Genomic DNA, 63349 nt, shown 5'->3' on the forward strand with positions numbered 1-63349 from the left:
TTCAGAGGACACCCGAGAGGGGCTCAAATGCCAACCATCTGGAGCCTCAGCGCCCCCCACCCCATTCCCAGCCCACCCCGGCCGCCCTCTCTGCCCGGTCCATGGCCAGTCAATGCAAGGTTGAAAAGCCCCAGTGAGGGGCAGATGGCCAGCTGGGCCCCTGGGACTCTCCCACGAGTCACGCAGGAGGTCAGCCAAGGTAAGAAAGGATAAAGTGGGGTGGGGACGGGAAGGGGGCGGGGGGAAGAGGGCAGAAAAACAGAGCAAATGAGAGGTTTAGGGTTATGGCGGGGAAGCCGGAGACAAAAGGCCTCTCAGGTCCAAATATCATGTGTGAATTCAAATCTCACAGCAGCCCCTCGTTCACCAGCTGTTGGGCCAGAGACTTCGCTGCTCTGTGCCTCGGTTTCCCCACTAGGGAAGGGGGTGATGAGCAGCACCGATGTCAGTGTGAGGATAAAGGCACTAATCCACGCACAATGGCACCTGGTGAGGAGGGAGTGCTCCGTCAGCAAGGCTCTCCCCCTTCACACCTCACCTCCACCAGGCACCTGCCAGCCGCCACCTCCTAGCTCAGGCCGCCCAGGACCTTTCACCCTCCCTGCCCCACTTCCCTTCCTTCCTTCCGAGCCCTGGTCTCCGCCTGTCATTATCTTGTTCCTGTTGCCGGATTCCTAGTCTCTGTCTCCCCCGTAAACTGTCGCCTCCATCTCAGTTGCCTCATGTCCCCAGAGCCCAGCATCGGTCCTGCGCATAGTGAGTGCTCAACACGCTCACTGAACAAAGGGAGGGGAAAGATAGCTGGACAAATAACTGTCTTAGAGTCGGGGATAAAGCCGTCCCAGGGCGGTCTAGAGAGGACTTCGGGAGAGGGGGGAGCATTTGTTAGGTGTTTCCAAGGAGACTAAACTCCATCTAAAGTCCACCTTCTTTCCTACTTCGCTTCCACCATTCTTAGCTGTGCGGCCTTGGACAGCTCGCTGCCCCTCTCTGAGCCTGTTGGCTGTTGGCGGGAAAACGCCAGTAGCAAAGCGGATCCTTCAGCCCAGAAGGCTCTCCAAAACCCTTCCCAGCCACCTCCTGCCACTCCCCCAGAGGCCTGTATCACAAAAATAACTGTGTCTAAGCCCACCTCGGGAGGTGAGGTGTGAAGGGAGGAGAGCCTTGCTGACGGAGCACTCACTCCTCACCAGGTGCCATGGTGCGTGCTTTATGTGCCTTTGTCCTCACACTGACATCGGGGCTGCTCATCATCCCCCTTCCCTAGTGGGGAAACCGAGGCACAGAGCAGCAAAGTCACAGGCTCCAGGAGCCTGGTTACACTGACAGCACGCTCCGAGCGCCGGGCCTGGCAGCCGGCGGAGTCTCCAGCTTTCCTTTCTGACACCCACTTTTCTCCTTGGTTAAGATCACTAGGCCAGGGGGCAATTGCGTAAGATGATGAGGTGTGAATGTGTCTGTCACCTCTCCCGTCCTGAGCAAACACTGGCTGGGCTTCCCAGCCGGCCTCAGTGGTCAGCCCCACTGGATGGGTCTGTGGTCACCATGGCCGGCCTTCTTGGACAGATGCAAGGATGCCGCCTGGGAGGGGTGCTCTGCACGCTGTAAGCACTGAACTTGCTTCCACGATGAGTCCTAACTTGTCCCTAGCCTCCTCCTGAGCATTTTGAGCACCTACTGTGCGCAGGACCGATGCTGGGCTCTGGGGACATGTGGTGACCGAGATGGAGGTGACAATGTATAGGGGAGACAGAGACTAGGTATCCTTTTGCTTCACCCATCTAATCTTCTTCTCTTGGGGGGCAGGAGAGAGAGAGGAGGAGTGGGGGGTGTATGGGACACTTCAACCAGCTGAGCCACACTGGTCAGGCTCTCCTCTTTGGCTTTTGAATGATCTGGTACCTCCTCCCTGCAAGCCTTTAGCCCTCCGAGCCCAGGGATCCACGGGGCAGGTATCCCCCAACCTGTGACATTTCCTCAAGTCCTTTGGGCACAGCTCTGTCCACCATGCTCCCACCTCAGAGCCCTCCACCTGTAACTATGTGTCCCAGCCCTCCTCTTCAGGGGCAGTCAGACAGGTTCAGGTTCGAATCCCCTTTCTGTTGCTTCCAAACTGTGAAACCGTGTGCAAGTCAATGAACCATGGCGCTTGGGGTGCCTGCGTCCGGGGCCAGGCCAGGCGAGGCCAGGCACCCTCCAGGGAGGGCCCGGGACTCAGGGCAGGGGCCTGAAATGACACGCCAGATCCCAGCCCGAGCTTTCCCCAGACACCCGGGATCGTATCACTGGTTCTTCCGTGAGCACTGATACCATCTCTGCGGGCCTCGGTTTACTTCTGTAAGATGGGTGTAATGCCCTCCACGGGATGTTATGTAGATCAAAGCAGGACATGAGTGTGTAAGGAGCTGTGCTCCAGGCTGGCCGTGGGTGAAAGGGGAGCTGGGTGTCACTGCTCCCTCCGGGCCTCCTGTGTGTCCTCTGCAGAATGGGTGAGCAGCAGCCACCAGCTGCCTCTCAGTGACAAAGGGGAGAGCAGGGATTGGAGAGATTCGTTCCCGAGTTGTGACACCCCTTTCCCCCAAAGACTGAGCCACCGCCTCCCCCAGGTCCATGGCCCCGGCCTCGGCACTCCGGCAGGTAAATCCCGGCGGTAGTTGAGCAGATGTGCTGTTGTTGGTTCTGGACTGGATTGGAGGCTCCAGGGTCCTTCCTGGCCAGTCACCTGGCCACCCAGGGCCGCGGGGAGGCCTGTCCAGAGCCAGGCTGAAGGCCCAGGCCCCGAGTGAGGTGACCTCTGCCCAGCACTCAGCACAGCCACCGTGCCACACACAGGGGACACGGGCATCAGGGAGGTAGATCCTCAGCTCCATAACAGCGGGGCTGAGTGTGTCCGTCCCCCACGTCCCAGGCTCCCAAAGGGGACGGGAGGGAAAAGGCGTCCTGCTGTCCTCAAAACACAGTATCAGCAGCTGCTCCCCAAACCCCCAGGCTGCCCCAGGCCCTTGGCAAAATAATATATGAACCCCCCATTTCACACACACACACCCCACTGCTGAGTTCCTAGGGCAGAGGGAGCCCCAGCCCACTTTCTTACCCGCAGGGACTTGGCAGTCAAAAACTGCTCTGAAAACAGGCCCCACAAGAGTACCTAACTCTCCAGAGGTTGTGAAGTTGAAATGAAACAGGGCAAGTCCAGGGTTTACCGGACGCCTGGCCCTTGGCAAGGGCCCGGCACACTCACTGCTCTGCAGACTGGGGTGCCAAACGCCAAGAGCCTCCCGGTGAAAAATAATAACAAGAGCAAAGGCTTATATAACACCTCCTGCGTGCCAGGCACCGCAGGACGCCGTACGTGTATCCACTAACCCCTCTGTCTACATCCTCAACTCTCAGGAATGCTGTCCGGGGCTGGAATGGGGGTGTGGGTGCAGCGAAAGGAGGCGGGAGGCTATCAGAGGGCAGGGATGAGGAAGCCTTGCCAGGGGCTGTTTCTGTCCCAGGGAATCGGGAACAGGGGCCCCAAGTTCAAATCCAGGCTCAGCACCTTGAGCAAGCAGGTGAGGCGGGCCTCAGTGCCCACACCTGGGCCGAGGGCAGGGGTAAACCTCCCGTTCCCCGGAGAGGGGGTGGGAGTGCAGGAACCCTTCCCACCACCCCCCTCCATCTGGCCGGGCTTCTCCCCTCCTGCCAGACAGGGACACCCGAACGGGCCAGGGACACACAACACAAGCTCGCCCACACATCCAGGCTCCTCTCTTAAAATATATAGACGCACAGAGTTTTGTTTTTTTGTTTTTAAACAGCCCAACCCATTACACTTACCCAGAGAATCTGTCCCAACTTGGGCTCAGCAGGACCAAGACCTGTGGCCCCTCCTCCCGCAATCACAGGTCCTAAACACTGTGCAGGGGACACAGACCTCCAGGTCCCTCCAAACCCAAACCTAGAACTCAGGACCTGCCAGAGGCCCCGGACCCCCTCCCCAAACGGGGTTCCCAGTCATTCCTCCCCAGCACCCAGGGGCCCTGAGTCACCCTGAAAGCCTGACCCAGCAGCACTCTTCTGCTCTTCCCTCTCCCCCTCCCGCCCCCCCAGTTCTGGTACCTGCATCTCCAAGAGACCATGGGGGAGGGGGAGTAGCAGAGAAGAAAAACCAGCTGCAACACCCCCACCCAACCGCAAAAAAAGCCAAAAATATTAGCAGCCCCCACGCACCACCCCCCCCCCCGCCCCCGCACACACACCAGCCCGTAAAGCAAAAATAAAACCATAGCGATCCAAAATGAAGGGGGGGAGCAAAAGCCAACTACTGTTCCCAAAAGGCTTTTTACACTATTCTCCAAAAAAAAAAAAAAAAAGTTTATTAAAAGTGTTCTTAATGCTTGAAACGGAAAAGATTCCCAAATATACAGACGCCTCTTTTCTCATAGAAATAGATTATTTTTTATAATACAAAAAAAAAGACCAAAAAAAAACAAAAACAAAAACATCAACAGCAACAACCCGGTGGAACATCTTTAAGCGATTACTCAGGGCCCGGCTGACAGTTACACGTGGGTTGCGTCAGTCCCGTGTACACACGCGCTCAGCCATGTTTAAGCCGATTGCATCAACTCCGAGACCGACCGGCCCGCCCGCCCGCCCGCCCGCCCGCCCGCCCGCCGGCGCCCGGACCCGGAGCGGAGGGAGAGCCAGAGTTTATCATTCATCTGTACACACAGGCATTCTTCTTCTTTTAAATATCACGGACGGGCGCCCGTCTGCATGTGCGGCTGGCTTGGACAAAAATATAGATATATTTATATATATATATAATAAAATATTAAAGTTACCGACGAGCTCCCCGCGCTGCCAAGTGCCCCGGTGCCAAAGTTCTGCCGGCGCCACCGCGGGCCGGGCGGGGGCGCGGGCGGGGGCGGCGCGGGCGCTCCCCGGAGTCTCGGCCGCCGCGCGCCCGCCCGGCAGCAGCGCCGAGGCCGGCCGGCAGGGGGGCGCGCGCGCGGGGGGCCGCGCTAGCAGTGGCCCGAGGAGGCGAGCAAGGGCTCGGGCAGCTGCTTGAACAAGTTCCGCAGGGTGCTGAGCTCGCGGGACAGCTGCTCCACCTTCTTCTGCAGCCGCTCGTTCTCGGCCGTGAGCTCCAGCACCTTGTGCTGCGTCTCCAGGTTGCGCATCTTGGCCTTGTCGCGGCTCTTGCGCACCGCGATGTTATTGCGCTCGCGCCGGATCTTGTACTCGTCGCTGTGCTTGTCCACCGTCTTCTTGGCTTTGCTCTTGGCCTGCGAGGGCGCCGGCGCCGCGCCCCCGTAGCAGGCGGCCGGGGGCGCCTTGGCGTCGGCGGGGCTCGGCGTGCCGGGCGGGCTGGACGACGAGGACGTGGACAGGCTCCCGCTGCTGCCGCTCGGCACGGCCTGGTAGCCGAGGTAGGCGCGCAGCGCGTACGGGAAGCCGGCCGCCATGCCTGCGCCGCCGCCGCCGCCCGGCGCCCCGGCCTCCTCCTTCCGCTTGCAGTCCGCGGGCTCGAAGCCCGGCTCCGCCTTGAGCTCGGAGGGCTGCGGCGGCGGCGGCGGCGGCGGGTGCAGCGGCGCGAAGCAGCCGGGATGCAGCGCGCCTTTGGCGGCCCCCAGGCGCCCCAGGCTCACGTAGCCGTACTCGGCCGCCTTCTTGCAGTTCTTGCCCCCGTAGTCGTCGGAAAAGAGGTCGGAGAGGAAGTCGTGGTGCTGCCCGGAGGAGGCGGGCGCGGGGGCGGGCGCGGGAGGAGCCGCCTCGAAGGTGTCCGCGGCCGGGGCCGGCGCCGCCGAGGCCTGCGGCGCGCCCAGCGGCTCCAGGTACGGGCTGAAGTCGATGGCGCGCTCGTGGTCTCCGATGCTGCCCAGCTCGCCGGCGGCGGGGGCGCGCGGCCCGGCTCTGGCCGCGGGGGGCGCCGCGGGGGCCGCCTTGCCGCCGTACGCAGCAGCCAAGCAGTCCGCCTCGTAGTAGAAGTTGGCCACTTCCATGGATTTAAAGGCAGGGGGCGGCGGCGGCAGGGGGAGACATGCTGGGTCCCAGGCCACCAGGCGTTGCATGAACGCGGGTGCCCGGGGGGGAGGGGGCTCAGGGCTGCCCGCTCCGGCCGGCCCGCAGGTGGCGCGGCCTCCGCGCTGCGAACCCGGGCCGCTGCGGGGCCGCTTCGCTGCTGCTGCCGCTGCCGCTGCCGCTGCCGCTGCTTCTGCTGCTGCCGCCGGGGTGGCTGCTACCAGTGCGGGGGCTGGTGCCGGACCCTGTGTCAGGTCCCCTTCCCGGTCCCGTGCGCGGCTCGGACTCGCTAAAGTTTCTCCCGAGCCGCTTATTTATAAGGCGGCCAAGGCGGCGCATGGCAACGGTGCGTCACTGGCGGCCGCCCCGGCCCCTCCCGCGGCCCCCGCGGCCGCCGGGCCCCGGCCCCGCCGCGGCCGCCCAAGACCCCCGCGAGGAGGGCGGCCGGACGGAAAGGGGGGAGCTCACGCTCGGGGGGTCCCCCAGCCCCGGAGGGGGCGGCCTCGCGCCCCTGCCCACTCCCCCCCCACCCTGCGGCTGACCTGGGATTGGGAGCGAGAAGGGGCGGCGCGACCCCGCCCCCGGCCCGCCCCCTCCGGGCTGGGAGGCCGTCCTGGAAGTGGGAGGGGACCCGGGGAGGGGGCCACGCGATCGGCTTACCCCACCCGAAACGCGGCGGCGGCCCGCCCCCTGCTGGAGAAGGCGGCGGCGGCGGCGGCTTCAGGGTCAGCGGCGCCCGACCCGACGCCCCACAGAGAAGGTCCTCCGCCTCCTCCCCAGGCCGGAGCCTGGAGACCTCAACCCCAGCTCTGCCTCCTGGAGAGGTGAGCAGCTCCTCTCCTCTTCCTCGGCCGGACGCGGCTCTGCCCCTACACTTGCCCCCGTGCCCAGTTCATGGAAGGAAAAGATTCCACTCCTGTGGTGACTCCCCTCTAAGCCACGTCCAATGGGGGGGGCGGGGAGGTTGGAGGGGAAGGAGGTCAGGGGGGCGCTCCACTGGGCCTCTGCGGGGGAGGGGAGGGTTAGGCCGTTCCCCTCCCGTAGCCTCACCTGGGTCTTCTCCAGCCCCACCCCAACCTGGCCTGGGCCCCCAGGAGGGTGGAAAGGGACAGAGTGTTGGGTTCTGCCACACGGTGTGACCTTGGGCAAATCACTCACTTCTCTGAGGGTCCATGAAGGTGTCCTTCCCGCTATTAGTTGTATAACTGTCTCCACCACAGACGCTTAGTTTAAGTCCATTTGGGGGTGCATATCAGGAAGAAGGGCCTCTCCCAGGGAGTACTAGGGGTCCGGAGGGGCCTCCACACCCAAGGTCACACGGCCTCGTGTCCCCCATTAGTCTCGAAAGGATAGCCCTTATCTGAGTGCGCTGAGACCTATTTGCCCACCTAAGGCCACAAAGCCTGCGTCTGAGGCTGGTGGGGAGGGGGTCAAACCAGGCCCCCTGGGGACCAGGCAGGAGAGAGAAGGGACTTCCCCCATATTTGCCAAGTCCCTCCCATGCACTGCAGGTGGGCCTGGACCCGGGGTTCACTCTTTCACCCTGCCCGGGAGGAGGCTCCTACAGCCCCCGGTTCACAGGGGGACAAAACGGATGGCCCATCCCGGACTTAAATGTGTATGAGTGGGCTCAACTAGCCCCTTGCCCTCTCCAGCCCAGTGGTCAGCAAACTGCGGATCAGAGCCACATGCGGCTCTTTGGCCCCTTGAGTTTTTAGCAAAGGCCAGCTTAGGAATACCCTAATTAAGTTACAATAATAACAATGCACCTACCTATATAGTTTTAAGTTTAAAAAAATGTGGCTCTCAAAAGAAATTTCAATCGTTGCACTGTTGATATTTGGCTAATGAGTTTGCCGACCACTGCTCCAGCCCCATTCCTAGGCCATTTGAACAGCTCCTTGGGCCCAGCCCTCTGGTACTCAGGCCCAGGCAAGAGCTCCCAGCCAGCCTGCCTGGGGCTGACCCCCGGCCCACTGACCCCGGCCCCGGCCCTGGCGGGCAAGCAGGCATTGCTCAACTCCCAGCGTTATCTGCCGAGCCGGGGTGACCTCTGCCCCGGAGGGCTGGAGAAATGACATCTCCGAGCACCCTTGGGGGGCGGAGGGCAGGGAGGGACGGGCTGAAACACGGGCACAGCCTGCCGGCTCTGGGGGCCTTCCCACCGCTGAGGCAGGATCCGAGGCCCCAGGGCCACGCAGCCAGGCCTTCTGAGATGCCTGAGAACACGCAGGACTGAGCTTGCAGCCCGCCGCCTCCAAGAGGCCCTCCCTGCTCCACCTGCTGGTGGACTTCCTTCCTAGCCCTTATCTCCAGCTACCACTATCCTGGCTGTCTGGTCCGCCTCAGTCTCCACCCAGACTGCCCACTCGGCGGGGGCTGTCCCCTGAGTATTGGGACTCCACGGCCAAAATGCATCCGTGACATTTCCTACCACCCTCTGGACCAAGAACGCTTTTTCCCCAGCTCTGCCCTAGGCTCACTTCAAAGGTTACCGCCTCCAGGAGGCCCCCTCCCTGACCTCTCCTTTGAAAGTTCCAGGTTCTCAGTCACTCCCTTCACATCCTCCTGCTTTGTTTCCTTCACCTTCCTCATGACTATCAACATTAGGTTGCACCTCCCCATCGTGCTGTCTGCCCCTGCTGTCTCCTCCTCAGGTCTGCCCGCCAGGATAGGAACTTTTGTTCCGGTCACTGCTGTTCGTTGCTCAGTGGATGAAGGTGAGGTCCCTCGCTAGCTGGGCCGTGTGGCCTCAGGTAAGATGGCTCCCCTCTCTGAGCCACAGCACTCTCCTCCTAACTCCCGGCGTGGGTCCTGGGGAGTGTCGATGGGACCTGGGGGTTGGGGCCATCTAAAGCTAACTGGAGGATTTCCTGTGTATCCTCAAGTCAGATCTTCTACCCTCTCTGAAACACATTTTAAGCCCTTTGCATGTATTCACTCAATCCTCCTGATTAGATCAGTGAACTGGTAGAAAAGGGATCAGGTCCTATTGTGACAGCCACTTTCCACATGAAGAAACTGAGGCCCCGCAGAGCCACGTTGTCTGCTCGAGGCCACATTAAGGAGAAGGGAAGGAGAATTAAAGTCTTTCCAGCCTGACCTTCCCCTTTGGGTTATAATAAACAATAACATGTCTGGCGATGTGAACCCCATTTTCTGAGTAGAAAAACTGAGGTCCAGAGAAGGCTGACATGAGGTCACACAGTTGGTCCAGAGGCAACCCAGACCCTAGGGACTGGCCCCACCAGGTCTTGCCCTTCTGGCCTCTGGGATGGGCCTGTGCTCACCAAAGATGGAGCCTCTTGCTTTCCACCCTGCCCTGCCCTGGATTCCCCAATCTGGCCTGAAAGTAAAATCCGTGCCAGGTGCACCTCAGTGCCACCCCAGGTGTCCTGCGGGGAGGCCGTGTGCCTCCTCAGGTGACGTAAGCTCTTGTCACAAGGCTGGTTGCTCAACAGGCCCTGCCTGCTGCCTCCCCATCAGGACTCGGCCTTTCCCGAGGAGGGGCTGATGGGAGCTGAATTGCGATGGCCCCGAGGTCCTGGGCACGCCCACCGGCCCTGTAGGCAGCGAGAGCACAGGAACCGGATCCAGCTGGCACCACCCACGGTGATCTCTCCTGCGTAGGTGTTCGCAGCAACCTGGACGGGGAAGGGTCTCAAACAGGCAGCTGGTGGCCAGATCCAACCCAGAGACCGGCTCAGTTTGGCCCCCCCTGGTGTTTTGCTTTGTTTTGTTGTTTCTATGAGTTTATTGCCAACATGTAAAAATCAGGAGACTTCACATCAAGATTCAAATTTCCAGCTCCTCTCCCCACCCCCACCCCCAGCTTCTCTTTTAAAATCAATAGCTGTGGGCTGGGCCCACGTGGCTATGAGTGGTGCGCAGGAGCCCGGTGGGGGCTGTGGAGGGAACAGGCACTTTGCTACCCAGATACTCTCTCCTCTGCCCAAAGACTGCTCTCAGGGTTCCTTCTCCTCGCCCCTGCAGCTTTTCCTCAGCCCTGTTTTCAGGAGGCGGGAACTGGAGTGACTGCTCTAACACAGAGTGGTAAAGGTGTTTGCAGAGGGGCTTAGAAATCAGCCAGCGGGTAGAAATATAAAGCAGAAAGCGGACCAGATGGTCCATGGAGATCGTCTCTAATGGATCTGCAGTGGAGGGATGCAGGGGTCAGACCTTTGTTTTTGCTCTGTAGCCTCCTGGTGGTGGCACTCTGGTGTGTCCCCTCTAGACCTCAGTCCCTGATCTAACCTTCTATGTAATAAAAGGCTAATATGCAAATTGACCAAACAGCCAAACAACTGGTTGCTATGATACACACTGACCACTAGAGGCAGACACTCAATGCAGGAGCTGCCCCCTGGTGGTCTCTGCGCTCCCACAGGGGGAACGCCACTCAGCCAGAAGCCTGGCTCATGGCAGCACTAAGGATGTCCCACTAAAGCTGTCAGTCAGACATCCCCCGAGGGCTCCCAGACTGCGAGAGGGCACAGGTCAGGCTGAGGGACATCTCCCTTGTGCGTGAACTTCATGCACTGGGCCTCTAGTAAAGGAATAATATCCCCTCTCTCTCTCTGGAGTTCTGAGCCAGCTGGCACATGGGAGCGAATCAGACCTGTCCCCTAGCCCCACAAAAGTAAAGTCACACAAACCTCACAAAGCAGGCAGATGGAAATAGGCCCTAAGAGAACAGTGAACTGGGAGGAAAGAGGGACTTCAACACCAGACCCCCAGATTCTGGTGTCTGAGATTTTCCCCATCATGCCTCTTGTTTGAGCCTCACTTTCCCCTTCTGCCTGATGGGACTGAGAGTAAATCCCTGAAGGCTGGTAGGCCCAATGTCCTGGGCCTTGGAATTTGGGAAACTGAATTTCCTGGGAATCAATCGCTGGCCGCTGGCTAGCAAAACTTACCTGAGCATATGCTGCCGCCAGGTGGCAGACTCTGGTAATGCAGGAGTGGTTTAAATGAATCCTTCTGAACAAGGACCTACTGGGGACTTGGCTTTGGGATACAGAGGTTAGCCCTGTGAATAGATGGATCAGTGGTCGGCAAACTCACTAGTCAACAGAGCCGAATATCAACAGTACAACAATTGAAATTTCTTTTGAGAGCCAAAAACCAACTTCTGCGCACGGGCCACGAAGTTTTAATTGCACTGTACTCACGCGCCAGCACGTGGTATTTTGTTGAAGAGCCACACTCAAGGGGCCAAAGAGCCGCATGTGGCTCATGAGCCACAGTTTGCTGACCACTGTGATAGATGCTCACGGTACATGAGCAGCCATTGAAAGAAATAAAAAATGTCCAACAAACAGTCAAAAGGTGCTTTCACTTAGTGATTCAGCAAATACTTTTTTGCACCTACTGTGGCTCATGCCCTAGAGATATATATATATTCATGCACAAGACAGAAGCGATTCCTGTTCTCATGAAGTGGACACTTCCCTTGGGGAAGACAGGCAATAAATAAGGTAAATGAGAAAAGTATACATTGTGTTACAGTCTGGTAAGCACCAAGGAGAACAGTACAGCAGAGGAGGGGAGTGGGGAATGCAGGAGGGAAGGGGAGTTGATTTTAACTTTAGTTCAGGAAAGGCCTCAGTGAAGTCACAGTTGAGCAAAAACATGAATGTGGTGGGGAAGTGGGCTAGGCAGGTAGCTGTGGGGAAAGTATACCAGCAAGTGCAAAGGCCCTGGGGTAGGGGCATGCCTCACCCGTGCAGTTGCTGTGGGTGGAATGCAGGAAGAGTAGCAGGAAATCACCTCACAGAAATGGTGGAGGCCGTTGTAAAGACATCGGCTCTTACTCTGGATTAATAGGAGCCACGAGGAGTTCTGAGCAGAAGAGGGACCGGCTCTTACAGGTTCTAACAGAATCCCCCTGACTGCATATGGGGGATGGAGGTCAGGGCAGAATCAGGGAGCCAGTCAGGAGGTAACCGAGTTGTGTAGGCACATGATGGGATGGTGGACTCCACCAGGAGGTAGCCATGGAGGTGGGGAGAAGTGATCAAAAACTGAATCTATTCTAAAAATAGAACATTCAGGATTTTCTGGTAGGTCCTGTTACAAAACAGCCACACAACAGACCATCCCATAGCCATTTAAAGGGAGAGGGTATCTGATATCGAAAGCACTGGCAACTGAAAGAAAAAAGTAGATAAATTGGACTACATCAAAATTTACAACTCTGTACAGCAAAGGGCAACATCAGCAGAGTGGAAAGAACGATAGCCTGCAGGATGGGAGAAAACATTTGTAAATCATCGATCCGATCAGAGGTTAATTTCCAGAATATAGAAAAAACTCCTACCAGTTGGCAATGGAAAAACCCAACTTAAAATGGCAAATGACTCAAAGTAGACGCTTCTCCAAAGAAGATGCATGGATGGGCAAAAAGCACATGAAAAGATGTCCAACATCACTTATCCTTAAGGAAATGCAAATCAAAACCATAACACGAGACCGCCTCACACCCACGAGGTTGACTGCCATCAAGAAAAACAGAAAAGAAGTATTGGCGAAGCTACGAAGAAATTGAAAGTCTTGCCGCTGTGGGTGGGAGTGTAAAATGGTGCCACCGCTATGGGAAACTGCGTGAAAGAAACAAATGTCCAACAAACAGTCAAAAGGTGCTTTCACTTAGTGATTCAGCAAATACTTTTGAATACCAAAAGTATTTGCTGAATCACTGAGTGGGATTGTTGGCTCATATGGTAATTGGATGTCCCCCTCCCTGAAGGGGGGACACCCAATTACCATATGAGCCAACAATCCCACTTCTGGGCACAGACACAAAAGAACTGGAAGCAGGATCTCAAAAACAGATACTTGCATGCCCATGTTCATGGCAGCATTATTCACAATAGCCAAAAGGGCACTGAAACCGGTTTGGCTCAGTGGATAGAGCGACGGTCTGCGGACTGGAAGGTCCCAGGTTTGATTCCAGTCAAGGGTATGCACCTTGGTTGCGGGCACATCCCCGGTAGGGGGTGTACAGGAGGCAGCTGGTCGATGTTTCTCTTTCATCGACATTTCTAGCTCTCTATCCCTCTCCCTCTCTGTGGAAAATCAATAAAATATGTCTTTTAAAAAAAAAAAAATAGCCAAAAGGTGAAAGCGACCCAAGTATCCATCCATGTGTGAATGGATAAACAAAATGTGGTCTAGAGATTAGTCAAAGAACATATATGTGCCCAGGCCAGTGTTGTTCAGTGGTTAGGGTGTCGATCCACACCGCGTGCAGGAGGCAGCCAATTGATGCATCTCAACGTTTCTCTCTCCTACAACAAAAAAAGAATATACATGCATAGCCCATGGACACAGCAACAGTATGGTCCATGGGCTATGCAGAGTGGGGGGAGGGGCGGCGCTGAGTAGAGGTGGTTAAAGGGGGAGGGGGACATGGGAGACATTAGTAATAGTGTAAACAATAAGTAAATGCCCTAACCGGTTTGGCTCAGTGGATAGAGCGTCGGCCTGCGGACTGAAAGGTCCAGGGTTTGATTCCGGTCAAGGGCATGTACCTTGGTTGCAGACACATCCCCAGTAGGGGGTGTGCAAGAGGCAGCTGATCGATGACTCTCTCTCATCGATGTTTCTAACTCTCTATCCCTCTCTCTTCCTCTCTGTAAAAAATCAATAAAATGTATTTTAAAAATAAGTAAATGTGGTTTGTACATAAAGGAGATATTATTCAGTCTTTTTTAAAAAGGGGCGAGCATGCTATAGCATAGGCAGACCTCGAAGTCATTACGCTGAGAGGAGTGAGCCGGTCACAAAAGGGCCACAAATGCTGCATGATCCCCCTTACCTAAGGTGCCAGGACAGCCAGATCCATGGGACAGAGAGGAGCAGGTGGCGGCCAGGGGAGGAACGGGGGCCGGTGTGATGGGCACAGGGTTTCAGTCTGTGAAGACTGGGAAGTTCTGGAGGAGATGGCCGTGACGGCTGCACAAGAACGTGCTGTGCCTCGGGCCACCGAGCTGTCCCCTCAGAAGTGGTTAAGACGGGAAATGGTATGTGACGTGAACCTGACCACACGTTCGAAAACACAAAGTAGATCTTCGCACGTCAACAAGGACAGATCCCTGGTGGCCCTGTGCCACGGAAGGAGGCGGGCAGACGGTCCTGGTCCAGTCGCTTCCCTTTAAACCTTCCCCGGCTGCTCTTTTGTCTCGTGACAGCTCACTGTCGATGAAGGTGGGGGAAACAGGCTCTCTCACACGCTGTCCGCGGTGGTGCAGAGCGGCACCACCTCCAGCTTTAGGTCTTCTGGCCATGGCTGTTAAAATGCAAAATACGGCCGGCTGGTGTGGCTCAATGGTTGAGCATCGATCCATGAACCAGGAGGTCGCCGGTTCGATCCCTAGTTAGGGTATGTACCCGGGTTGAAAGCTCGATCCCTAGTGCAGGAGGTAGCCAATCAATGTTGATGTCTGTCTGTCTGTCTGTCTCTCTCTCTCTCCTCTGAAATCAATAAAAATATATATTTTTTTAAATGGGAACTATCACTGGGCCCAGGAATGCTGAGCGTTTACACTACACAGGTTCTCACACCTGCCCAAAGACAGATGGACGTTGTAATAGCAGAAGCTGCTGTTACCAGAAGATACTGAGCAGCTGCTGACACGGCTGAGACGTCTCTGCGGGAGAGGACCCCGGCGGCGCGGCCCCACACAGGTGCGCGGACGATGGGACGTTGTACGCTGTCCTGTGCCCGAGGAGCTGCCAGCCGCATGCGGCCACCGAGCGCCTGGGACGCGGCTGGTGTGGCTGGGGAACTGGCCCTGTTCTTTTGTTCCATGTTAATCACAGTTACATGGCCTGTGGGTAGGGACTGTGGTCCTGAACAGCACGCATCTAGAGCCTAAGATCTACTGTCAAGTGAGAAAAAGGCCGCGTGCCGGCCAGGACGTGTGGTGTGCCGACGCCCACACGGACGAGGGAGGTTCGGGAACTCACCCGTGTCGGTTGGAGGACGTAGTCTCCCGCTGGGGGGGCCGTCAGAAACCGGCAGCCGGCAGGCTGGGGCCCAGGACGCTCTGGATGCTCTGGATGTTGTTGTGTAATGACATACCCCAAAACGTAGTGGTTTAAAACCGCCGCCGCCCTGTGGGCCAGGAACCCGGACAAGGCGCCAGGGGACAGTGTGTCCCCGCTGGCTGCCGGCGGGAACGCCCACGGTGACTGCGCGCCCACGTGTGGCAGCTCCGCACGGCTGGCCCCCGCTTAGTCCTCAGTCCTCCGTTCCTCCGTCCTCCACGACCCAGTCTCTCCTCCCCACGTGGTCTCTCCAAGAGACTCCTGCTCCCGTGGCCTCTTCACGAGGCGTCTTCACGTGGCTTTCTACGTGGTCCCTGCACACGGTCCACGCTGTGACTCCGTGTGGCCTTTGCACGCGGTCTCCCCAGCACAGCAGCCACACTTCTTACACGGCGGTCAGCTTGTCCCAGAGCACAGAGGTGGCCGCTGCAAAGCTGCTCGGCCTTCTTTAAGCTTAAGCCCCACACTGGCCTACCACCATTCCCATCACAGCCATCCATCAGCTCGGAAGAAGGGCAGGAGGGGATAAAAGGGGGGCATACCAGGCGGCTGGTTCCCGGGGAGCCCCTACAGTGAGTCTACCACAGGAGAAGGGCTGGGGGCCTGAGGTGGGAGCGGGGAGCAAGACCTACATCCTCCTCGCACTTTAAAATGTTCGTGGGGGGTAGGTATTACCTTATTGCTTGAGTTCAGAAGGCCATACGTTGCATGGTCCTGCCTCCACACCTTTGCTTGCGCTGATCCCTCTGCCTTCAACACCCTTCCCTTTCACCTCCAGCTGAGAATAGCCAGAGGAACTTCCCCTGGATGTCTAAGTCAAAATCCTCCCGCCTCCCCTGCACCCTCTACACTTCGTGCCTCTAGGATCTTATTCTGCCCCTGCCAGGGTTAGTTTTGTGTAATCTCGCTCTCCGGGGAGCTCCTGGAGGGCAGCTCAATCTAAGTCATCTCTGTACGCACACACACACACGCACGCACGCACGCACGCACAGGAATCAGGCAGGTGCTCAGTGATTTGGGACCCAAAAAGATAAACACTTGCCTGATCCCACAATCTCCCACCCAGCTGGCCCAGTGCTGGCACTTGTGGTTGCATTGTCCAGAAAGGCCACCAGGTGGCGATGAGGCCCAGCCTCCAACCTCCCCAGTTACTACCAGAGCTGAGAAAGATGGGTAGGTCTGGGCCAGAGACCCCCCCAGGGCAGGAGGCTCCAAGCCCAACTTTTATGAGAAACTTCCCACCTTCCTTGTCCACTCCTCTCCTTACAAAATCTGCTTCCTCCTCCAGCAAATTGACTTTGGCTATAGGCATGCCAGCCACTGGATGACTCCGAAATCTTGTGCCACGAGCAGGATACCAGACACAATAGAATACGTGCTGCCTGATTCCACTGGCATGAGGCTCCAGAGTGAGGGAAAGGAATCTGCACTGGAAGATACAGCTGGGGGTCGGCAGGACGGACGGCAGGGGCCCGGGGTACTTTTCGGAGTTGTGGTAAACGTTCTGTGTTCCTTTCCCAGGATTCCTTAACAAAGTCACACAACAGGTGGCTTAAAACAACTTACATTTACTCTCCAGCAGTTCTGCAGGCCAGGAGGCTGAGACAAGGCCACGCTCCCTCTGCAGGCCCTCAGGAAGAACCCTTCCTTACCTCTTCCGGATGCTGGTGGCTGCCAGCAGTCCTTGGCTTGGAGGCACATCCTTCCAATCTCTGGCTCTGTCTTCACACGGCCCTCTTCCCCCTGCGTGCGTCTGCGTTCAGATCTTCTCCTTTCTTTTATAAAGCCGTTGGGTTTGGGGCCCACCCTAATCCAGCATGACCTCATCTTAGCTCAGTTATATTTGCAAGACCCTATTTCCAAATAAGGTTCTATTCACAGGTACCAAGGACTAGGGCTTGAATTCAACCGCCTTCCTGATCAATATCTTAGAAAGAGTTTGTACAACACAGGCAGATGCATTTGTTGAAAATAATCTAGAGTACACCTAAGATGAGTGCATCTACAGACAGAGGAACAAATACTGGCCTCTAGCTAATGCTGAAGGGGTGAGGGGTGAGGGGAACTGGTGTCTGTACATAGTGGCCCAGGTCTCCTTTAGCTGGAAGCAGTTCCTCAGTCTTTCTTTCTCATTCATGACCTTGAAGCTTTTGAAGAGTTTAGGCCAGTTACTTCGTAGAACGTCCCTCCAGGGGGTCTGTCTGACGTTTCCTCCACTCCTTGTGTGTGTTCTCCTCCACGATTCCCATCAGGAGGCACCTGAGAGCTGTTTGTCCCTGTCTGCAGGTGCTAACACTGACCTCACGGTTAAGGTGATGCCTGTCAAGCTACTGTTTTTCTCTCTGTAATGTATGTTGTGGGGATATATATATACATATATATATATATATATATATATATATATATATATATATTATTGATTTCATAGAGGAAGGGGAGAGGGAGAGATAGAAACTTCAGTGATGAGAAAGAATCTTTGATCGGCTGCCTCCTGCACTTCCTTGTGGAGAGATATTTTTAAATTATTTAAGCATAGTGTTATTCCTCCAACTTCACCCACTGTTGTTGTTTTTTTAATATGTTTTTATTGATTTTTAGAGAGAGAGGAAACATTGATGAAAGTGAAACATCATTCATCATTGTTCAGCTGCCTCCTGCATGCCCCACACTGGAGATCGAGTCCACAACCAGGCATGTGCAACTACATGTGCAACTACATGTGTCCATGTGCAACTACATGTGTCCTGACCAGGACTAGAACCAGCGACCTGTTGGTGCATGAGTCAACACTCAACCACTGAGCCACACCGGCCAGGCTCACCCACTGATTTTAACATCCACTTATATGCTCCCCCCAGTCAATCTATTGCTGTGTAATAAATGACCTCCAACCTTAGCAACTTAAAATATTCATCATTTTCTCACTGTGTTTTGTGGGTCAGGATTTCAGGCGTGGTCTGGCTGGAAGGTTCTGGCTCCAAGTCTCTGCGAAGGTGCAGCAAGGGGTCAGCTGGGGGTGGTTACCTGAAAGCTCCCCCGGGCTGGAGCATCCCCATCCAGTAGGAATAGAATGTGAGCCATGTGTTTGTTTCATTTTAAATTGTCTGTAGCCACAGTTCAAAAGGCCACAGGTGAGCCTGGCTGGTGTTGCTCAGTGGGTGAGCATCGACCTAAGAGCCAACAGGTCACAGTTCGATTCCCCGTCAAGGCACATGCCTGGGTTGCAGGCTCGATCCCCAATGTGAGGTGTGGAAGAGGCAGCCGATCAATGATTCTCTCTCATCAGTGATGTTTCTATCTCCCTCTTCCTTCCTCTCTGACATCAATAAATATATATTTAAAGGTTGTTTTAAAGGCCACAGGTGAAATTCATTTTAGTAGTATATTTTACTTAACCCAATATACCTAAAACCTCATTTCAACATGTCCTCCGTGTAAAATATAATTGACGAGATATTTGGCATCTTTTTTCCATGCTGTCTTTGACATTCACTGAGGACTAGCCACACTGCCAGGGCCTAACAGCCGTGTAGTATGTGGCTTGGGGCTATTGTGTCGGACAGCTCAGTGCTGGCCACGTGGGCCTCTTCTCAGGGCTGCTTGAATGTCCTCATGACATAGCAGCTGTCTTCCCCCAGACACGGATCCGAGAGGGCGAGAAGGAAGCACGTGCCTCTTACGACCTACTTTCCCGGCACAGCTTCCCTTCTGCCGTAACCTAGTCATTAGAATCGAAAATCACCGAGTCCAGCCCCACTCACTCAAGAGGAAGTGCAGTAGAGTCCACTTCTTGAGAAGACTGTCAACAGATTTGTGGCATATCTTACAATCACTCCGCCACTTATTTGTTTATTCATTTACTAGAGGCCCGATGCACGAAACTCGTGCAAGAGCAGGCCTGCCTTCCCCCTGCTGCCGGCACCAGCCTCCCTCCGGCACCCGGGACCCGGGCTTCCCTCACAGCCCAGCTTCATCCATAAGGTCACTTGGAAGGACGTCTGGTCCAATTAGCATACTATGCTTTTACTATTATAGATGCCAGCATGGATTTTATTTTATTCCCTTGGTTCTAAATCCATCGTTACCATCATTTCGTTTGATGCTCCAGTTGACCCAGATTTGGCCAGTGTAACCTCCCTTGCCTTCCCACTATAGTTTGACAGTCTATTCAATGGTTCTTTATAACTGTTTTTCCCCATTTCTTTTCTTTAAAAAATCTTGCAACTGCAGACTAGAAATAAACATACAATAACAAAAAACGTTTGTGTTCCAATTTCAATGTCCAACAGTTCTGAGTCCCAGTTTCTTTTTTTTTTTTTTAAATTGAGTGAATTATTTTATTTTTTATTTATTTTTTTTTAATATATTTTATTGATTTTTTTTTTGCCCCCCTCCCTCCCTCCCACACATCCCCTCCCTCCCCAGAGTTTTGTGTCCATTGGTTGTACTTATATGCATGTATAAAAGTCCTTCGGTTGATCTATTATCTCCCCCAGATCTTCCTCCGCTCCCCGCTGTAATTTGACAGTCTACTTGTTGATATACTGTCTCTATATCTATCTTTTGGTTCATCAGTTTATAATGCTCTTTATTATCCACAAATGAGTGAGGTCAGGTGGTGTTTCTTTTTCATTGATTGGCTTATTTCACTCAGCATGATGTTCTCCAATTCCATCCAGGTTGCTGCAAATGATGAGAATTCCTTCTTTTTTATTGCAGCATAGTATTCCATTGTGTAGATGTACCATAGTTTTTGGATCCAATCATCTGCTGATGGACATTTAGGCTGTTTCCAAATTCTGGCTATTGTAGATTGTGCTGCTATAAACATAGGGGTGCATATATCCTTTCTGATTGGTGTTTCTAGTTTCTTGGGATATATTCCTAGAAGTGGGATTACTGGGTCAAATGGAAGTTCCATTTTCAGTTTTTTGAGGAAACTCCACACTGTTCTCCACAGTGGTTGCACCAGTCTGCATTCCCACCAGCAGTGCACGAGGGTTCCTTTTTCTCCGCAACCTTGCCAACACTTGTCGTTTGTTGATTTGTTGATGTTGGCCATTCTGACAGGTGTGAGATGGTACCGCATTGTTGTTTTGATTTGCATCTCTCGGACAATTAGTGACTTTGAGCATGTTTTCATGTGCCTTTTGGCCTTCCTTCTGTCTTCTTTTGAAAATGTTCTATTTAGGTCCATTGCCCATTTTTTAATTGGATTATTTATCTTCCTTTTATTTAGTTGTATAAGCTCTTTGTAGATGTTGGAGATTAAACCTTTATCAGTGGTATCATTTGCAAATATGTTCTCCCACACTGTGGGCTTTCTTGTTGTTTTGTTGATGGTTTCTTTTGCTGTAAAAAAGCTTTTTAGCCGAAACCGGTTTGGCTCAGTGGATAGAGCGTCAGCCTGCGGACTGAAAGGTCCCGGGTTCGATTCCGGTCAAGGGCATGTACCTTGGTTGCGGGCACATCCCCAGTGGGGGGTGTGTAAGAGGCAGCTGATCGATGATTCTCTCTCATCGATGTTTCTAACTCTCTATCCCTCTCTCTTTCTCTCTGTAAAAAAATCAATAAAATATATTAAAAAAAAAAAAAAAAAAAAAGCTTTTTATTTTGATGTAGTCCCATTCATTTATTTTCTCTTTAGCTTCCATTGCCCTAGGGGTAGTATCAGTGAAGAAGTTCTTTTGGCATATGTCTGAGATTTTGCTGCCTGTGGATGCTTCTAGTATTTTTATGGTTTCCCGTCTGATGTTTAAGTCCTGTATCCATTTTGAGTTTATTTTTGTGAATGGTGTAAGTTGGTGATCTAGTTTCATTCTTTTGCATGTGTCTGTCCAATTTTCCCAACACCATTTATTAAAGAAACTGTCTTGTGAGTCCCAGTTTCAATGTCAAATAGTTCCTTGTGTGTACATGTCAGCTGAGGGTATTTTTAGAGAGAGCAGAAGGTGGAAGAGAGAAGGAAAGACAGAGAGATATATCAATGTGAGAGAAACACACTGATTGGTTGCCTCCTGCACGCACCCTGGCCAGGGCCTGGGCTGGGAAAGAGCCTGCAGTCCAACTGAGGTACATGCCCTTGACCAGAATCAAACCGGGGACCCTTATGTCTGCAGGCCAACGCTCTGTCCACTGGGCCAAACCAGCCAGGGCTCACGTAGTCACCTCTTTAAAGACCTTATTTCCAAACACAGAGATACTAGCAGTCAGGACTTCAACATATAAATTGTGGGGGGAGGGAGACATACTCTGCCCATAACATCCCCCTTACCAGGTGGGCATCATCACCCTGCTTCCCAAAGGACACTGATTGCCCAAGACCTCCCGGAACTGGGTCTGCTCGGGTTCGGCAGCTGCTTCTCCACCCACCACTCCCCAAGGAATCTCCTCTCATTCTGCAGCTGCATCAGACCCTGGGATGCCAATCCCCCTTCTAAGCCCCTTCCTCTAAGTTAAGACTCTGCTCCACCATTGGCTGTGCACTCCTCGGAGCCAGATCCCCCCATTGGCGTTCCATGTGCAACTGCAAACACCAGCCACAGCTCCTTCCGGCACCTGCTCAGACCTCTCAGAAGTGCCCTCCCGAGCACTGTCTGTTTGTAACAATGCCTCTGCCCACGCAGATCCAGCTCCGGCTTCGTTTTCCTGTAGAGCAAACATGTCAGACTTGAGGCCCACAAGCCCCATGGGGCCCACAACAAATATTTTTGCTGATCAATGTAACGGTATGTAAGAAATGTTTTCATAAAAACTTCATGATTTAATTTTTACAATATCCTTTTATACATAATTATTAATAATGAACTACAACATTCGCTAATGACTGATTACTATAATTGTATTGCATTCATTTCCCTTCTATGCCTTATGTGCAAGCACACCATTTCTCTCCACTAATACCAGCAGCGAATATTTTAGCAGCCAATGGCCACATCATTAGTCTCGGACTGACTTGTCTGATGTGCGCAACAGGAAATATTTTGCATTCAGAGAACAAGAAAAGTAGGTTTATTTGCATTACATGCATTAATTTGTGCAGATATTCAGTGTCTGATAAGTTAATGTTCAAGAAAAAATATTAATTTTTATTGCAATGTTCTATTATTTTATGTTAACGATTACTTGTTTATTTCAACTCGTAGTAATCAGCATGTCTCTATCAAAATAAACCTATGTTTCTATGAAAATTAAAGCTTTTGCTTTTTTTGCGGCCCCCATAAACTTAGACCTTGTTTATCTGGCCCATGTTAGCCTTTGAGTTTGACATGCTTGCTTCAGAATATCATCAATACCTTATATGCATGCTTACTTCTTTACTGGTCCTCCTCCTCCCCACTCCAGACTATAAGCTCCATGAGGTCAGGCTCTGGGTCCTGGTATATCCTAGGTCCCAAATGAAATTCCCAATCACCATCATCACAGGTACCCAATGTTGGCTCAATAAATAATCAAATAAATCCACTCACTCATTGAATCTTCACTTAACTCTATATGATGGGCCCTCGGGTCCTTATTTTATAGAAAAAGAAACTGAGGCTCAGAGAAAGACCCAACTCTGCCTAAACTCACCCAGCCAAGAAGCAGTGAAGCTGGAATTCAGTCCCAGGCCCATGCTCTCAGCCTCCACACCCAGGCCAACCTCCTGACCGGGCCTTCCTCCCAAGTCTTTCCTGCTCTGTGGCTTCCCAAACCATCCTCACTGCTCCCAGAACCTCTCTTGTTCTGGAAGTTCTCTTTGCTCGGCTGCTGGGCTGCAGTGTCATTTTGTGCCAGCAAGTGTCACCAGAGAATTCCCATGTCCATTGCAGTTTAATGCTCTAAAGTCTAAAACATGAATGTGCCATAGTTTGTTTTAATCACTTCTGCCGAAACCGGTTTGGCTCAATAGAGTGTCGGCCTGTGGACTGAAAGGTCCCAGGTTCAATTCCGGTCAAGGGCGTGTGCATTGGTTGTGGGCACATCCCCGGTGGGGTTTGTGCAGGAGGTAGCTGGTCGATGCTCCTCTCTCATCAATGTTTCTGGCTCTCTATTCCTCTCCCTTCCTCTCTGTAAAAAAATCAATAAAATATATATTTAAAAAAAATAAAAAAAGGTAAATCACTTCTAAGGATGTTTCCAAGTTTTTGCTCCACAAACTAAGCTGTATCCTTGCACCTGTGTTCATAAGCTATGAGGTGACAACTTCTCTGGGAATGGGTTCCTGGAAGTGAAATTTTAAAGAGCATTGAACATCTTGTCCCTGCATAGACTCCATGATCTCACTAAGCCTGGTTTACCACCGAGGCATGTGGGGCCGAGGGAGAGCACACGTGTTATCCAGGGAAACACAGCAAGCGAGTGGAAGGGCCAGGATTAGAACTGGCCACCCCCGGCCACGAATGTTTCCACTGTACGTGGACGATGCTCCCACCCTCGGCTCGAGTTTGGCCTTTGTGCATTTTTATATGTCTGTGGGCCTGGATCGGACTGCTCTCTCTGACATTCAATCATCTATTCCATCATTCAATAAATGCATTGGTGAGATATAGGTCCAAGGCTGTAAGAAAGGCTCAAGGAACAAGTGTCTCCTGGACAAGAAAATAGTGAATTTTCCTCTCTCACATCATCTGAATGGGAGCAGCCAGAGTTTGGATGGTGGCTTCACGGTGCCAGGGACCCAGGCTCTATCTTATCTCATAACGCTTCCATCTTCAACCAGCAGTTTCCGTCTCATGGCCCAACGTGGCTGCTCTAGTGCAGCCATCACATCTACGTCTCTGCTGTTGGCAAGTTGAGAAAAGGAAATAGAATTCAGCCTCCTCAAGGGCACAAACAAGAATCTTTTCTGCCACTTCCATTCTCATTCTATCGGCTGGAATTCGTCACATGTCCCACACTGCCACAAGGAAGGCTGGGACAGTAGTCATTAACTAACATAGCTAACGTGTTTTCTGCTAAAACTCGGCGTCTGCTCCCAATGAACATATTGTCCCGGCTCTGCCACTCATACGTTTCTGAGCATCTACCCTGTGTGGGAGAAGGCGCAGCAGACCTGACCCATGAGAGGGTTGAATCCTGACTCGTGTCTTTCCCAGCGGTGGGTCATGACCTCTGTGAGCCTCCATTTCCTCGTTTACAAAATGAAGACAGGCTGAAACCGGTGTGGCTCAGTTTAGAGCGTCGGTCTGCGAACTGAAAGGTCCCAGGTTCGATTCCAGTCAAGGGCATGTACCTTGGTTGCAGGCACATCCCCAGTAGGGGGTGAGCAAGAGGCAGCTGATTGATGATTCTCTCTCATTGATGTTTCTAACTCTCTATCCCTCTCTCTTCCTCCCTGTAAAAAAATCAATAAAATAAATATTTTTTTAAATAAAGACAGATGAGCACGGGTGCTCACCCACGTGGGGATTGTGAGCGTGACAATGCACTAGTAGACTCAGCAGTGAGCCTACTGCACGATTGGCACTAAAGAAGTGGCAGCTGGTGTACATCCATATAGGTTCAACCAATGGACATGGAACTCTGGGGAGAGAGGGTATGTACGGGAGGGAGGGGGGGGGGGCAAAAAAAATCAATAAAATAAAATATATTAAAAAAAAAAAAAAAAAAGAAGTGGCAGCTGCTTTTCTGAGAAGCCAGACCCTGAGCCAGAGGTGACTCAGCAGAGGCCCTGCCCTGGGTTTCAGCGGGGAGCCATTCTAGGGCAGCTTCCTGCCTGTAAAAGCCTGGAGTCATAGCAGCATGTGTCCTCAACACGTCAATCATGTGTGAGTCAGAAGCAGTTATGACCATAAGTCATCGAGTAGCAGCTGGGCCCAAGGTAGCTGGCATCCTTCCAATCCCACCTCCCCAGCCCCATTGTACAGAAGAGCCACGAGAACAGCATGCCTGCACTGTTTTATTTATCAGTCTCCTCCCGATGGGGCATGAGGGTCAGTTCCAGTATGAAATTATCATAAAACACTTGGCTGGGCCTCCCTCAGCCTATAAGACCCGGTTTTCCAAGGTAGCGGGGGAGAAATAGAATTGCAGGGGAGGATTTTAAATCCACAGGGCACTCCAATTGTAGCAGAGGAAGGTGTCTCTCCCCGATTGATGTATAGCTCAGAGATTCTGAACCTCAGCACCACTGACATTCTGGGCCAGAGAATTCTCTGTGGCGGATGGAGGCTGTCGTGTGCTGGGTAGGATGTGTAGCGGCATTCTCGGCCTGTGCCCACAAGATGCCAGTAGCCTATCTCTGCCCCCCCCCCCCCCCCCGTGATAACCACAAGTCTCCAGACACTCCACGTGTCCCCTGGGAGCCAAATCACTGCCAGCTGAGAAACGCTGACACAACAGAGCCTGTGAGCGGGATTTCTAGGCACAGATTCTCTCAGCAGCTTTGTGAACACAATCGATTTTCTTCTCTTTGGAAAGGTGCACATCGATCTCTTTGGAAGATGGTACAATGACCTTGGTAGTCACCGGTTTAAGGATAAGGATTTCATGCCATTATTGAAACAACTGGTGGGATTTAAACATGGACAACAGCAATTATATTACAACTTTGTATCAACGTGAAATTTCCAGATTTGAAAACTATACTATGGTCAAGTAAGAGAATGTCTTGATTCTTAGGAGGTGGGCGTTGAAGTTTAGGGGTAAAAGGACCTTGTATCTATAATGTAACTCCTAAATGAGTCATAAAAATGACACAGACAAAGAATAACAACTCCAAGTGTAGCAAAATGCTGGCAATTAGGGGATCTGAGTGAAGGAGGTGCTGAAGTTTTCTGTACTATTCTTGCAACTTCTCTGTAAATTTGAAATTATCTAAATAGTTTTCAAAATGTTATCTGTGTTTTAGTCTAGTTTTTGAAACATGGTTTTAATCTGTTATCTCCACTTGCTTCCATTAAAAAGAAGAGTCCTGCCAAAGCCGATTTGGCTCAGTGGTAGAGCATTGGTCTGCGGACTGAAAGGTCCCAGGTTCAATTCCGGTCAAGGGCAGGTAGCTGGGTTGCGGGCACATCCCCAGTAGGAGGTGTGCAAGAGGCAGCTGGTTGATGTTTCTCTCTCATCGACGTTTCTAACTCTCTAGCTCTCTCCCTTCCTCTCTGTGAAAAATCAATAAAATATATATTAAAAAAAAAAAAAAGAAGAGTCCTGTCGTGATTGTACCCAGGAAACCGGTGCCATTCAGGCCATGGTCCCAGCAAAGCGCGCTCAGTACCAGCGTGGCGGGCAGGAAGACCTCTTGCATTGATTTGCATCTGTGAAATACCTAGAAAGAGGTTTCACCCAACGTGAACAGCGGTTAGCAATGACCCCTCCCTTGCCTGCAGTTTTGTTCTCGAGTGTCTACCCACACCGCCACACACTGGTCAGCCTGGAAGCCTCAGGAAGTGACCTCAACCCTAGATCCCTGAGAAACCCTGATGGTCTGAGGGTAAGCTTATCCCCCTGCTAGGGATTGGTCCAGGAATGGGCATAGGATGCAAGAGAGCCAATAAGGAACAAACGGGCTCCAGACTGGTGTTGACTTGCTTTGATCAATAAAATGTGAGGAAGTGACTTTATGAGACTTTTGAGCCCAGGATTCTGCCCTGAGAACTCCACGTGAAGAAGCCAGTCCTGCCCTAGCCAGGTTGGCTCAGTGGATAGAGCATTGGCCTGTGGACTGAAGGGTCCTGGCTTCGATTCCAGTCAAGGGCACATGCCCGGGTTGCGGACTTGATCCCCAGTGGGGAGCGTGCAGGAGGCAGCCGATCAAAGATTTTCTCTCATCATTGATGTTTCTCTCTTTCTCTCTCTCTCTCTCTCTCTCTCTCTCTCTCTCTCTCTCTCTCTCTCTCTCTCTCTCTTCCTCTCTGAAATCAAAATAAATAAATAAATAAATAAATAAATAGAAGCCAGTCCTCTGGAAGATGAGAGGCTGCAAACAGAATTTCCCTCACCGCTGCTGGGCGTATGGATAAGGCCATCTTGGACCTTCAAACATAGGTGGGCGCTGAATGAAGCTGCATGAATGAGCCCAGGTAAAACCAGAAGAAAAACTGCCGGCCAGTACACAGAGTTGTGAGAAGTAGTAAGTCGGGTCTTGTTTTAAGCAACTGTTTTGGGGAGGGATGGGAAGACTCACTGAGGTTAGAGCATGACCCGCATGCAGAAAGTGCTCAATAAACAGTCCTCGTTGTTGACCATGCATGTCTGCTCTCCTCCCCTGTGCCAATCACTGCCTCCATCTTCCCCATCCAATGAAGCGCCCCCTATCATTCTCTACCCACCTCTGCACCCTGCTTCATTTCCACACACTTGCCCCTCACCTGACATTAGATTACCTTTTTACCTAGTTATTGTATGTCTTATTGCATCTGTCTTATCCACTGCTGCAGTGCCAGCATTTTACACAGCTTCTGGCCCAAGCAGCTCTCAGTAAAGATTTGGTGAGTAAATGAACCGGGCGATCCAATCACCGTGACAGAAGACATGGAAGGCCCCACCCCCCAATAGCGTGACACCTTGTGGGTGTCCACCGCAGGCAGCTTTGCAGCCTGAGCCTCAGAGCTAGGAGGAGCTGGAGGACAGAAACCTGGAGGAGGAGAAGGAGCCAGCCACATGACTCGGGGGACAGCATGAACCAGGAAGCAGGTACAGTGGAGCCCCTGCTCTCTCCGGAGAGTAGATGTCAGGAGAAGTAACGGGAGAGTCGGCAGCATCCACTCAGCAGAGCCTTGAAGGCCAGATGAGGTGTGGATCTCATCCCACCACCTTCCTAGTCCAGTGTAACAACAGGGGGCGGCAACAGACACCTCTGCAGGGGCCCCTGCCTGCCAGCACTGTGGAGCGTACGCCTGTGAAGCGGAAGGAAAACGGGCCCACATGGGCTCAGAAACACAGCTGCGAAACTCCACGCTCCAAAGCCTGGGCTCCTTCCAAATGCCCATCGCCTCACTTTCCCTCCCTCCCCATCTCATCGGCCAGCAGATCCTGGCTGCTCCACCTTCAAAACACATCCAGAGTCAACCACTTCTCCACCTCCACAGTCCCCGTGGTCTGACCCGCCATCCCCTCCTACCTGGATCCGGCCTCAGCACGGTCCCCAGTTGGTTCCACACCCACAGCCAGAGGAATCCTATTTTTTTTTTTAAATATATTTTATTGATTTTTTTACAGAGAGAGAGGGATAGAGTTAGAAACATCGATGAGAGAGAAACATCGATCAGCTGCCTCTTGCACACCCCCTACTGGGGATGTGCCCGCAACCAAGGTACATGCCCTTGACCGGAATCGAACCCGGGACCTTTCAGTCCGCAGACCGACGCTCTATCCACTGAGCCAAACCGGTTTTGGCCAGAGGAATCCTATTGAAATGTAAAGTCACGGTCACTGCACGATGCTTTACCAGACTGTCCTGTGGAAGGGTCTGCGGTGGCGGAAATGTTCCCGCTCTGCCCTGTCCGACTCATTACCCACCAGCCACGTGTGACCACTGAGCACCTGAAACCTACTGAAGGCCTGAATTTGTATTTATTTATTTTTAATTGGGGTATTTTCCATTGGTTTTCAGAAAGTGGAAAGGAGGGGATAAGGGGAGGGACATCCATGTGAAAGAGACAAACAGACTGGTTGCCTCCTGCATGTGCCCCCAGTAGGGACAGAGATCAATTGGAACCCTCATATATTGCTGGTAGGGATGAAAAATGGCAAAGCTGCCATGGAAAACAGTTTGGCAGCTCTTCAAAAAACTAAAACTAAACATAGTTACCATAGGATCCAGCAATTCCACTCCTAGGTGTGTGTGTGTGTGTGTGTGTGTGTGTGTATAAAATAGATCAAGAGAAATGAAAATGGATGTCCACCCAAAAATGTGTGCATGAATGCTCACATCAGCAGTCTTTATAACAGCCAAAAAATGGAACAACTCAAATGTCTACCAACTGAATGCAGAAGCAATGAAATGTTACTCAACCATAAAAGAAATGAAGAACAACATGGGTGAACCTGGAAAACATTTTGTTAACTGAAAGAAGCTGGACAAAAAATAATAATGATTCTCTTCTATGAAATAATATATATACATATACATATACACATACTAGAAGTCCGATGCACGAAGATTCATGCTGGAATGGGCTTTCCTTTCCCTGGCTAATGACACTGCCTTTCCACTCCAGCCCAGCCCCTTTCCACTCAGGCCCTGGAGCCGCCTCCTTCTGTTCCAGCTCTGCCTTCCCAAGCTGCCCAGAGGCCCTGAGAGACCAGGGGTGGGGCAGAACATCTGTATTGTTGCCATGGTGATGATGCAAGCGTCCAGCCCCAGTCACTCAGGCCTGTGTATGCAAATTAACCATCATTTTGGTGAGTTAATTTGCATATCACTCCTGATTGGCTGGTGGAGTAGCAGAGGTACAATCAATTTACATGACTCTGTCATGTCTCCTACTATTTCCCTAGAACAGTGTCTGGGCCAGGTTGATGCTTAATAAACATGTGTGGAGTGGATGGATGGATGATCTCAGGCTGTCTGTTCATCTGTCATCCATGATGCTGGCCACTAGGAGGGCTCCAGACACCAGACACCAGTAATAGCCTGCCACCTCAGACAGTTTGGAAGTCTGGGACACATACAGAAAACTTTGGGCCCTGACCGGTTTGGCTCCGTGGATAGAGCGTTGGCCTGCAGACTGAAGGGTCCCAGGTTTGATTCCGGTCAAGGGCATGTACCTTGGTTGCGGGCACATCCCCAGTAGGAGACGTGCAGGAGGCAGCTGATAGATGTTTCTCTCTCATTGATGTTTCTACCTCTCTACCCTCTCTCTTCCTCTCTGTAAAAAAATCAATTAAAAAAAATTTTTTTTAACTTTGGAGGGTGTTTCTCTGAAATCTGAGATCCAGCCCTAAGGCAAGCTGCCCTTAAGCCCCTGGGTTGAAAAATCCAAATGTGTCAATAAAGGCCAGCAAGCCCTCCCAGTTTCTCCAGAATTTACCAGGAGCTGGGCTGCACTCTGTCCTGCCATCAAAACGAACGTCTGCTTCCTTGCAGGAGGTGAGGAAAGCAGGGAGAGAGCAGGGGCCTGGCGAGGCACAGAGGCTGCCCAACAGCAGGAACCCTGAGGAAACAGACCTGAGGTGACTGGGGTGACCAGCAACTGAGGAATCCTTCAGAGAACCGGGGCAGCATGGAGCTTCCAGACCTGGGTCTTACCTCCCTTCCTGCTCCTCTCTTGGGTCTTTCCGTGGCCTCCTAGGTGGCTTCTGTGTGGTGACACTGTGGGGAACGCGTGTGAATGACTGTGTACTTTGCAGTCGGCTGGACCCAGGCAAAACCCTGCCCGTCATTTACCTGCTGAGGGAGGTAAAGCATGTGACTGCGCCTCCATTCACTCAGCAAGCATCTGCTGAGCCCATCCAGTGCCCTGCTCGGGTTAAGATGTGGCGTTCGGCTGTGACCAACGCCAGTCCTGGCCCTCCCTCGCCCTGGGGAGCTTGGTGTCTGCTGGGGGCTGGTGTGAACTGCAAAGCCCATGGCCCAGGACAGGCTCTGTGAGACAAGACGGGGTGATGTCACAGTGCCTGGAGGAGGGGCAGCTTTGAGCAGGGCGGTCCGAGGGGCCTCGGAGGAGGACTTCATTGGTTATTAACAGTAAATGAAACCTGCCCTCTAGCTCCTGGCCCGGCGCCTAACTGAGGTTAAGCGCTCACCAAAATCTCATAGTGCAGCCTAATGTCCTTCTCATCAGTCCGGTGTCCTCTCCCTCAGGAGGACAGGAGCTCCGGGGGTCAGGCGTTTCTTCTCCAGGGCGCACTCCTCCAGGGCGCACGGCACGGGCGGGCACAACAGGGGTACGCACGGTCCTCGAACCCCTAACCCGCGGACGGGCCCCATAAGCCCGCCCAGCGTGCCCAGGCTCCAGCCGGGGAGCTCTGTTCCAAGCGTCCACCAAGCGCTGGCCCCTGGCCTGGGCCCGGCGCCCTCGCGTTCCTTGCACACAGTAGGCGCTCGTCGGTGCGCGCTGTAGAAATGCCCGATTCCAGGGGCGGCGCCGCACGACCTCGGCACGTTACACCGGGCCGGGCAGGACCGGACCGCGAGCCGTCACTGACTTGGGAGGCGCCCCGGCCCGCGTTTCCGCGAGGCGGGCTCCGGGGCTCAAGCCGGGGCGGAGCGAGGCGGCCGGGACGCGCCCCCGCCCACCGCTTCCGCGCCCAGCTGCGCCCAGCTGCGGCCCGACCTCCGGCGCGCCCCGGTTGGTTGTGGCTCGGAGGCCGCTGATTGGCCGGCGCGTCCCCGGCGCGGGCTGTGATTGGCTGTGACGCGCGGCCGGGCGAGGCCCCCGCCGGTGCTGGCGCCTCCCTCGGCGCTGGGCGGTCATTGGCGGCGTGATCTCGCCGCGGTTCCGCGGCCCTGCCGCCTCTGCTAGCGGAGCGCATCGGGACCGCCGGCCCCGGGACCATGGAAGGCGCCGAGGACGGGCTGGGCCCGCAGCCGGGGCTCGACGAGGACGAGGCGGCGTATGGCCGGCGCTGGGGCGCGCAGCACGCCGGGGCCCGCGAGCTGGCCGCGCTCTACTCGCCAGGTAAGGACCTTCGGGCTCCCCTCCGGGCCTGCAGTGCCCAGATCGGGCTGCGGGCAGCAATCCCGGGTCCCCAGGTCGGAACCCCGGCCTCAGGCCCTGATGCAGAACTCCAGCCTCGGCTTAGGTGGCAAGTTTGGGTACCCCCATCCCAGCACCACTTCCAAGTCCAAGCCAGAAGCCAGCCCCGAGGCTTTCTGGATGCTTAGATTCCCCAGATCAAGGAACTGCAACATCAGCTCCCAGGACTACAACCTGAGCTCCCATCGCACCCCCAGATCCCATTCCGAGCCCCTGGGCACCTGCGGCTGCAAAGACCGCCGTTGGACTTAGAGACACCACACCCCATAGCCCATTACGAGCTGGAGGTTGCTCCTCAGCTACAAACTCTGCCCCTGAGCCCCTGAAAGTTACACCCATCCCAGGTTTCCCATATCCAGCATTCACACCCTATGCCCCCTTCTGCACCTCAGCCGGGGTCCTGGGCTGGAAACAGTGACCTCAGCCCCCAAATCAGGACACATCACCCCCCTGCTCTAGGAACCTCAATGCAAGGGCCCCTAGCTACCGAATGCCCCAAGCGCCCTTACCCCCAAACCCATCCTAGTTATAGATTCAGAGGCTGAAAGTACAGACCACCCACCATTCCCTCCCCTCTTCCATCACTGCCCCCAACCACTCCCTGGGTAAGGACACCCAGCCCCTCACCGGGTATTCCAGAATTCCTGGTGGGAAGGGCATTGAGAACCCTCCAGTTTAAGCTCCTCCCATACACAAGCCACAACTCCACCCCTTTCCCCTCCCCCATGTGGATGGGTATATTAGCCCCCTCCCTTAGGACCTGTGTGTGGAGCCCACACATAATCCCTAGACCACAATTTAGAGAAGCTTGTTCAAATTCTGCCCTCAGGCCAAGGCCCCTGTCTTCTTACCCCTGTGCCAACCATTGATGATGCTCCAGCAACATCAGTCCCCCCTCACCTTCTCTGCCTTCCGAGCCCCAGGAATCTCCTTGTCTAGCCCCAAGAAGGCCAAGTGTCCCCAGGGATTAAGGAAATGCTTTTGCGAACTCCAGAGTCAGGTGAGTGGGAGCTGGCTCCTCTGCTGAACACAGTCATCACTCGGAGCTTTGTTTGTCAAACATGCTGGCATTTTAACTCCGAGCTTTGTTTGTCAAACATGCTGGCATTTTAACACCTGCCACCATGCACAGCCCTGGCCTGGGGTGAGCAAAGGTCCACTCCCACCTTCGGCCTGACTGGCCTGGGTTGCGTGCTCTCTCTGTCATGACTGGGGCTACATGACAGTGGGCCATTTGCTTTCTCTTTCAGGACCAGCAGAGGCCTTTCTGAACTTGTAATTCCATGTTTTGCAGTTCCATGGCCCCTGCTGTCATGGTTTCTTCAGCCTTTTCCCAAAATACCCGGCCTATGGACTAACTCCTGCACTTCCTAGGGCCAAGCCACTCTCCCTCTCTTAAGCATCCGTGTCCTCACCTCTAAAATGGGTACAAGGTAAAGTTTATTTGTTCCTTAGTGTCACCAGGAAGAGGGAATAAGATCACCCACTTTGGCACAGTGCCTGGCCTAGAGTAGGCGCTCCCTGTTGTTAACACCATAGTCTGACTTTGCCTGTGAATCTCGAAGTAAGCTGCCTCACCTCTCTGGTCCTCAGAGTCATCCCCTGGGTATCGAGGGTTAGCATTCAAAGGCCTTCTCCTTTGCACCCATCCCTGCCCACACAAGTAAACCCTACCAGCTTTCAGCCAAATCATACCTGGGCATTCTGAGCCTCCCCCAGGGACCACCATCTCCCCATCCCACCATGATTGCATCTTTGTCTGGTTCTGCTGTCGCCAAGGGCCTGTCACTCTCTGAAGAATAGCCGTGCAGGGATCTGGTACCACAGACAACCTCTGGGTACCACAGACCTGCAGCCATGGCCTAACTCCTCCTGACCTGGAGTTTGGGGGCTGGGGTATGAGGAGTGGAAGGAGGGAAACTGGCCAGACTGGTTTCTCCAAATTTGTAAGCTTCCTTCTGTCCCTTCCTTGTGTGGCTTGATCTCTCTGGGTCTAACCTATACCATGAGCCACCTACATACTAAGCAGCTTTGTCCCAGTCCCTGTTCTAGAACCTTGGTGACAAAGCGGTGAACAAAGCAGGAAAAATGGGGCTGGCATTTTAGTAAGCCCAATGATAGGAGGGGAATACGTCATTTGCCCAGGGGTGACAAGTCCTATAGAACAAATGTATAAGCAGAAAAGGGGGAGTGAAATGTTGGGAGCAGTGACATCTTAGACGGGGGCAGTTAAGGCCTCGCAGGTGACGTTTGAGCAGAGACCTGAAGTGCATAAAGATATTTGAGGAACCATTAGTCCAGACTAGGGACACAGCAAGTGCAAAGGCCCTGAGGTGGGAGTGTGCCTGGGATGTCTTTGGAACAGCGCGGAGGCTTGTGGGTTGGAGCAGAAAAGGGAAAGTAGGAGACGTTTCTGGGTTCCAGAACTAGATTCTTGAAATTCCGGGGGCCAGCCGTGGGTTGGCACTGTAACAGTTGGCAACAGTAACAAGGCAAAAACAACTTATTGAGCCCTGTCATGTCCTGGGTATTTTCCTCACATGCCCCCGTGTCATCCTCACTACAGTTGTCTGAGGAGCCCCTTGGCATGAATTCCATTTACAGGAGAGGGAACTGAGACACTTACACACACACACACACACACACACACACACACACCATGGCCTCCTCATTGAGAAGAGCATGTTCTTCCTGCACTTGCCTTGCCTGGACTGGGCTTGCCCCTGCCCGTACCGGAGGGGACGCTGGCTAGGCCACGGATGCGGTCCACCTTAACAGCATTTCCTGAGGCTTAGCAATGAATAGCTCCCTGCCCGTGGTCACCCCGCCAGTTGTCCTCGGGGCCAGAACCAGAACACTCTCTGGTAGAGGACGTTCTAGGTTCCGTGTTCCTAGTCTCTCCTGTGGCAGTGAGCCAGCCCCAGGTGGGCGTGCAGGAGCGGAGCCAGTGCGGGTCAGCAGAGCAGAGAGAGTGGGCACTGTCTGGGCAGAGAGCTGTGAGTCATCGGATTAGCACGGTGTGGGGTGGAGGAAACGGTGAGGGGGGAGGCAGCCTCAGCCCAATCCCATGGGCCCCGAGTGTCCAGCCAAGGAGTTGGGGCCTGGGCCTGCAGGCCCGGAGCCAGAGCGTCCCACAGCCTGCTCCCCTCTGGATTTCAGTATCGCAGCAGCCGCTGTCCTGTGCCAGGTGGCAGGATTTGTGAAAGGCCTGGCGGGCTTGGCAGGCTTCCCCTGGCCTCATGGGCAAGCCAGGAGGTGAGGCAGGTGCCAGCTGATGCCTGCCTCTGTGTACGGCCCTTCTCAGGTGCCCCAGGGGTGGATTCTAAGGGCTCTCTAGAGTCAGCTGTTTATCTCCCCACTGGCTAACTGCAGGTGCCCCCTGCCCTGGGAGGCACCGGGCCTCTCAGCACGGGGTTACAGGAAAGGTAGAGGGTGTTGGGAGCACTGAGCGGAGGTCCTGGCCTGTAGTCCCAGAGCTGAGCCTGGGGTCAGTCCCCCACGTGGGCCTGACCAAAGCCAGGGGACAGAGGCATGGGGCCCCTTCCCTGGCCAGGCCTGGTCCTTGCCACACTCTGGGCCAAGCTTTCTCTCTGCCTCCGTCAGTCTTGTTCTTTTCACATTTCTTTGTCTCTCCTTCCCTCTGGCCATGCTGTTTCTCTTTTATTCTCTGTGTCCCGATAATCTGTGCCTGTATCTGTTTTTCTCTTTCTTCTATCTGTTTCTCATCTCTGTCTCTTGCTTCCTATTCTCTCTCACATCATTCTTCCCTCCCCCCCCCCCTCCAATCTCTTTCCCTCTCTCTTCTGTCTTCTCCCTCCCTCCTGTCCACACTTTCCTGAGGCCCAGGGTCTCCTTGTGGCCAAAGGCCATCAGAAGTGCAAGTTGTTCAGAGCTTGTCTGACTGAATTACAAGATTTGGGCCTGATGCCAGGGCTCTGGCTGTAGCCTGCCCCGGGAAAGCAGAGATGGCCGAGGCCTGACTCCTGACCTCCCCTGCACCTGCCGGCCCTCCACGGCCACCACCCACATCCAGCCCCCTCCCCAGGCCAGCCCGCAGTCACTGCTGTAACAGCCCAGATCATGGGCCTGGCCAGGCCAGGGGTGGCTCAAGAAAACAAGGCCCAGCGCTCTGCCAGAGGCAGCCCGAGCGCTTGTGTCTGGAGCAAAGCCCTTCCCCTCCTTGGGCTCCAGTCCACCAATCTGTAAAGTGGCAGCATGTAAACCACTTGACCATGCAGGCCCTGTCAGACGGACTGTCCAGGCTGTAACTTAGGTGACTCTCAAGTGACTCTGAGTAAGTCACTTCACCTCTCCATTTCTCCCTCTGAAGGATGGAGCAAAGGTCTACGGAGTATGGTGAGGGCTGGCTGAGGTTACTGCTGGCATTGTACCTGGCATGTAGGACATACTTAATGAAGGCCATTTATTATTGTAGATGGGGTTTTTTTATGGATCTAAGTTGAGGCCTTGATCTACAGAAGGACCCAGATTCCAGAGGCCAAGGAGCGTTTAGACAGGAAAATATTCAGATTCCGGGACATTCTCCATGGCAGGGGGGGGAGAGCTGGGCAACCTTTGGAATCAGGACAGGCCCAGACATTCAGGCTGTCATCAGAGGCCTGGCCAGGACTGCCACCAAGGAAAGCCACCCAATATGAGGCCATCCCCAGGAGAGGGACCAGGGTGAACTGGGAACTCTTGCCCCCTTCTGATGGGGCAACCACTGCTGCCCAGGGAGTCCAGAGTCCTATGAATGGGAATTTCATGGGATTTTTGTGTGTGTAGATATATATATATATATTTTATTTTTATTTATTTATTTATTTATTTATTTTTTAACTGAGAGCAAATATGCTAGAGGGAGTGGGTCTGTGGCATCTCTGATGTGGGCTAAAGCTGGCACCCCAGCAGTGGTAGGCCTCCGTGGTTTCATCCATTGTTGCTGTTATTGTCATTTTATCTCAGGCTCAAAAACTCAGATGACCAGAGGGGCCTGGCCAATACTGCTGCCAGGCTGGGCAGGGAGCAGACAGGTCGGCATTGTGGAATCACTGTCCCCGCCCCCAGCTGAGCCCCTCCCCATGCTTCCTGCTTCTGATCCCCAGGCCTTGGCCACAAAGAGGAACCAGGTGGGGAAGGCCCTGCTGGGCCAGATCATAGTGTCCTTAGCTGGGGCTGCTGCGGTGGCAGGCCGCATGACCCAGAGAAAACAGCCCCTGACCGAGAAGCAGGAAGCAAGGGGTTCTGGGCCAGTGGTCGGCAAACTCACTAGTCAACAGAGCCAAATATCGGCAGTACAACAATTGACATTTCTTTTGAGAGCCAAATTTTTTAAACTTAAACTTCTTCTAATGCCACTTCTTCAAAATAGACTCGCCCAGGCCGTGGCATTTTGTGGAAGAGCCACACTCAAGGGGCCCGAGAGCCGCATGTGGCTCGAGAGCCACGGTTTGCCGACCACGGCCCTAGGCTCTCTTCTGCTGCGGCATGCACCCTGTTGCTATTTCTGGACCTCACTGTGCTCATCTGTATGAGAAGGGGCACAGCCTTCCCCTCTCTGAAGCCTGGTCTCTTCACAGGGCACAGAGCGGGCAGCTCCTCCCCTCCGACTCAGGGAGCAGCTCGCTGTCGTAGGACCTGGACAAGGCCCTTTCTCTCTCTCTGAACCTGCCAGGATCAAAGGATGCTTCCTTCCCAAGCAGCTTTGGGGAGGGGAGCCCAAAGACAAAGCCTGGCAGTTTTTCCTTTAGGATTATCATGGTGGGGTTTTATGCCACAAGCATTTATTGAGCACCACCTGTGTGCCAGGGTCCTGGTAAACACAGCAGACAGGCCTCCTGAGTTCACGTTTGGACACACAGTGACAGTCCCACTATGTTGGGGGAGCCCTGGGGTCAGAGGAGGAATCACGGATGGCTTCCTAGAGACAGGGGTTCCAAGTTGAGATTTTTTTTTTTTTAATATATTTTATTGATTTTTTTTTACACAAAGGAAGGGAGAGGGAGAGAGCGTTAGAAACCTCAATGAGAGAGAAACCGATCAGCTGCCTCCTGCACACCCCCTATTGGGCATGTGCCCGCAACCAAGGTACATGCCCTTGACCGGAATCGAACCTGGGACCCTTGAGTTCGCAAGCCAAACCTGTTAGGGCCCAGGTGGAGATTTTTAAGGGCCTGGTGTAGGGGGGCGAAGGGAACAGCACATCCAGAGCACTAAAGAGAGGAGAGGTCGGATACAGGAGGAAACTTTCTGTGCCTTGGCCCCTTTGATGGCCAATCACTCACTGCCTGGTCTATTGTCTAAGGTGATTCTGTCCCAGAATGTGGTCAGGGCCACGGCAGGAGCAGCCAGGGACAACAGGACAAGGTCTCAGGAGCCAGATCCTCTGGCCACAGGATCCTGGTCTGAAGCTGACTAGCTGGGTAGTTTTGAGTTACTTCCTTGGGACCGCTCTGACCCTCAGACTTCTCATCTGCAAAGTAGCATCACCTCAGCAGGTACCTGGCACATAGTGACTGCTTAGTGGATGTTGAATCATTATCATGAAGAGTCTTCCACGCCCTGAGACCTGCTGCTGGGAAAGCAGTATTCTCGGAGGCCCTGTCACAAATTCTGTGTCACCCACATGCTATTTTTATTTCCTATTACTTTTTAAATTTTTTATTTAAAATGACAAGAAAAGACTTTTGATAGTACTTCACAAATTTTAAAATCAAAAAGAAGTGAAAAGCTAGTCTTAACTGTAGGTTTTGTTTTTGATTAAATGATTCCTATTTGTGCTTCCTGGCGTGTCCTGGATATACTAATATGTGCACAGCCTGGCTTTTTTCTGGCTGCAGAGATGCTGTGGGCCAGGTTAATTTGGCTGGTCCCTCAGGCCATGGACACTTAGGTTATTTCCAATGGTTTGACACCTCAAACAAAGCTGCAGTAAGGAAATCAGCTTGTCCAAGCTCATGTGCCTATTAAAAATATGTGGCAGCATTTTTTTTTAATATATACATATATATTGAAGAGCAAGAGCAAGTACAGACTTCCAAGTAGGCATGGGGAGAGGGGTCCCTGAACTGACTCCCACGTGGGGAGGGGGCACAGTCCCCCTGGCTTCTCTTGAGAATTGGAAGCTGCCCTCCACGCTCACCTGTCCCCTTTCTCCCCACAGGCAAGCGCTTCCAGGAGTGGTGCTGTGTGGTCCTGTGTTTCGGCCTCATTGCCCACAACTTGGTCCACCTGCTGCTGCTGGCCCGCTGGGAGCACACGCCCTTCGTGATGCTGGGTGTCGGTAAGTGCCCATGGCTCTGTTGCCTGCCTCCGTTTCCACGTACCTAGTGTCTGTGCCCCTCTGATGGCAACGTGTACATGTGCGTACTGCGTGCTCCTGTGTGTGCACACAGAGTCGGTACGTGCTGTGGGAACTCCGCCTCTCATCTCAACCAGCGGCACCTGTCACTTGAGCCAAAATCCTGGGCGTCATCCGTAGCTTCTCTTTCCCATTCCACATCCAGAGGATCAGCAAATATTCCTGGCTCCACTTTCAAAATGCATTCAGAATCCAACCATTACTCTTTCCCTGCACTGTCCCCACCCTGGTCCAGCCACCATCCTCTCCCGCCTGGACTGTAGGAGCCTCCTCCCTGGTCTCCCCACTTGCACCTTTGCCTCCATTCCCCCCCCACAGCTAGAAGGCCCCAGTTAGAACCTCAGTCATGTCATGCCACTCCCCTGCTCTCCCCTGTATATTGAGAATGAAACTCAGGACTCTCTCCCCCTCCCCACGTGGGATCTGTTCTGTGGGACTCACTCCTCCTCCCCACATGGGAGTCTATACTTGTTCTTCAATAAATCTCCACCTTTGCTATACAAAAAAAAAAAAAAGAGTGAAGAACCAATTTTTCAGCAGGCCTGGCCCCAGCTCCTCCTCAGACCTCATCTCCCTCCACTCTTCTCTGGCTCACCTTGCTCCCTCCACACTGGCCTCTTCGCCGTGCCTCTGCCATGGACTGGACACACTCCTACCTCAGGGCCTTTGCATATGCTTTCCCCTGTGCCTGGAACACTTCCTATAGATATCTACATAGTTGATACCTCATTCAATTCTCTGCTCAGACAGAGGTCATCTCTTCAGGAAGCCCCCAATTACTCCTCAAAAATAGCAGTTCTGTCATACACTAGCCCCTCACCCTACTCTTTTACACAATGCTAGAGGATTCGTGCAATAGGCTTTCCTTCCCCTGGCTGCTGGCACCCGGGACCTGGGCCACAGCGGAGACTTACGCCAAACCTTCAGCGGAGGCTTCAGTCTTCACTCTGTGTCTGCATATGCAAATTACCCCCCTATTTTGTTGGTTTGATTGCATACTCACTCCTGATTGTTTGGTGGGCATCATGGAGGTATGGTCAATTTGCATCTTTCTCTTTTATTAGTGTAGATATTTCTTTATTTGCTTATTATGTGTTTTCCCCTACTCAAATGTCCACTTCTTGGGAGTAGAGATTTTTGTGTGTTTGCCACTATGTCCCCAGCCCCAAGCACAAGACCATGCACAGTAGGTGCTTGATAAATATTTGTTGAATGAATGAATGAATGAATGAATGAGTGAGCAAGCTGCAACTTATTAGTACCTACTGAGTGTTTTCTCCCGGTCAGTCTACACCCATCCACAGCCTCGGAGGGCCTCGGAGGTAGAGGCTGCAGTTATCATCATTTTTCAGTTGAGGAAACAGGCTCTGAGAATGGACTGGCTCAGAGTCATACACACCTCAAGTCGGAAGCACAACATAGTTCTTTTTTTCTTTTTTTAATATACTTTATTGATTTTTTTACAGAGAGGAAGAGAGAGGGACAGAGAGCTAGAAACATCGACGATGAGAGAGAATCATCGATCAGCTGCCTCCCGCACACCCCCCACTGGGGATGTGCGCACAACCAAGGTACATGCCCCTGACCGGAATCGAACCCGGGACCCCCCAGTCCACAGGCCTGACGCTTTATCCACTGAGCCAAACCGGTTTTGGCACAACCTAGTTCTTAAGTAACTGTTTCCACTTGTATCGTTCACTCCCACAATCTCATTAAAAGCATTCTGGCCACCTAAGCCAGTAGTGCTCAGGCTAAATAAGCTATCAGGGTCTGGGGTAGGAGTGAGCATGTGCTAGGGGGCCAGGCCAGCTGGAGGGGAGACTAATCCATCCATCCAGTGGTGGGGAGCCTGGGCCCCACTCATAGGAGCCAGATGTGCCAGATGTGCCCCTCTGCCCAGGAGTGAGCGGGACCTGCACCTCCAGCCTCTCATTCAGAGGCAGTAATGCAGACAGTGTGAGCCCTAAAGCCCCATCTGAGGTGGCTACAAGCAGGCCCCTGCAGACCTGGGCTCATGTCCCGGCTCCACCACCTCTCGACTGTGTGGCCTTGGGCAGGTGTCACTGCATCTCTGAGCCTCCTTTTCCACATCTTTTAAGCAAAGCTGCCCACAGTCCTTGCCTCCTGGAGCTAGTGTGAGGGCAAAATGCAGGTTTGCATAACTGCTGAGAGGGCCAGTGACTGAGCAGAGGGGTGGAAGGCCCACTCACCAGGGCTTGGGCCTTCTGCCTCAGTGGCCAGTTTAAAGGTGGATATTTCCTGAGTGCCTGTGAGGCCAGGCCCCAGGCTGGGCACTTTTAACTCTCGGTGGCAGCCTAGTGAGAAGGTTCTGAGTAGCCAGGAGACTTGCCCATTGGCCCTCCCTCACCCAGGCAGCAGCAGCGTCTGGGATCACGTATTCAGATCTGCGTGGCTCCTGAACCAGGGACTGACTATGCAGCCACCAGTCAGCACTGAGAGGAGAGGGCGTTCTAGACAGGGGGCCCCGCTTGGGCAAAGAATCAGCAGCCTCCAAGCCTATGTGTGTGTCATCTGGGCCAGGACAGCGGGCATCCGAGGCAGGTGGTCAGTCCCTTCCAGGGTTAGGCCCAGGCAGCTGCCGGCCCTGGGCCCAGGAGATCTCTGACTGTCCAGTCAGTGCATCTGATTGCAGCTTCCCAATCTCAAACCTTCGCCTTTGGGCTGATAAGAACAGACAATCCCGATAGCAGTGTTTACACAGTCCCTAATCAGTTTAAGCAGCTGCGCTGATTTTTACGTTATCTGCGAAGGATGTAAGGGCACCGTGCCTCGTACGGGGCCCACCCCCGTCCAACATTATCTCCCAGAGGTCCAGGTGCCCCTGCAAGGCCTTTGAAACGAGAAAAAGCAGAAGCATGAAAAGGTGCCAGGTAAAAAGCGCAACCAGATGGTGCAATGCTGCTAATACAATCACGATAAGGGAGTCGGCGGGGAAGAGTGAGGTCAGCGGCATCGGTGTAGAGACCTGGGAGGTGAGGCACGGGCCTGGCAGATCTCTGTGAGGGGTATTCTAGGCAAAGGGAACTGCAGGTGCAAAGGCCCTGGGGCTGCTGTATGTCCAGTGCCTTGGGAATAAAGAAGAGACCAGGGGTTTTATTCTAAGAGCTGTGAGCAGTCCTTTGTGAGTTTCCCAGGGAAAACGGAGAGGGCAGGGAACAAGGGCCAGAGAGGAGGCAGCGATGGTGGCCCAGACCTGGGTAGGGCAGAGGAGGTGGTAAGAAGTCGTCATTTTAGGGGTGAGCCGTGAAAGGTGAGCTGCCAGATTGGCTGTGGAGGTGAGAGGGGTGGGGTCAGTGGCTACTCCAGGCGTTTGGCCTGAGTGGGTGAGCTGAAGGAGCTGGCTTGAGGGTAGATGCGTGAAATGCCTGCCTGCGAGCCAAGGGAGGTTGTCTGTCTAGAAGCGAACTGGAAATCCCAGTGTAGAATCAGGGAAGGCAGCGAGAGATCAGAATCAGGGAGGCCCGGCCTAGCAGCCAGCGTGGCTCAGGTTCGTCAGTCTCACGGTTCGATTCCCGGTCAGGGCACATGACCAGGTTGTGGGTTCGATCCTTGGTGTGGGGCGTGCAGGAAGAAGCTGATCAAAGATTCTCTCTTTTCATTGATATTTCTCTCTCTCTCTCTCTCCCTGCCTCTCTGAAACCAATATATATATATATATATATATATATATATATATATATATATATATATTTTTTTTTTTTTTTTTTTTTTTTTTTTTAAATCTGGGAGGTCTAGAGCACATGTGTCAAACACAAGGCCCGCGGGCCAAATCCAGCCCGCCAGGCCTTGCAATGTGGCCCGCACCACGCTGTCATCACTGCACTCCGCTGTCAGTTTATGACATTGTCAGTTTATGACTGTTCAGTAAACCATTCGGCCCGAGATTTAGGCTGGATTTTAGATTTTGGCCCCTTCTCTGATTGAGTTCGACACCCCTAGGGTAGAGATGGTGTTTGAAGCTCAGGTGCTGGCAGCGTGCCCCCAGGAGCTGAGTGGGAGCAGAGCCCGAGGCCACTGGTGATTCCAGGTTGGGGATTGGAGGACGAGCCAGCCAAGAGGCGGGAGGCACGGCAGGAGGAGAATATGTTTCCAGAAGACGGGGGTGGGGGGTGGGGCAGTGAGGGGGCAGTGGTCAGACATTAGAGACCTGACCAAGACCATTGTTGTGGATGAATGAGTGAACGAGTGAACAGCCCGGAAGCCCTGAGCTGTGCTGCGTTGGGGGAAGGAGAGAAAGAGTATGTGGACTTGTGACTCGGGCTTTGGAAGAGAGAATAGGAGTTTCTGCCAGACAGACACACAGGAGAGGGCGTTGCAGGTAGGGGGCACAGCGAGTGCAAGGTCAGCAGAGAGGACACAGGTCACACGGCCTCAGGTCATGGCTGGCCCGCTAGGTCAGGTGGTGTCTCTCCATGTGATTCTGAGCTCCACGCTGGGGTTTGGCTCAGGACCACAGCCCTCAGCAGTGTCCACTCTGTCTCCATACCAGGCCCCGAGTTGGGCAGAGGCGGAGAAGGCCCTGCTGGGTGACTTGTGGAAAGTGGGCCCCCACCAAGGGGCCCAGGGTTTGCCTCAGGTCACCCAGTGAGTCAAGGTAGCCTGGAGTGAGCCATCCCTATTCCTACCTCCAGCCCAGTGTCCTGCAGACCGGGAGGTAACCGACCAGAGCCATCCCCAGGGTGAGCCGGCTGCCAGCCACCACCCCGACTGGGACAAAGGAGCTTCTGTGTGCCGCCTCTGCCACCCCTGCCCCCGTCAAAGCAGCCTCCGGCAGCAGGCCTGGAGTCTAACAGCGGCCATCCGCAGAGGCCTGGGGAGCACGGAGCCATGTCCTCCCAGAGGGGAGACTCACTCTCCCCTAAAGTGATTCCTGACCTCTGTCCTAGCTTACATCCCTCCCGGCTCCGCAGCCCGCAAAGGCCCGGTGCTGGTCATGTGACAGGCGACAAGACCAGGGCTCTGAGAGGAGAGAATGTTTAAACCACCAACCATAGCTACATCTGGGAGCTCTTACTGTGTCCCAGGGACCATGCTAAGCACTTGGCTTAATTAGCCCATCTCACTAACTTGATTTTATTATAGTTCGGTGAAGTGAGTGCTATTAAAATTTGCATTTCCCAGACTTGAACAGGAAGGTTCAGTGTCGCCCTTAACACCGTGCTATGGTCTCTGGCCACCTGCTAGGAGCCCTGGCTGCCCTGTGTGGCCTGGGCAGTCCTTACCCCCATCTCATTTTCTCCTCTGGAAGTCAAGATATGACAGTGCCCATCACAGTACACATGAAGTGAGATAATACACTTTTTTTTTTTAATAGACTTTACTTTTAAAACAGTTTTACACCTATTTTTTTAAGTATGTTTTTATTGATTTTTAGAGATAGAGGAAGGGAAAGAAACATCCTGCAATCCTCCTACTGGGGATTGAAGCTGCAACCCAGGCATGTGCCCTGACCAGGAATCAAACAATTGACCTCTTGGTTCATGTGTTGCCACTCAGCCACTGAGCCGCACTGGCTGGGCCAGGACAGTTTTAGATTTACAGAAAATGAGCAGATAGTAAAGAGAGTTGCCATAAACCCCTGTTCCCAATTTCCCCTGATTAGGATCTAGAGGCCCGGTGCATAAAATTCGTGCACAGGGCAGGGGGAGGAGGGGTGTCCTTCAGCCCAGCCTGCACCCTCTCCAATCTGGGACCCCTCAAGGGATGTCTGACTGCCTGTTTAGGATGTCAGACATCCCTCTCACAATCCAGGACTGCTGGCTCCCAACTGTTCGCCTGCCTGCCTTCCTGATTGCCCCTAACCACTTCTGCCTGCCAGCCTGATCACTCCCTAACCACTCCCATGCCAGCCTGATTGATGTCTAACTGCTCCACTGCCAGGCTGTTTGCCCCCAACTTCCCTCCTCTGCCGGCCTGGTCACCCCTAACTGCCCTCCCCTGTAGGGTTGATTACCCCCAACTGCCCTCCCCTGCAAGCCTGGTCTCTCCCAACTTCCCTCCCCTGCTGGCCACCTTGTGGTAGCCATCTTGTGTCTACATGGGGGCAGGATCTTTGACCACATGGGTGCAACCATCTTGTGTGTTGGAGTGATGATCAATCTGCATATTACTCTTTTATTAGATTGGATAGAGGCCTGGTGATGAGTGGGAGCCAGCTGGTTTGCCTGAAGGATGTCCTGGATCAGGGTGGGGTTCTCTTGGGGTGTGGGGTGACCTGGGCGAGGGGCCTGTGGTGGTTTGCAGGCCAGCCACGCCCCCCAGCGACCCAAGCTGAGGCCCTGGTATCTGGAGTCTATTTATCTTCTACAATTGAAACTTTGTAGCCTGGTGTGGAGCCAAGCCTCCTGCTTGCTCAGTGGTGGCAGCCATTTCTGTTGGAATTTATGTATCTTCTATAATCGAAACTTTATAGCCTGGAGTGAAGGCCTGAGCTGGCCAGTGCTGCAGAAGCTTGGCTTCCTCCATTGCCTGGGGCAACCCTAACCCCTGCTCTTCCAGCTCTGTGACTGCTGCCATTTCTGTTGTAGTTTATTTACCTTCTATAATTGAAACTTCGTATGCTTGAGTGGAGGCCTGGGCCCACCAGGGTGTGTGGAAAGCTTGGCTTCCTCCATTGCCAGGGAAACCCAACCCTCCCTCCTGTTCTCTGGGGCCACCACCATCTTGGCTGGGGTCAATTTGCATACTCACTCTGATTGACTGGTGGGTGTGGCTGGTGGGTGTAGTGGGGTGATGGTTAATTTGCATATTACTCTTTTATTATATAGGATTAGTACCATACGTTGGTTATAATTACTGTTCCAATATACCAGGTACATTAGGAACTAAAGTCCATAGTTTGTTCAGGTGGCCTTTGTACCTAATGTCCACCTTCTATTCAAGATTCCACATCACATGTGGTTGTCATGTCCCGTCAGGTTCCTCTTGACGGTGACAGTTTCTCAGATTTTCCTTGTTTTCAGTGACCTTCACAGTTTTGAGGATCAGAATTTCATCGGATGCCCCTCCACTGGAATTTGTCTAGTGTTTTTCTTAGATTGGGTAACATGTTTTGAGAGGTAGAACTCAGAGGTAAATTGTCATCTTTTAAAAATAAATTTTTATTGATTTCAGAGAGGAATGGAGAGAGAAATAGAGAGAGAGAGAGAGAGAGAGAGAGAGAGAGAGAGAGAGAGAGAGAGAGAGAAAGAGAGAGAGAGAGAAACATCAATGATGAGAAAATCATTGATCGGCTGCCTCCTACACGCCCCACACAGAGTGCTGAGCCCACAACACAGGCATATGCCCTGACCGGGAATCGAACGCTGATCTCCTGGTTTATAAGTAAATGCTCAACCACTGAGCCACGCCAGCTGGGCTAAATTGCCATTTTTATCACATCATAGCAAGGTGCATACTATCAACATGACTTAGCATTGTGATGTTGACCATGCCCCAGGCCCAGGCAGTGTTTGCCAACTTTCTCCACTGCACAGTCTTCTCCTCCCCCTTCCATAGGGCATTCTCTTTGGAAGGAAGTCACTGCACAGCCCACATTTAAGGTGTGGGGAGCTATGGTCCCCAATGCACTTTTTAACACCTATAGCACCAGGCGCACGAAAGTGCTCCAGTGTTAACTGTTGCCACAAACAAACATTGTCTTTCTAATGCAGGTGCTTCTCCATTTCGGATGGGGTTACAGCCCAGTAAGCTATCACAATTCAAAAATGTACTTATTTATTTTTAAATACATTTTATTGATTTTTTACAGAGAGGAAGGGGTTGGATAAAGAAAAACATCGATGAGAGAGAAACATCGATTCAGCTGCCTCCTGCACACCCCCTACTGGGGATGTGCCTGAAACCAAGGTACATGCCCTTGACCAGAATCGAACCAGGGATCCTTGAGTCTGCAGGCTGACACCCTATCCACTGAGCCAAACTGGCTAAAGCTCAAAAATGTATTTAATACACCTAACCTAGTGAACACCATAGTTTGGCCTAGCCCACCTTAAATGTGTTTGGGACACTTAATATGAACCTACAGTTGGGCAAAATCATCACACAAAGCTTTTTTATAATGAATTGTTAAATGTCATTATTTATTATGTGTATCCCTTTTGCACCACTGTAAAGTTGAAAAGTCCTAAGTTGAACCATCATAAGTCAGGGACATCTGTATTGTTTTTATTGTTATTTCTGTCCTCTGGGAGGATTAAATGCTTAGGATGATTACAGATGAGGTGTGTAACCAGCTTAGCACTGGCCTTGTTACAGTGTAGGGATTTAAAAAGTTAAAACATTTAAGGTGCTGGCATAGGGCCTCATACTTAAAGTATCCAACAAATGTCAAGTAAAAATAAGCAGCTGAAATCTTCACCCAAAAGAAATGGGGCTTATGTCTACACACAGGTTTATAGATGGACATTTTCCCAGACATTCAGGTATGACATTTAAATCATACCTGAAGCCCTGGCTGGTTTGGCTCAGAGCGTCGGCCTGCAGACTCAAGGGTCCCAGGTTCAATTTTGGTCAAGGGCATGTACCTTGGTTTTGGGCACATACCCAGTAGGGAGTGTGCAGGAAGCAGCTGATCGATGTTTCTAACTCTCTATCCCTTTCCCTTCCTCTCTTAAAAAAATCAATAAAATATATTTAAAAAATAAAATAAAAACAAATATAATAAATAACTCATACCTGAAAACAACCCAGACATCCAATAGTAAAATGGATAAACACACTGTGATAAACACATTCCAGACAATGAAATATGACTCGGCAATAAAAAGGACGAATTGCTGATGCATTAACTGCATGGGTGATTCTAGAAGCATTTATGCTAATGAAAGAAGCTAGACTCATAAAAGCACATACTATTTATGTGAATCCATTTATGTGAAGTTCTAGAATATGCAAAACCCATCTATGACAAGAGGTAGATCAGTGGTTACGTGGAACAGGGGCCAGAGGAAAATTAGGGGCACAAGGTCACACTCACTGAGAGGCTGCCTTCACGTATAGGCAGCAGTTAGAGCCATCAGTAGCCCTGGCCGGTGTTTCTCAGTGGTTAGAGCATTGGTCGCTCACTGAAAGTTTGCACGTTCAATTCCGGGTGAAGGGCACATACGTGGGTTGCAGTTTGCTCCCTGCCCCCAAGTTGGGAGCGCTCACCCACTGAGCCACACAGGCCAGGCCCACTGTTTCTGAAAAGCAATGGAAAAAATATCCCCAGGTGGAGATAAATAATCAATAAGTAAATAGCTCAGCCAGCTTGGCTTCATGGTTGAGCATCAACCTATGAACCAGGAGGTCATGGTTCAATTCCCAGTCAGGGCGCATCCTGGGTTTCGGGCTCAATGCCCAGTGCAGGGTGTGCAGGAGGCAGCCGATCAATGATTCTCTCTCCTCATTGATGCTTCTGTCTCTCTCTCCTTCCTTCCTCCTTGAAATCAATAAAAATATTTTTTAAAACATATAGACAGATAGATAGATAATGGCATTGTTAGTCAGAGTTGTCAGGATAGACCCTCAGGAGTTATTTCATTATGTAAGTAAAGACGCCAAGGCCTAGAGGGGGCAAGGAACTTGTCCAGGGTGGCACAGCAATATAGTAGCAAGAGATGAGGCCCCTGATTCTTGATCTAGATTCACCTTAGCTCTTATCCACATACCCTGTTGTCGCTCCTGGTGGACACAGGTAGTGTGTACAGAGCATCCTGTAGTATACACTAGGAGCTCTATTAATGCCCCTGCACTTACCGAGGTGCAGCTCAAGGACATGAAAAGGGTGCTGGTTTTAAAGGCAGATAGACCCGCCTCTTCCCTTGCCAGGGCTACCACTCCAGGGAGGGGGGACAACTTCTCAGAGCCCCTTTCCTTACCCAAGAGGAGGGATAATAAATGGCGCCGTCTCCTGTCCTGACAAGTGCCGTGGTGGAAATGAAGCACAGAGACGTGACCCAGAGCACCTGCTGAGAGGCTGGCTGTCACCGGGGGCTGGGTGATGTTTGCCCTGAACGGAAAGGCTGAGGAGGAGCCTTTAGGGAGGGGCGGGGTGCCAGCCAAGGAAACAGCAAGTGCAAAGCCCTGTCTCCTGTCTCCCTGGCCTCCCTGACTCTTGCCCCGGTCCACCCTCCCGGCATTGTCATCCAGGGGACAGCCCAGCTCTGGGTGGGGCCCTGAGTATACACCCCGAGGGCCCTGCTAAGCCCTGACCCTCCCCACCCAGCCGCCTGTGTCACCTGTGGCTTACCTTTCAGCTTCTGCATGCCAGGAGGTAGTGCTTGTCCCTTCCTGCCGCCAGGTCTTGACACCAGGAACATGCAGGTGCCTACAGAGAGCTGTGTCTCCCTGCCCCCACTGTCTGTCCCATGTTTGATATCCATGGGATGGAGGCTCCAGGCCTCCGGAAAGTCTTCACTCACGGCCAGCCTTTAACTTGGGTCCAGATACTGCATGCCCATAGTGACTTGCATGCCCACTCTTGCCCCCTCATTCATGACCCCCATTCCGGGGACTTTTCTGCAGCCTCCACAGTGGCCCAGTGACCTGGTCTCTCGTCACCAAGGGGCCGAGGGCTCTCGCAGAACTCAAAGAACCCTTAAATGGCCTTGCTGGGCCTTCAACAAGTTCACCCGAGAAACTGGTGTGGGGAGGGGGAGGGAAAGGGCGTGCCTGAAGTCACATGACCAGTGGACTACACTTGCAATCACTGAGAACTGCATCGTTTTATAGCTTTTCCCACCTGTGTCTGCCCAGAGTCAGGGAGCTCAGTGTCTGGTGCATCTGGTTCCGGAGCTTGGTGCACAGGACAGGGTCTCACAGAATGCGGCTTACAGACTAAATGACCGAATAACAACAGCATCGATAATAATAGGCATGGAGGGGCTACTGTGTACCGAGTACTTCCCGTTTACATTGATCAATTCAGTGAGTATGTACAGACCCCCTGATCAGTGCCAGGAACCAGGAGGCAGCCATAAACAAAAGACTAAAATCCCTGACCTTGTGGGCTGACATCCTTAAGAGGGACACAGTAATCAGAAAAAAAGAAGTCCAAGGTGACAGGCGCTTGGACAAAGGAGGCAGGAGATAGGAAATGCTGGAAGGTGAGAGGGGAGACAATTTTGTTTTATTATTTTGTTATTTTTTTAACATGTTTATTGATTTCAGATAGGAAAGGAGGGGTGGGGGTGGAGGAAACATCAATGATGAGAGAGAATCCTTGATCGGCTGCTTCCTGCACATCCCACACTGGGGATCGAGCCCACAACCCAGGCATGTGCCCTGACCAGGAATCGAATTGTGACCTCCTGGTTCATGAGTCAACCTTCAACCACTGAGCCATGTTGGCCGGGCAAGAACAGGTACAATTTTAGATCGGGTGTCCCTGGAGGCCTTGAGTGAAGAACAGAAGGAAGTGAAGAGTGAGCTGTGTTACATCTTAGGAAAGAATGTTCCAGGCCGCGGGGAAAGCCAATGTGAAGACCCAAGACATTAAGGGTGTGCAAGGGAAAGGGAGCACAGCAGGAGGGCTGAGATGCAGTGAAGGGGGGAGTGTGATGGACAGGTGCTCGCCTCTCTGCCTCGGTTTCCCCAGGTGTACAGTGGTGATGGTTTATCCTGTTGTGTTAGATTTGATCCTCAAGGCTGGGTAAGGACCCAGCTCTGCCACTTGCCATCTATGCCACCTTGTTCTAGTAGCTTATGTTCTCCAAACCTTCGTTCCCATTTCTATAAACTAAAAATAAAAATGGTACCAACTTCTAACAGATTATAAGAATTTGTTGAAATCAAGCATGTAAAGCATTGTGTCTGGCACTAAGAAAGTACTAGAAGTTATAGTTCCTCTTTTTTTAAGTCATCATCATCTATTTCTATCTCTAAGAAACTGGGGCACAGAGAGGTTAAGTAACATGCCCAGTATCACACAGCTGATGAGCAACAGCTGGAATTTGAGTACAGATCTGATAGCTCTTAACCTCTGGATCATACTAAACCCTCAAGTGAGTGAGTGGTATTGGGGTCTCTTAGGGGACCCCACTCCAGTTCTGAGCCAGTTGAGAGCAAGGATAAGGAAAGGGCTGCTGGGTGCCAATGACCATGGTTGTTGTTGATAAAAGCTAGGTAGGACTGGGGACTGTGGTGTCTGTCGGCACCTCATGTACTTCTCTTTCTGTTTCATTGTTGAGAGTATTACAGCTATCCCCCTGGAGATTGTTGTGCTAAGCAAAATAAGCCAGTAAAGTACTTCTTTTTAAAAATATATATTTTATTGATTTTTTTTACAGAGAGGAAGGGAGAGGGATAGAGAGCAAGAAACATCGATGAGAGAGAAAAATCAACCAGCTGCCTTCTGCACATACCCCACCGGGGATGTGCCCGCAACCAATGTACATGCCCTTGACCGGAATCGAACCTGGGACCCTTCAATCCCTAGACCGACGCTCTATCCACTGAGCCAAACCGGTCTTAGTGGTAAAGTACTTCTTGACACCAAACCCCAGAAAGACATTTCCCTCTCGTCACCAGCTACACTGTCACAGAGCGGGCTTCCCCGTGGGGGCAGCTGAGGGTCAGCTCCTCCCAGGGAAAGGTTAGGCCGATCTGAGCATGCCCAGTTTATCCTCCCCGTCCCCACACCTCCCCTGAGGCAGGACAGGCCAAGGGCCGGAGCCAGACTGGGGCTCCATTCCCAGGAAAGAGCCCCCACCTAGAGAAGGTCCAGCCTTTCCCCTAACTAATGAGTGAACGCTCCACTCCCCGGTTTGGACCGGGCAGAGGGCGAGGTGTCCGTGTGTGTCCCCCGCCCCCCTCGCCATCCTCACTCTGTTCTCGTCCACAGTTGCAGGGGCTCTCATCGCTGACTTCCTGTCTGGCCTGGTGCACTGGGGAGCCGACACGTGGGGTTCCGTGGAGCTGCCCATTGTGGGGAAGGTGCGTATGTTGGCCCAGCCCCAGCCCGTCTCCTCTGGACGGGAGCCGGGCTCTCTGACGTTGGGTGAGCGAGTTCCCTTTCCTGTCCGAGCCTCTGCTTCCCTGTCTTGGGGTGGGAAAGAGGGGGCAGGGGGGAGGCAGGCCCAGAGGGGAGCAGGACCAGCCCGGGGTCCCTGCCAGGTCTTTTTGACTTATCTCCCGCTAGAACTAGACTGTGAAGACTGGGAGGGTCTGTGGCCTCGAGCATGGTGTGAATGTCCTGGCATCCCAAAGCCACGGAGGTGAGCTCGAGTTAAGCATGTGCTGGAGACTGGGAGTGGCTGGCCAGCACAGACCAGTGGTTCTCACCCTTTCTAATGCCGCGACCCTTTCATACAGTTCCTCATGTTGTGGGGACGTAAAATTATCTTTGCTTCTACTTCATAACTAATGTTGCTACTGTGAATGAATCGTCATGTAGATATCTGTGTTTCCCGGTGGCCTTAGGGGACCCTCGGGTTGAGCACTGCTGCTGTAGAGCCTAAGACCACCACCAATATTTACATGACGATGCATTAACAGAGGCAACATTACAGTTAGGAAGTAGCGGCGAAGATAACCTTATGGCTGGGGGTCACCACATGAGGAGCTGTATGAAAGGGCCGCGGCATCACGAAGGTTGAGAACCACTGGCACAGACAGACCGGCTGGACCTGTCCTCACGCCCGCCTCCCTGTCCCCCCCAGGCGTTCATCCGGCCGTTCCGGGAGCATCACATCGACCCAACGGCCATCACGCGTCATGACTTCATCGAGACCAACGGGGACAACTGCCTGGTGACGCTGCTGCCATTGCTGAACATGGCCTACCAGCTACGCACCCAGAGCCCTGGTGAGCGTGCCCGCTGGGGGTGGGCCTCCGGGGGCCGCGGAGACTAACACCCGTGTGCCCCTGAGCCTCCTGTGGCTTGTGTGTGTGCTTGGGGCCTCACAGTGTTATAAGGAATTAGTTCTCTTCATGGACAATTGGGGTATTGGACATAAAGGCCTGTGTTTCCGGCTTCTCTTAAACAATCCCATCTGGCCACCATGGGCCTTGGGCTTCTTCACTGGGCTGGAGCTGAGCGCAGCTGCCACCTTCAGACAGGAAGGCCCTCTGTCCGGTTTGCCACCGTCCCCACTACTCCCTGCTGTCCCACACCCCCACCCCCTTGCTTATTGGAATTACCTGCCTAAGAGCTGGTTTTGCCGCCCTGGCTTAGTGGGAAGAGTATCCACAGTCCTGCATTCAGATCTCCGCCCTACCTATTTTAGGGAGGGAACTTGTCCCAAAATAAGTCACTTCATCTCTCTGAGCTTTATCTGTCAGGTGGGGGAATGAGTTTTAACCATTTAACACCTCCCTGACCTCAGAGCAGCCTCCCTGTGGGTAGGTGTGATGAGTGTCCCTGGCAGTAGGTACTGCGGTGCCCCTCCCACACCCTCTTCCCGAGGGTGGAACCGGCCCTCACTGAGAGCTGCTATGCTAGGGCAGAGGGCGATAAGCCTAAAGCCAGTGACAGGAAACACCTACAAACACCTCATTTCTTTCTCTTTTTTTTTCTTTTTTTCTTTTTTTCAGTCTTTAATATGCCTTTATTGCTTACATGACCTGACAATGTTTCCTTTTGAGCCTTATGCCTAATGTGTCCCATACCTTTTTTTTTTTTTTTTTTAATTTCTTTATCACATATTTGTCCTCATTCCCCCCACTCCCATTCCAAACCCCTCCCCACATGCCTCCACCCCCCTGTTGTCCATGACCACTGGTTAGGCTTATAGGCCTTTGGTGGATCTCTCTCCCTTTCCCTCACCCTCCCCTACCTCCCCTCTGAGGTCTGACAATCTTATCGATGCTTCCCTGTCTCCGGGGCTGTTTGGGACCAACTCTATGGAGCCGTTAACACTCCAGAGTCCCCCTCAGTATCTGCTGAGGCAAGACTCCCCCACCCCATCTCTGCTTAGCGCTTCCCCTGCCCCACTTCCCTCATTCCCTCAGATGTTTCTCCAGAAGAGAGGATTTCCCTCAGTCCCCCACCCCCAATAAACCACAATGCCCCCAAATCCTCCTCAGGCTGTGCTTCTAGGGAACCTGGACAAAGACTTAGTTCCATTTTTTAAAATATTTTTTTATTGATTAGGGAGAGGGAGAGAGAGAGAGAAAAAAAAACAAAACATCAATGATGAGAGAGAATCACTGATTGGCTGCCTCCTGCACACCTACTGGGGATTGAGACTGAAACCCGGACATGTCCCCTTGACCGGGAATCCAGCCATGACCTCTTGGTTCATAGGTCAACACTCAACCCTGAACCATGCCAGCTGGGCAACTTATTCCCATTTTACTGATGAGGAAGTTAAGATTCAAGAGGCAAGGTCACTGACCCAGGTTCATACAGCCAAGAAATGTCATAGCAGCAATCTGAGCCCAGCGCTGCAACTCAGAGCCCACATTATTGTTATTTATGCTTATTCGTTATCAGCCCACTGAGCAGAAGGCGAGTCTGAGCTTGCTGCTGAGGCCACACAGGAGGCTGGAAAGAGGTCTGGGTGCTACCCTGGTGTGGGAGCTACCCGGAGTGAGTGGCAAGGGTCAGACTGGTGGTCCAACCCCAACCCCATGTGACAATTATGTACCCACCCTCTCCCCCCCCTGCAGAAGCCCTGGAGCAGCTGTACGCCTGGGAATGCTTCGTCTTCTGCCTGATCATCTTTGGCACCTTCACCAACCAGATTCACAAGTGGTCACACACATACTTTGGGCTGCCACGCTGGGTTGTCCTCCTGCAGGACTGGCATGTCATCCTGCCACGTAAACACCATCGAATCCACCACGTCTCACCCCACGAGACCTACTTCTGCATCACCACAGGTGCGGCTGTAAGGCAGCATAGGACAGGTCACCCCCTCCCCCTCCAGCTACACCTCCATCCGGATCCTCAGGGTCCGGAGGGCACAGGGCACAGTGGAAGGTCATGCAGCCCTTGCCTTGTGGGAATGCTCTCTCAGAACACATTTATTGAGCGCCTACTATATGCCAGGCACTCTTCTAGGTGCTAAGGACACAGCCATAAACAAGACCCCACCTCATGGAACAAATATGTATTAATCACCTACTCTATGCCAGGCACTGCTCTGGGCGTAGAACACAGCACTCAACAAAACTGGCAAAAATCCTGTCTTAAAGGCATTTACATTCTGATAGGGGACATTCCAGACAACAAACAAGCCCCACATCTGACAGTGCTAACTGCTATGGAGGACAATAAAGCAGAGGTGGAAGGAAATGGGGAATTCGCCCTTTAAGAGGGGTGGTCAGGGAAGCCCTCACTGAGAAAGTGACTTTGAACTGAGGGAGAGAGTCATGCAGATCTGAAAGAAGGAACAGTGGGTGCAAAGGCCCTGAGGCAGGAGCATGCACTTTTGTTTGAGCAGCTGCAAGGAGGCTATTGCGGCTGGAGTGAGTGCTTGAGGGATAGAGTGACAAGAGAGATGACAAAGTCCCGGTCTGTGAAATGCTACAGAGGAAAACATAGCAGGGTGAAGGGCAGAGAGGCATGGGGTGTGGGGGGAAGAGGGAAGTAGCTGTGCATATAAGGAGGTCAGAAAGCTGGAATGTGGTAGGAGTACAAATACTTGCAAATAAATAAGGAAGGATCAGTTCAAACAAAGGGACTGGCATGTGCAAATGTCCTGAGGCGGGAAGATGCCTAGAGTGTCTGAGGAACGGTGAGGAGGCACACATGCCATTGGTAATGGGCCAGTGCCACCAGCGAGGTGAGTGGATCAGGTGAGCACGTTTCCTAGGGCTAGTTGGATTTCTTCCAAGGTGAAGTACATAAGGTGCTATCAGGTCAGACCAGGTTAGGTTCACCTATCATCTCCATGTGTGCCTTTAGAAGACTCAAGCCTCCTGGATATTATGTTTTTCATCTACAAAATGGGTCTGCAGGCACTTCCTTCACGTGCCACCTTTTCAAGGCTGGGTGTGAATGGCAAGGTGGCAGATGCAAAGTGCTCGATAAGCTGTGGGGTCTTGGGAGAAGGATTGTTTTGTTTTTCTGGAGGCAGAACTGAGAGCCACAAAAAAATATTTTTTTGCATGCCATACTCTTTGAGAGAAGGTAGAGAGGATAGAATTTAGGCTGTTTAGGAGTTCAGTTAACCGCTTAGCCAATCTTGGAGTCAATCTTGGTTTGGCCTGCTACTGATTGGAAAACTCCCCTCTAAGTCTCCATTTTCTCATGTAGAAAAGGGGACTTGATAATAGTGTCTACCTTGTTTGGTTGGGAGACTGTAATGCAGATATGAAATAAAATTACGAGAAATATGAATTGAGCACCTATTATGTTGTAGAATACCATTCTTAGCACTGGGTATGAACAGTGAAGAAAACATGAGGTCCTGCAAAAACATGGAAGTGCTGAATTAATGAGCTTAGTTACATGATCAGGAAGGCTGTAAAGAAATAAAAGAGGGGCACCACAGGCCTGGGGTGTGGTTTAAGCTGTGGTCAGGGAAAGCTTCCTGGGAGAGCTGGCCTTTGAGCCAAGTGATAAGGAACGCTGCCACTGCTCAGCATAGAGTAAGTGCTCAGTAAGAAAGTGAATGAATGAGGGTCTGAGGGCATGTTGGAGCCCCTCTGAGCCCATTGGTGAGAGGCCCCTGTTCCTAGACTCCTTGATCAGTCCTTGTCCCCTCCCTCCTGCCAACTCACTCCCTATTGCTCCTGCCTCAGGTAGGACCGGCTCTCTCTCTCTCTATTCCCTCAGCTGCTCCTCCCCCATTCAACCCCTTGTGCCCTGTTCCACTGCAGGTTGGCTCAACTACCCTCTGGAGAAGATGGGCTTCTGGAGACGCCTAGAGGACCTTATCCAGGGCCTGACGGGCGAGAAGCCTCGGGCGGATGACATGAAATGGGCCCAGAAGATCAAGTAACTCCTCCGGCCTGCCATCTCATTGCCAACCTTCCTTGGGCTCCCCAAACCGAAGCCATCTGCCAAACATCAGCCTTCCTCGTGCTGGCCCCTCCATGCGGAGAGGACGCCTCCTGAGCTGGGCCTGGGCACCCCCAGCCCACCCTTTGTGACACAGAATACTTGAGCCACTGATTTTTTTCATTTCCTTTCTTTTTTTTCTCCCGTTTCCTTTCCTTGGCCCCCTCCTTAACTACCTGAGCTGCCCTGCCTGCCAAGCCTGGCTGCAGAAAAAGGAGCCCCTTGGGTAGAGGGGAAGTTCCCTCACTCTCCACACTCTGACCGCCCCCAGCCCCACCGGGCAGCCCTTCCGTGTGGCTGGCGTTAGGGCCACTAATCCTCCTACCTGTCCCTCCTTGTCTTCTCCCAGTGGTGTAGGAGCCCCGAGGCACACCTGAGTGTCCCTGGAGCAGTGCCCTGCCATAGCCCTGCAGACTGGCCCTAAGGGCCTTGGTGGACAGTCCCAGCCCAGCCTGTCTGTGTAAGGATAGCAAGGTACAGCAAGGGTCTGAAGGCAGTGGCCAGAAGAAGCCAGAACCCCTGCCCACGTCTGGACCGTCCTCCCTTCCCCTCCTCCATCTGCCCACGTGATTCCAGCCAGAGCTGACGTTTCCACGTGAAAGAAGGATGACTTCCCAGGGCCCAGCCCCCGTGCTGGGTCTGGATCGTTTGGAAGGGGACACGGTACCCCCTCTGGCCAGGGGTATGTCAGAAGGAAGAGTGGGCTTTTTTTTTTTTTAAGGTGCTTGCTTGTCTAATGTACAAATAGAAAGCCTTAATATCTTTTCTGTAACACGGAGTGATATTTTAATGTCATGTTTTGGATGTACATAATATATTTATAACAAAGCAGCAAGAGTCTACTTAACCTGGGCTGCCTCCTGTTTCCTGGTTGGCCGGGGGAAGGGCGCCCCACCCCTAGCCTATTCCTAGCTCCCCAGTCTTCTCCCCCACAACCCCGGGCTCAGGATGGGGGCTCTGTCACCTGAGACAGTGAATTAATGTTGATATCCCCTTCCAACACTTGGAGGGGACTCATGATTTGGTAAGGAATGGTCCTCTTGCAGGAGATCATGATGATAGAGTATTGAGGCTGATCCTTCTATCCACTATCTAATTCCTTCAGCAAATGTTTACTGGCATCTAGTGTGTGCCAGGCTCTGACCTGGACCCTGGGGCACAGAGTGAACATAACCAGGAAAGGACGTATCCTAATGGAGAAGACCTCCTGGGCAGAGGGACAATAAACAAATAATTTCACATGGGCATTCAGATGTTGATTTGTAAAGAAAATCAAACAGCACAGAGAAAGCAGAGTGGGGCTGTTTGGCAGTGTGGTCTGGGAGGGGGCCTGTCTGAGGAGGTGACATTTGAGCTGAGATCTAAAGGAGGGTATGGAGCCAGCTGAGGAAAGAATCGGGGAAAGAGGCCTCTCGACTGGACAGCAAGTGCAAAGGTCCTGAGGCAGGAACAACTTGGAGTTTTTAAGAGACGGTGTGATTGGACTGAAGTGAGCAGAGGGAAGGTGGAAGATGAGGTTAGAAAAGAACCTCTTAGGCTGAGACAAGTGGGGAGACACTGGACATTTCAGACAAATGAGTATCTTGTTCATTCATTGAACAAATTATAAGGCATTTCCTATGTGCTAGGCACTGGGGTTCAGTAGTGAACACTACACACATTACAGTCAATATCTAGTCTGGGCTAGAGAATTTCTACACTACTAGAAGAAAAAGCCTGTTGATGGCAGAGAAATGACAAAAGACTCTTAGAGCAGTCACAGATAAAGCACTTTTTAAAAATTGTGACCCATAACTTTAATTTCCTTAAAGTTTGGCTCTCAGTTGATTTTTGATTTGTGATTGTCTGAAGGGACCATAAAAGGAAAGGGTTTTAAAATTCATCAACTCATAAGTTACAAAAACTTAATCAAAAATAATTTTATAAGTTCATATAACTGAAAAGTTCACAAGTGAACTTAATAGTTTGGCAGGACTCAGGGGCTCACATGACTCATCAGAACCTGGTCTCTGACTAGTTCTTCTTTTTCCCTGAGTTGACATTGGACCAGCTCAGCAATCTCAGTGGGAAGTCTCCTTTCCCAGTAGTTGCAGCAAAAGCCCCAGGGCAGGTTCTCATTGGCCTGGATGGGGTCATGTGTCTATTTCTGAACCAATCACCTTGGGGGAGGGAGGGCGTGGACTGGTGGAGAGGTGTTCTGATTGGCCAGGTCTGAAACATGTTCACCTGGAATTGCAGAGACAGAATCAACATTTTCCAAGCCACAGGATGTGAGGAGAGGGATGGCTCCCAAAAGAAAAGGTGTCGTCAAAGAAATCCACGGTGGGATGGGCCGACAGCCAAACCCTTTGGAGGGACCAGAAAATCAATCTTGGCACTGCAGGTGTTGGTTTCCCACTCCCAGGCCTGCTGGAGAGATTTTCCAGGCCCTACCAACGTGTGTTAGTTCTCCTGAGCCAGCAAAAAAACAACCTGAGTCCAGAGAGGTGAAGTGACTTGCCCACAGCTGGTGAGGCAGAGCCAGGCCTCATGCTCAGACTGGTTTCGTGCTCTTGAATTCAAAAATGTGTTCAAAACCAGAAGGAGGCCTAGCAGGCATGGCTCAGTGGTAGAGCGTCGACCTATGAACCAGGAGGTCACCGTTCAATTCCTGGTGTTGCAAACAAGTGCCTAAGAGAACAGGGCACCTACTGAGAACTTATGTGCCTGTCTGTGGAGAGCTCTCTGCATTGGGTCCCATCAGGCAGTCCCTGCAGCTCTGAAAGGGGAATACATCCAGCCCCATTTGCAAATGGGGAAACTGAGGCAATGAGGTCAGGTAACATACTCAAAACTGGTAGATGGTAGGGCTGGAATCAGCCCTGATCTGACCCAGAGCCATGTGCTCTAACACCTGCCTTCAGCCCAAGTGGAGAGAGGGAGGGGAGGAGGGAGGTGTCCGGTGACACACGTGTCCCCCATGAGAAAACAGCAACAGCGCAGGATGAGAAGCAGCAGCTGACACTGAGAACCTGGATAGCCTGCAGACAGCAGGCCCCAAAGGGCAGCTGCTACTCAGAGGAACTGGGCTTGGGGTGGTAAATACACAATACGATATACAGATGATGTACTGTAGAATTGTATACCTGAGACCTATATAATTTTATTAACCAATGTCACCCCCAATGAATTCAAGTAAAAATATTTTTAAAGTTAAATAAAAAGGAGCTGCAAACCCAGATTTTTTTAAATGCTGGTTCCATTTTTTTAAAAACAAACTTGAGCAAAATAAAACGTATGTGTGAGTTGACTTCTGACCCCGACTTCAGTGGAATTGTGCTGCTATCTGGTGGTGGAGGGAGGCAGGTGGCAGTGCAGGAAAACAGGGATTTCCAGCTCAACTGTAGGTCGTGCATCCTTCTCTGTGCTCACTTCTTAAAGGGGTCTGGGCAGGGTACCTGCACCCAACTATAACCCATCTCTTTTGTGTTTTGTTTTGTTTTTTAATATATTTTCTTGATTTTTCACAGAGAGGAAGAGAGAGGGATAGAGAGTTAGAAACATCGATGAGAGAGAGTCATCGATCAGCTGCCTCTTATAATGTGCATGGGAGAACTGAAGTATTTGCTCATAAGGGTCAGTAGACCTGAGCGGTCAATCCTAAGAAATGGTTGGGTGAAGGGTGTTCGTGGGTGACATTTTGATAGCTTGTGCCACACTGCCTTCCACTGCAGCCATGCCCATTTAAACTCTCACAACTTTGAAGAGTGCCCGTTTTCCCACACCCTTGCCAACACAGTGTGTTATCGAGTGTTTTGTTCTTTGCCAATCTGATAGGTGGTTTTAATTTGCATTTCTCTTACTGTATTTCATTGAATCTAAGATCTCATTGATTGTAAGATGCATCCTGATTTCACAGATGTTTGGATGTAAATATTTGCATTTTAGAATCACTGAAATACAGTATGTTGAGTGAGACTGGGTATCTTCTCCCATTTCCTTACTCTGTGCTTGTCCTATTTTTCTTGGGAGGCAGGGTAGTGGTGGTTAAGAGCTTGGGGTTCAAAGCTTGTAAGTTTGTGCAAGTTACTTAACCTTTCCATGTCTCAGTTTCCTGCTCTGTAAGATGGGATAATAAGGATACCTATCTCATAGGACAGTTGTGAAGATTAAATGAATTAATACAACCAAAACACTTTGTTCCTGGAATATAGTAAATGCTCCAAAAATGTTTGTATGATTATCATCTTTTTTGGGGGGGTTACCTTTTTTTCTTAATGAGTTGCAAGGGTGCTTTGTAAATTTAGGAACTTTATCCTTTTTGTTTCCCCCCCACCCCACCCCACTCAAGACCCCTGGTTTTTATTTATTTTTCCCCAACCACAAAAGTAACAGGTGATAATGATACAAAAATTTTGACATTACAGAAACAAATTGTATAGGAGGGATCCAATGGAAATAACCCAGATGCCCAGCGATAGAGGAGGGAATGAACTGTACCATGTCCCCCTTCCCATCCACTCCAGTCCCTCTCTGGTTGTATATTTTTAACAACTACATCAAACAGTAAATAAAGTATATTAATGCTACACTTCAGACACACCCCAAGAGGACCTAACTCGATGTATGTGCCATAAAATGACACTAGCAAATGTGTCACACACCCCATCAACCACAGACACCTCCCCAAGTATTCTACTCTCTGCTTTCTAGGTGCCCATGACAATTCCTGTCAACAATTCATCAGCTTTATTTTCTGTAGTTTATACTATAAAAGCTATAGCATAAGGTTGAGATATTTTTTTTCTTAACTATAAATTGGAAATATAGCCCTGGCTGGTGTGGCTCAGGTGACTGAGTATCATTCCTTGCACCAAAGGGTTGCATGTTCGATTCCCAGTCAGGGTATTTGCCCAGATTGCGGGCCTAAACCCTGGTAGGGGGTGTGCAGGGTCAATGTTTCTCTCTCTCTCCTTCTTCCTCACTCTCTAAAATCAATGTAAAAGTATTTAAGTTGGAAATATAAACAAATTCATATAATGTCATCAAAAACTTTGCTACTCAAAGTGTGGTCTATGGGCCAGCACTGCATCCCCTGGGAGCTGGTTAGAACTACAGAATCTCAACACTCCTACCTCCACCCCCATGGCACCAGAATCTGCATTTTAAGAAGATTCCTAGTGATCTGTGTGCACATTAGAGTTTAAGAACTAAAAGATAATACTGTAGGTTTTGTAAAGAATATTGCATTTTTCACATTTTGAGTACACTTTTTAAAACTATTCATGCCACCCCCTAGCAATGGGCAAGGAGACACCGGATTGGTGGTGGTGTTCTTATATCAATCAGGGTAAAAGCAGATGTACAGTCTTTAGTTCATCCTAGCTTGATGCCTGTCTTGGTGGCCAGAGCTGTTTCATGGCTGAGGCGCGCGCACACACACACACACACACACACACACACACAAAAACAAACAAAAAAAAAAAACAAAAAAAAAAACAACTTCATGCCTTTCACATCCCAGAGATCCCAAAACTGCCCAAACATCCCCCACCTTGCTGAGAACAGTGTTGTGGAAGGGGTGCTGTGGAGCAGTCCATGTCTCTATGTCTCTTGACTGGAGCACTGTGCCAACTTCCTGTATCCATTAGGCATACTTTGGCCATACACAACAAAAACTTACCTTTTAGAGCAACGTATGCAATAAAAACACTGACCTCCTGTCCTAAGAAGCCCCAGGGTTTGTTCAGCAGCTCAACTATAGCATCCAAGTTCCAGCTCTTGTCATCTTTCTGTGCTGGCGTCTTCGATATGTCAGCTTTTTGGCCTCAGGGTTGGGCCTCATGGTTTCATCATAATTATCACAGCCCCAAACATCACAGCCTCATATTACAGGAAGGAGGAAAGGGGGCACAAAAGGCTGTATCAGGTGAGTAAAAGTTCCCAAACATGCCCTCTCCCCAACTCATTGAATAGAAAAAATGAGGTCACAGGCACACCACCGGATCCATCAATGGCAAAAGGAAAGAGCAGTGCCGCCAAAACCAGTTTAAAGGTCCCGGGTTCGATTCCGGTCCAGGGCATGTACATTGGTTGCAGGCATATCCGTAGGGGGTGTGCAGGAGGCAGCTGGTCGATGTTTCTCTCTCATCGGCGTTTCTAGCTCTCTATCTCTCTCCCTTCCTCTCTGTAAAAAAATCAATAAAATATATTTTTAAAAAAAGGAAAAAAAAGAAAGAAAGAAAAGAGCAGTACCCAGTACTGGATTGACTCACACCCAGACCCTGGACCTTCTGGCCTCCTAAACGAAACCCAGCTTCTGAGAGCAGGAAGGACGTGGTGACTGGACAACTGACGGTCAGTGCTGTCCAGCAC

The 63349-nt window shown here is 52.0% G+C and overlaps 2 protein-coding genes across 2 annotated transcripts; one reads left to right on the plus strand and one right to left on the minus strand.

Annotated features, from left to right (window-relative positions):
• Window positions 1–4342: 4342 nt before the first annotated feature.
• On the minus strand, window positions 4343–6462 carry CEBPB (CCAAT enhancer binding protein beta). Its single transcript, XM_084887783.1, has one exon. The coding sequence runs from the start codon at window positions 6060–6062 to the stop codon at window positions 5013–5015; it is 1050 nt and encodes a 349-aa protein (XP_084743909.1). The 5' UTR covers window positions 6063–6462; the 3' UTR covers window positions 4343–5012.
• Window positions 6463–31376: 24914 nt separating this feature from the next.
• On the plus strand, window positions 31377–60284 carry PEDS1 (plasmanylethanolamine desaturase 1). Its single transcript, XM_084887128.1, has 6 exons — window positions 31377–31607; window positions 38848–38967; window positions 51890–51981; window positions 52707–52851; window positions 54658–54870; window positions 56815–60284. Exons 1-6 carry the CDS (start codon window positions 31484–31486, stop codon window positions 56934–56936), a joined length of 816 nt encoding a protein of 271 aa, XP_084743254.1. The 5' UTR covers window positions 31377–31483; the 3' UTR covers window positions 56937–60284.
• The last annotated feature ends 3065 nt before the right edge of the window (window positions 60285–63349 follow it).

This window comes from Pipistrellus hanaki (genome assembly GCF_964339955.1).
Source record: "Pipistrellus hanaki genome assembly, chromosome: 6".
In the NCBI taxonomy this organism is placed as follows: domain Eukaryota; kingdom Metazoa; phylum Chordata; class Mammalia; order Chiroptera; family Vespertilionidae; genus Pipistrellus; species Pipistrellus hanaki.

What these genes read in the sequence shown, in the direction of transcription:
- CEBPB (XM_084887783.1), bottom strand. Translation starts at nt 6,062, where the DNA reads ATGCAACGCCTGGTGGCCTGGGACCCAGCATGTCTCCCCCTGCCGCCG.
- PEDS1 (XM_084887128.1), top strand. Translation starts at nt 31,484, where the DNA reads ATGGAAGGCGCCGAGGACGGGCTGGGCCCGCAGCCGGGGCTCGACGAG. An exon ending in GGCCGCGCTCTACTCGCCAG is followed by an intron (nt 31,608 to 38,847) that starts GTAAGGACCTTC and finishes TTCTCCCCACAG; the next exon opens with GCAAGCGCTTCCAGGAGTGG. An exon ending in AGCTGCCCATTGTGGGGAAG is followed by an intron (nt 51,982 to 52,706) that starts GTGCGTATGTTG and finishes TGTCCCCCCCAG; the next exon opens with GCGTTCATCCGGCCGTTCCG.